We start from the raw sequence: 60,948 nt of genomic DNA on the forward strand, positions 1-60,948 counted from the left end.
ATTTTATACCTCAGCTTCTTGTGCAAAAGTGTTGAGGTGATGGAAGAAAGTATTGAAGATAGAAAGGCCAGACAGGTGCTCCCCTAAAAGGTAAACAGGCAGATGATCTCTTATCCATGGCCCAGGGCACCAAAGGCTGTGGTCGGTCATAAGGGGGTTGCATGAGACCAGCCTCCTCCTCTGGATCTTTCAATGGAAACACGTCTGTCCATACACACTCATTCAGCCCTGGTCTTTCATCTCACAGCTGTGGGGGCTGCTGAGTGTCACTTATTCACCTCCAGGTACTTACAGACTTCTTTCTTCACAACAGGAAAGAGCAAGGCTACAGGTCAACCCTATTACTGTGGGTCTTCCCCACCTCTCCTGTAGGTGCAATAGATCCTGAGGATTGCCTTCCAGAATAAGCAATGCCCTTGTTAGCCAATGTTGGAATTTCCCTGCCAATACAACCCATAGCTTTAGTCAGTTTCTGGTCCATTGGTTCCCAGTCAATGCTGTGGACCTATAACCAAAGCCAAGTATCTTGTTGTGTAGATGTTAATTTATTCATTCTGCTCCATACTTGATGTATGCCTTCAACATGAACACTCACATCTTCCTCTGATTCTGGAAAATCCTCTCCCATTGCTCCTTTGCATGTCTCTTCTGACTGCCTTTTCTCTTATTCTAGAACTTGAGCTGCATGTATTTTGTTTCATATTTTTTTCTTTCTTTTTCCTGTATGCATAAGTTCTTGATTTGTATCCTCCTATTTTTACTGTATAATCTCTTATTCTCTTTCTGTGAATGCTATTCCTTTTATCCTCTCAAGGGTCTTAAAGTATTTATTTCAAAGTTATTTGGGGGAATTAGGCTGTTATTTGCATTTTGCCTTTCGTGAACTCATTTGCTAATTGTCAAATTTGTTGGCTGTCTGTTCAGGAAATCCTTCATCAAAATGCCTTGTATAAGTCTGAGGCCCTCCAACACTCACAATAAAACTCTTCTTCTCTCTCAGTTTAAAAATAAATTCATAGAGGGGTGCCTGGGTGGCTCGTCAGTCAAGTGTCTGCCTTCAGCTCAGTCATGATCTCAGGGGCCTGGGATGGGACCCCAAGTCAGGCTCCATACTCAGTGGGGAGCCTGCCTCTGCCTCTGCCCCTCCCCTCACTCATTCTCTCTCTCTCTCTCTCTCTCCCTCTCTCTCTCTCCCTCTCTCTCTCTCTTCTCTCAAACAAATAAATAAAATCCTTAACAAGAAATAAATAAAAATTAATAGAGTATAACAATTAAACAATCATACCAAAATCCTTGCCCATTTCTCAAAAATATAAATCTTACATGCAGCAACAAATAGAACATGAAATGATTACAAAGTCTCCATGAGAGGTATCTCTGGGCAAGCATTGTGCCAACTGGCAGATTTGTTTAATTTTGCCCAGCAGAGAAGGATGTACCCATGGAACCTGCCTCAAGGGCAGTAGTGGAATGAAAACAAGTCTCACCATAGCCAATCGTTTGTGCGTCAGGAAAGGTTAGGAAAGGGAACAGATCACCTCCCTTCTTAAAAATAAAGTTGCAGAGGGGCACCTGGATGGCTCAGTCAGTTAAGCATCTGACTCTTGGTTTCGGCTCAGGTGATGATCTCAGGATTGTGAGATCCAGCCCCATGACAATTTCTGCATTCAGCAGGGAGTCTGCTTGAGATTCTCTCTCTCTCTCTCTCTCTCTCCCTTTCCCTCTCCCTCTCCCTCTGCCCCTCCCCTCACCCTCTTGCTTTCTCTCTCTCTCTCTAAAAAAAAAAAAAAAAAAATATATATATATATATATATATATATAGTGATATATATAGTGATATAGTGGTATATATATATATAAAGTGATGTCACAACACCATTTGGGGGACAGACTCAGGGAGCAACAGAAAAACCATTTGATTAGTCTCTAGCTAACTTGGTTTTCTAAACCTTCAGCCTTGTGGCTTGTATGAAATTAACCAAAATCAGCCTTAGCTCAAGAATGGAGAGTCTCTCTTGAGTTTGTCAACTGCCAAAAACAATGTACCTTCCTGGTATTATTTTTATGCACATAGGTGCCCATTTTACTGTGTGAACTGGCCTAGAATAGGAAGTTTCTATTTCCCTTCCCTGTGCCTATCTTTCGTGATTTTGTGCTCACCTCCCTTGAGCCCCCAAGGTCCCTCCAGGCTAGAACCAGGTTTTGTATTAGCAGCCTGGAGCCACCCTGCCCTGGCTACAATTAGTTCTAAATCCTAAAACCATAGCACGTTAGCAATGGAGGGAGTCTCAAAGATCATCTAGGTCAAACTAGCCATGTCTCCGAGAAAGAAAACAGACTTGGAGTAGAGGGGCCTTGCCCAGATCATCTACTCTATGCAACCCTGGTACACACTCCATGGAGCCTGGTCTGTACAACCATACCTCTCTTAACCGGGTCTAGCTCCTGGTACCCAACTGAGGCTTCTCCACCCAGCTTCCAACACCTTCTAAATCTTATTTCTTCATTCAATTCCTCAAAAATGCTTCCTGTATGCCTGGCACTGTGCACGCTGGGGATGCAGCTGTGAATAAGAAACATAGATAAAAAGCTGCTCACAATGGCCTGGACACCAAGGCTGACTCTGCAACTTGTTTCCTGTGTGATTTGGGCAGCTCAGGAGACCTCTGTTATTTTCGGGAACCTCTGTAAAATAGGCATCATCATTCATCCCTTATTAGGGACATTGTTTGAAGTATGTGACAGGACAGTCATAAGGCATCCAGCTCAGTGTCTGGCAGGCTGTGAGTCAAAAACAGTATTTCTCATTATTATTAAAATTTCCTCCCTGGATGCCTGGAGCTCTGAGGAGAGGCCAGGCTCCTCTGTCACCTCAGATCCTCATCTCTGGGGAGGTCTTTTTTTTTTTTTTTTTTTTAAGATTGTATTTATTCATTCATGAGAGATACAGAGAGAGAGAGAAGCAGAGATATAGGCAGAGGGAGAAGCAGGGACTCCCTATGGGGAGTCCAATGCAGGACTCAATCCCAGGACCTCGGGATCACACCCTGAGCTAAAGACAGATGCTCAACCACTGAGTCACCCATGTGCCCCTCTAAGGAGGTCTTGATCAGGCCAGGTGACCATCAGCCCCATCTGGTCCTGTCCTCTCTCTAAGGCTACAGTTCTCTCTCCATAGCCTAGCAGATGCTGGCTTTAACCTTGACCAGAGTCCCTCTGCATCCTGCCCCATCCTCTCTGACCTGGCAGCTCAGAGACCTGGATTCTTGGGACCTAGTCCCTGACTCACTGCACAGTCTTGACTACCTCTCTCTCAGAGCCTCAACTTCCTCACCTATACAAAGAGAGTTGGGTCAGGTAAAGGTGAAGACCCCTCTTGGCTCTGACACTGCTAGGAGTGCAGGGATTCTCGTGCTTTCTGCATTCTCCCAGGCCCCAAATTTAGGATAGTTAGTCTCCCAGTAGAGGTGGAGTCCTCATGCTCTCGGGTTTATGTTAACCAGCTCCAGAGAGGTTTCTTAGAGGCAAGAGGGGAGAAGGGATTCTCCTTAACTAGGGGCATACTAGCTAACTTCCGACTCTACTTGGCTCTCTGCTAGGTGATGTAGAGCCTCATGCTACATCATCATACTACTGATTTGCATATCATTATCTGAGGTTCAAGGATCCCTAATGGCATCTATAAACCCCAGGAAATGAAATGCAAAAACCATCTGCATTTTTCAGAGGAGTGAGTCCAGACCTCTTATCTCTCATCAGAATCCCAAAATGGTCTGGATCCCAAAATGGTGAAACCCATGGAAGCCTAGTGTATGCCTCTATCACTTAACCTCCAATTTCCTGTCTGTGTTGAAAGACAGGACCTGGAATCTAGGGCAAGGGCCTCAGAGGTCCTCCTGTGTGGTAGAAGATGAGAGAACAGACTGGGAGAGCTTGCATGCCTTCCCACCAATAACCCTGTCCAGAAACAATTTGTGAAGACATCAGAGAGATACCAGGGCATTTCTGGCAATCTCTCCAGGGCTCAGAGGAAGGCATCCCATTTATCAAACTGCTATCAGAAGAAGCTGCAGTCTCTCACAAGGAAATGATTTAGGGTCCTGACAACATAAAAAAGATTTTTGAAGACTAAAAATCTGTCAACCAGAGCTGGACACTATCCATAAGAGAGGCCTGGGCCAGAGGGGGATTCTCTGAACTATAAAAATCACTTATGATTTTTAATCTTTTTTAAGATGTAATTTATACTCAATAAAATCCCTAAGTATCAAATGACTAATGAGTTCAAATAAATGTAAGTGATGCCCCAACAAGACACAGAACATTCCCAGCACCCCCAGGGAGTGAGTTTATAATCAATTTCACCACCCTCCATAGTCCCAGTGCCAGAAAGCCAATGATCTACATGCTTTCACTATAGTTTTGTCTGCTCTAGAATTTCAGATGTATGGAATCATATTTATGTACTTTTTTGGGTCTGGCTCCTTTGGTTCAGCATAATGTTTTTGAGATTCATCCATGTTGTTGCCAGTGTGGGTAATCTGTTCCTTTTCATTACTAAACAGCATTCCATCACATGGATTTATCACAATCTCTTTATCCATTCTCCTGTTGATGGCCATTTGCATTGTTTCCAGTTTGGAGCTATTGTAAGGCGAACTGCTGTGAATGTTCTTTTCAAATCTTTCTATGGATATTAGGTTCATATTCTTTTGAACAAATATCTGTGAATGGAATTTCTGGTCATTAAGTAGGTGTATATTGAGCTTTATTATAAACTGCTAGTGTTCCAAAGTGGTTGAACCAGTTTTGCATTTTCTCAAGAAGAGTATAAGAATTCTGAATGCTCCAGGGCACCTGGGTGGCTCAGTCTATTAAGCATCGAACTCTTGATATCAACTCAGGTCATAATCTCAGGGTTGTGAGCCCTCCTCCCTGAACGTGGAGCCTGCTTAAGATTTTCCTTCTCTGGGCAGCCTGGGTGGCTCAGTGGTTTAGTGCTGCCTTCATCCCAGGGTGTGATCCTGGAGACCCGAGATCGAGTCCCACATCGGGCTCCCTGCATGGAGCCTGCTTCTCCCTCTGTCTGTGTCTCTGCCTCTCTCTGTGTATGTCTCTCATGAATAAATAAATTAAAAAAAAAAAAGATTTCCTTCTCCTCTCTCTGCACCCCTCCCTTCTGCATCATTCAGTCTCCCCCCAAAAAAAAAAATTCTGGTTGCTCCATATCCTCACCAACACTTGATATTGTCAGTTTTTTTTTATGTTAGCCATTTTAGTGCATATGAAATAATATCTCATTGTGGTTCCATTTGCATTTTTGTGGTAATTAATGATATTGAGCATCTGTTTAACATGCTATTGGTTATTCATATATCTTCTTTTGTGAAACATCAATTTAGATCTTTGGCCATTTTTGCCTATGTTTAGTCTTTGACTGAGTTGTAAATGCTCTTTATATATTCTAATAGTTTATGTGTATCATTTGTCAGATATAAGTATTCCTTGTCAGGTATGTGTGGAATAAGTATCATTTTCTGTCTCCTCGTATCTGACCATCCTTTCTAATGGGGTGGGGGACATCCTCTACACGAATATATGGATGTACACATCCTGCCATAGGAAAAATGTTCCCAATAGAGCAGTAAGTGAAAAGGACAAGTTTCAGGTACTATGTGGAGTGTGATTCGATTTTTTAAAAGAAGTTTATAGGAGATGCCAAGTGAAGTGTGTGTATTTTTGATAACTATGTACTTCTGGTGACTGTATAGTTTGAAGTACCATTTTTTATGAAGTTTTATAAAAATGCAAAATTTTCTTTTACCTTTTTTTAAAGCTATGTCATTAGGATACAGAATACCTCATTGTTTTGGGGGAAGGGCAGATGTCACTAATAGAATATCTCCAAAGTTAGATGGAATACGAGGAGCAAAACACCTTTCCCTTCTAGGTTTTTGTTGTTGTTGTTGTTGTTGTTAAGGATCTTATTTATTTATTCATGAGAGACACAGAGAGAGGCAGAGATATAGGCAGAGGGAGAAGCAGGCTCCCTTGGGGAACCCGATGTGGGACTCTGTCCTAGGACTCAGGGATCACACCCTGGCCCAAAGCAGACCTTCAACCACTGAGCCACCCAGGCATCTCTCTCTTCTAGTTTTAAGAAACTTCCTCTAGATTCCCAGGAGGAAGGATTCCTTAATGTTGACACACATTCGCCACCTTGGCACAAATGCCTTGCAGTGTGGAAAAACTAAAATTTATTTTTTAATGTCCTCTTCTCCTTGTCTGCTTTCAACCTATATAGACTTGACTCGCCTTAAGCCCAGAGACCTGCTGGAACTTGACCCTAAAACATGGTTCCCAGGGGCCCCTGGGTGGCTCAGTTGGTTGAGCTTGTGCCTTCAGGTCAGGTCATGATCTCGGGGTCCGGGATTAAGCCCCACATTGGTCTCTCTGCTCATGGGGAGACTGCTTCTCCCTCTTCTCCCTGCTTGTCTTCTCTCTCTCTCTCTCTCTCTCAAATAAGTGAATAAAATCTTTAAAAATAAAATAATAAAATAAATAAAATAAATAAAATAAAATAAAATAAAATAAAATAAAATAAAATAAAATAAAATAAAATAAAATAAAATAAAATAAAAATGGTTCCCAGTCAGGTACTCTGGACTTTCCAGTGTCACCAGTACTTTTTTTTTGCTTGTGGATCTTCAGATGGATAATTCTGCCATTTTCATTTTGTTTCCTGAAAGTCAGGGTCAGCTTGCAAAAAGATGTTGAACAACATGCCAAATGTGAAGTGTCAGGCCTCACTCTGAACTTTCCCTGTTCAGAGCATCATGTGAAGCTTCAGGGGGTTTCAGAGTGGCTCTCTGTGGCAGTCCGTTGGAGAAGGGAGTTTGAAAGTTGTCGTATACTGTCTGCACGTGTCCTGTCTGAGATGACATGATTGTTTATGAAAAGTATCTTTAATAAAGCTGGATACAGGGACGCCTGGGTGGTTCAGTGGTTGAGCGTCTGCTTTCGGCTCGGGTCATGGTCCCTGGGTCCTGGGATCCAGTCCCACATTGGGTTTCCTGCAGGGAGCCTGCTTCTCCCTCTGCCTGTGTCTCTGCCTCTCTCTCTGTGTCTTTCATGAAAAATAAATTAAAAAAAAAAAGCTGGATATAGTTTGTCTTGGAAAAAATAAAAAGAAATAAAAAGAAATTTATAAAAATACATATTGAATCACTTCTACAGTGCTTCCTGGATGCCAAGAACTGATAAGTTTACTTGAGTTAATTTATTTAATCCTCAAGACAACTCTGTGAGGGTGCTATTATTATTAACTCCACTTTATGAATGAGGAACCTAAAACAACTGGTCCAACATATTCAGCAAACAAGAAGCAAATGTAGGATTCCAAACCAAGCAGACTGGCTTCTGAGCACTGCACCGGCTGCCTCTGTGAGCACAGGAAACGTCTGGAAAGAGTCACAAGGAACTGTTGTCCTGTGGTTACCTCTGGAGAATGGGGTTAGGAGAGCTGGGGGATTTTTTTTTTTTTTTTTTTTTTGTCACTTGATACTCTCTGTGCCATTCAAGTTTTATTTTAGCAATAAAATAAATTCCTCTCATAATAAAAAAAATTGTTAATACAAAGAATTTACCAGTTGTTTTCTTTTTTTAAAATCTGTATGTGGAACCAAAAACTGAGCTGGTCCTGCGGGGAGGAGGCTCGGGAGGGGAGGAATGTGAGCACTGACATCTGCCCTCAGGGAGCTCTGTCGGGCTGGGGGCTGGGGACACTGTGGTGGGAGTTGTGATGAGGCTGAGGAAGAGGGATTGAATGCCATCACTCTTTTGCTGCTGCTCACAAACTTGGACGCATGTCACTGCCTTCTGGGGGGCTTGTGGCAGATTGTTGGCCCCACTCCCAGAGCAGGGAAGCAGCAGACCTAGGGTGGGACCTGAGAATAAGCATTCCTACAAGGTTCCAGGCAATGCTGAACTTGGGCCCACACTCAGAACCAGGACTCTATCCTTCTCTCATGGGCAGCATTTGAAGTTTATGAAGCATTTGCATGTCACCTAGTCTCATGGGACACCCCCCCACACATAATGCCCTGAGAGAGAAGGGGGCAGGTAAGGGGAGGGGCAGCAGAGGAGCCCAAGAGTGAGGTGCCCGCTGAGCAGGGCCTCCCGGAGCACATCCAGCAGCCAGCCTGGCTCAGCTCCCCTGGAGGGGCCTCTCTCCACCCACCCTCAATTCCCACTCTGCTCTCCCACCCACAGACAGAGGGCTCCAGCCTCAGAGCCTTCCTTCCTTGGCTCTGGGGTCCCTGGGCTGGTTCACCTGCAGCCCTGCACGTGGAACATGGCAGGGCTGGCCCCCTTCTCTTCACTGGGATCTCAGCTCCGATCACCACCACCTGAGGCATCTCCCTTCACCACATCTTCTGAAGCCTTACCTCTCTCCACGCCCCTCCTACACTGTCCAATATAGGAGCCAATAGCCACGTAGGGCTGTTGAATTTGTAATTAATTAATGAATGAAGTGATTAGGACGATATTTAAAATTCAGTACCTCAGCCACATGAGCCACATTTCAAGTGCTCAGTAGCCATATGTCAACTACCAATATTGAACACTGCAGATATACATGTGCTGCCAAAGCGAGCACTGAGCAATGTAGATATAGAACATTTCTACCGTCATGGAAATTCTACTGGACAGCACTGCTCATACCTTTATTTTATTATCTTCTTAGTATTTATCACTATTTGAAACTTTATTCATTTACTTATTTGTTGTCTGCCTTCCCCTCCTAGAATGTAAACAAGGGGTAAGATCCTCTTTTTTTACCACTGTATCCCCAGTGCCCCGTATAATAGCCAGCATATCTCTGAACTAGACATTCAAGAAATACTCACTGGGAAGGCACTTTTTTTTTTTGAGCACCTGCCAAGATGAGGATTAGTTGCCCTCCTTCAGGGAACAGAGGCCACCCTGAGATTTTCTTGTTCATCTGGAAGAAAATGGACCTGATTGTCCCCTGCGTGTTGTATAGTAGCATTGTTACTTTTCTCCGCCAGCTCCATCCAGGAATTGCCACCCCTAGCTCAGCTGCCAGGGAGAACTTCCCCTTCCTTGTGCTCCCTACTGGGGGGAAGGGGGAGTCCCAGGTTATATTCACTTCAGGAAAAACACCCACCTTGGACCTGGGAAAGGCAGAGAAGGGCGTGGGGGCAGGTGGAAATAGAACTGCCCAGGGCAGGGCAAAAAGCAGAAAGAACATTGGCCCATGGACCGAGAAGTTTAAATGTGCTTGAGATACCCCTCAGTGAAGAACCACCACCCTGCCCCCTCTTCCCTTCCATACCTTGGGCTTTGCTTATGTCTGCCTTCTAAGTTGTCCAGTAGAAGTCTCTTTTAAAAAGTTCAAATTTGGGATGCCTGGGTGGCTCAGTGGCTGAGCATCTGCCTTTGGCTCAGGTCGTGATCCTGAGGTCCTGGGATCCAGTATGGCATCGGGCTCCCCACAGGGAGCCTGCTTCTCTCTCTGCCTGTGTTTCACTGTCTGTGTCTCTCATGAATAAATAAATAAAATCCTTTTTTTTAAAAAAAAAAGTTCAAATTTGTCCCTGATGATTGAAGGGTAGAGATGCAAGTGGGACACATTCTGGGATCAGAGACACCTAGATTCAAATCCTAGCATTGACACTCTGTGACCTTGACAACTGGACTCTTCGAATCTGTTTTCCCTTCTGTGGGTTGAGGGGTTTAAACAGGATGATGCAGGTGCAGGTATAGCATGGTCCCTGGCACACTGTAGCTGTTTTGTTGTTTTGTAATTGATAATTTTCTTCTCTTCCTTTTCTCGCTATCTTGGGTCCAAAGCCCCAGAAGAGTAGATAACCCTTGGAGAGAGTAGCTTTGCCAACCAAAGAAACTGGGAAGAGCTTTGAGCTAGAATAGATAGAAATGCCAAAAATTGTGGAGAAACAGTGAGCCAGAGAATGCAGAGAGAGATGGAATTCAGAGAGAGGTCAGGGTGACTGGCCAAGACTGCAGCTCTTCCTGCCCTTGGCTTTCCTGTCTGACACCTGTCTAATGCATATTACCAAGGATAAGAAGCAGCTCCATGAATGACATCTCAGTCAACCACTGCAGAAGATACTTGGTTTTTTTTTAGATATTCAAACCTGCAGGGCACCAAAAGGGCTGAAGGCTCTGAGTTCCCTCCAGCACACCTGGGCTCAAGAGTCCCCCAACACATAATTGCCCTGCACCCAGTGTTACCAGATTTGGAGAGCCACATAACCCCCTGCTTGCCTGGACTCCAGGAAGCCCAGTGTCTGCTCAGGCTCCATGCCTTCTCTCCACCTAAGCTTGCTTGGTTGGCCGTGTTACTCTCCCTCCAGTGTTACTTGGATTCTTTTATTTTCCATTCTTGGGTTAATGGATATTTGTTTGGCTGGACCGCTGAGCCCTTCGTTAGTCTTCTATACATCCTTTGAAAGAGCAGGGTGCAAAGACATAAGGGCTAGCTACCCATCCGTGCGACATTCTTTCATATCCAAAAGGATCGAAGGGATGAGAGGAAAGGAAAACAAGAGAGAGCACGAGTTGGGAGATGGACAAGGTAACCATCAACACCAGCTGTGAGTAGAGTGCTGGTCTACAAATCCAGGAGCGTATGGCCAATGCCTAAGAGCAGAAGCAGCTTCTAGGCTAGGGTTGTGGGTCTTTCAGAGGAGGTAGGAGTTTCAAAGAAATGGAGAATCTTATGGAAAAGATCAGGCCTGGTTCATCAGTCCAAGTGCCAGATGTCAAGCGCCTATTTTTTTAAAGATTTTATTTATTTATTCATGAGAGACAAAGACACAGGCAGAGGGAGAAACAGGCTCCATGCAGAGAGCCCAATGTGGGACTTGATCCTGTGACTCCAGGATCACGTCCTGGGCGGAAGGCAGGTGCTCAACCGCTGAGCCACCCCGGCGTCCCCAAGGTGCCTAATCTATCAGGGCTCTGGGACCCAACTCCAAGTCAGAGCTCCAGACGCCATCCAGTGGCCACTAGGGAGACTGCAGGAGGAAAGAGCTGGACAGGAAAGAAAGGCCCGAGGACAGTCCCCACCAGTTCTGGACAGGAAGGAAGGAGGGAGTCACCCTTTGCACTCAGTGCTCCCTTCATCAGCTGAGGACCCGCTCCTAGTTAGCCTCCCAGGCCACTGCCTCATCTGGCTGGGGTTCTCTCACTGCGTGATCTTGGGCAGGCAAATCTGTCCTCTCAGCCAGGTGTGTTGATGAGCTGATACGCCAGGCACTGTGCTTAGCACTTCAGCTCGCCTGACACTCATGTACGGGGAAGATCTCAGGTATCCCGCTCCCCCATACTCCAGTTGTTCCTGACCACACACATTCATGCCATACAGAAACTCCAGCCATGGGTTAGGTCTAGGCTCCAGGGTTCCTCCTCCAGGACTTCTCCCTGCTTACCTGCCCTCACCCATCACTCCATCTTCTCACCTGAAGGGCCCTCTTTCTGCTGCAAGTTATAGTCAGATGCACCTCACCCCCTCAGCCCTGAGCTACCCTTCCCCCACCCCCACCACGGGCTTTTCTCAATTATATTTCTCCCTCTTCTATCCTAACAAGGTGCCAGGTGTAGTACAGGTCTGCTCTGAGGTCAGTCTGTGGGGTTTCAGGCCTGTACATGTAGGCAGAATAATGGCCTCCCCAAAGATGTCCACATTCTAGTCTCTGGAACATGTGTATATGTCACCTGACATGGCAAAGCGATTTTGCAGCTGTGATGAAGTTAAAGCTTGAGATGGGGAGATTAGTGTGGTTTATCTGGGTCAGAGCAATATAGTCACAAGGATCCTTGTAAAATGGAGACAGGAGAGTCAGATAAGGAGCTGTGACACCAGAAGCAGAGGTGAAGGTGACACGAGGTCACAAACCAAGGAAATCAAGTAGCTTCTAGAAGCTGGAAAAGGTAAGAAAACAGAAGCTTTCAGAAGAAATGCCACCCTACCAGCCCGTTTCAGACTTCTGATCTCCAGAACTGTAAGGTAATAAATTTGTGTTGTGTAAAGCCACTGAATTTGTGGTAATTTGTCACAGTGGCCATAGGAAACTAGTATACCCTGGTTCTGCCTCTTACCAGGTCTGTGACTTTGGGAAACTTAATCTCTCTATGCCTCAATTTCCTCCCTGTAAAATGGGGATGATAAAGGCGATAGCTCCTACCTCATAAAGTTGTCTGAGGATAAAATGAAAATACCTGCAAATCACTTAGAATAATGCCCAAGACTAAATATCCTAGCTATTAGTATAGATTAATAGCTACCATTCATTGAGGGCCTAATATGTACCAGGCACAACGTCAGGTGCCTTGGAATAACTTCCTCCATTCTCACCATCACATCTGGGGGTAACAATTTTAATCCCCATTTTACAGATAAGGAAACAAACCCAGAGTAATTGGCCACAGTTTGGAGGGCTGGATTATTTTAATCTTAGTTTCTTACATGCACTTGGGAAATAGCATGCTTTGTGCTCCTGCCTGATAGACGGTTGGTTTGGGTTTTTTGGTTTTTTTTGTTTTTTGTTTTTTAGGGGGAGGGGGTGCAGAGAGTGGGTCACAGCCTGAGTGGAAGCTCTGGCCACAAGTCCTGGCTCACACCTCCTCTTCTTCCTTCGTAGTACAGGCGGGAGATACAACCCAAGCGAAACACATCTATCCGCTGGGGGATGGAGGGGCGCAGACTTGCTCAGACCCCGAGGGTTCGCGCTGAGCCCCCTCCCTTCCCGCAGCCCGCATAAGGAGCCGTCTGTTCGCGGCTGAATAAACAAGCGGGGGAAGCAGCACCGGGCCCCCTGCCCCCCGGCCCGACCCCCGCACAATGCGCCTTTCTCCGAGGAGACGCCGCCCGGCGCCGTCGGAGCGCGCGGAGTCTGGCCTCCCCTCCCCCTGGCGGCACAGCAAGACCCACAAACCGATCCGGTGGAAACCAAAAAAAAAAATTTTTTTAAGAAAAAGAAAACAAAAAGGAAATCCAACAAAGAACCGAGCGCAGCACGCAGCGAGGGCGTGCGGACCTCGCGCGCCCCTCCGTCTCCTGCAATCGGCTTCTCGTCCAGGCGAGGCCAGCTCGAGCGCAGCGCTGGGAGCCCGCCAGCGCCCCCTCCTCGACAGCCCAAGGCCCCGGGGCCCCGAGGCTGCGCAGCCCTGGCGCCCCGACGGCGCACGCAGGGCACAGTCCGCGGGGCCGCGCCCCTGCCCGGCTCCCGGCCACCGGCGGCCCTCACTTCTGGGTGGCCAGCTGGTTCTCCAGATCCTCCAGGCGCGCCGTCAGCTGGGCCAGTGAGCGGTTAAGGAAGCCGCTGAAGGTCTCGGGGGTCCTACACCTCCCCTCCAGCCCGGGCCCCCGACCCGCAAAAGGATATGGTTCTGGGTCAGCTTCTCGAGCGCCCCCAGCGTGCGGCCCTGGAACTCCACGAGGCTTTCGCATTCGCACAGGCTCCGAAGCTCTGTACCCGCGCCGATGCCCTCCTCTGCCAGGCCGGCACAGAGAGTCAGGGGAATGAGAATCTGCAGGGGGATGAGCCGGCCCTGGCAAGGGCCCCCCATACACCTCCACCCGCCTGTGGCTGAGTATGTGGCCTCGGATTCAAACAGACCTGGGATGAATACCAGCTAGGCGGCTGTGAGATCCGGCAAAGCCCCCTCGACCTTTCTAACTCCGAGTTTCCTTGTCCGTAAAAATGGATACAATGAGAAAACCTATTCACTGGATGGTGCTGAGAATTCTATGAGGGGTGTGTGTGTGTGTGTGTGTGTGTGTGTGTGTACATCTTGGAGGAGTATTTACCAAACCTTAATGTGCACTGAAATCACCAGATCTTATTAAAATATAGATTCTGATTCTGAATGGTGAAGGAGCTGAGGCCCCACATTTCTAATAAGCTACCGGGTGATGCTGATGCTGCGTCTGTGGACCACACTTTGTAGCAAGAGTCCAAATGACAGCAGCACTCTCCAAATGAAACTTCGTGCAGTGATGGGAACGTTCTGTTTCTGGTCTGTCCAGTGGCATAGCCACAAGCCACATGCAGCTATTTGACATTTGAAATCTGGCTAGTGTGATTAAGGAACTAAAATTTTTAACTTTTTAAAGTAATTTAAATTAAGTGGGCACATGTAACTAGTAACTGCCTTATTAAATAGGGAATATCTAGTGTACTGCCTAGCTCAGCTATACACTTTATTGTATATTTCAATCAGACCAGCAATTCTCAAAGTGTGGTTCCTGGACCAGCACTGTTAGGATCACCTAGAAAGTTATCAGAAATGCAGATTATCAGACTCCACCTCAGACCTACTGACTCAGAAACTCTGGGGATGGAGGCCAGCAATTGGTGTTTTAACAAACCATCCAGGTGAATCTGATGCATACGGATGTTTAAAAACCACTAATCCAAAGAAACAAACAAAAAAACCACTGATCCAAGTCTGTCTCCACACACATTTCAACATTTCTGAAATCAAAATATGTGCCTTACAATTAAATTTGTAAGTCTCTTAGCAGTACATAAAATAATGGAGAATCTTACAATAAATGGTATTGTAGATTTCACCAAATTTTGTAAACATCTGTCCTTTTTAATATGACAGCTCAATGCCTGGTGCTTGGCCTTCACAAAAGAGTTGCTCTTATGATTTAAGAGTGATTTCTTAGTCTAATTGGACCTTAGTAAATTGTTGTATGATATGTGTCATCAATGGTATCAATAATAGTCCTAACTTGACACCTGGGGTGACCAAGGGCAGAGAAGGGGAAAGAACTGCCCAAGGTCATTTGGCCAATTGGTGAAGAGCCTCAACCACAGTTTTCTCTTAGAATTTTAGAGAAATCTGCAAGTGTGCAAGCATGGGCAGCCAACACCCTCCCCTGTTACAGAAGAGGGAAGTTATGGTAGAGGTGGAGGTTAAGTGACTTGCCCAAAGTCACACTGTGGGGGATGTAAGAGGACAGGAAGGGTCCAGAAAGAGCAGCTAATCCAGTGCCTCTACAATACCCTAACTATCTGAATTAGCCTGGAGAGAGTGAGTGAGAGAGAGAGAGAGAGAGAGAAGTAGGTAGGTGTATATGTGTGTATATGCAGCACATACATACACGTGTATACACATGTATATGTCTATACATATATATGTATGTTAATAAAACTACTTTTTAAACTAGATTCTCTAGGCCAGCCCAGCCCTCCTGAACCTAGCTCTGGACAGGGCCTGGTAATGTGAGTCACATCTCTGGCCTGGGTTAGAGTCTAAAGACTCTGTGGTAAAAATTACCCCCGGGAAGTTCCCTATATGACCTATAAAGTACAGTACATGAGGTTTGAAGCCTGCTTCTCTTTCACAGATAGAGTTGTTCCTTTTTCCTCACCTGAGCACCAGATGAAGTAGATGGATTGAATTTATGGGCAATATTGTCCAAAAAAATACATGTCTTTGCATACTTGCCCCTTACCAGGTCTGTATAGTTGAATTCCAACAAGTTAAAGGAATATATGATGTGACTCTGCTAACAAGGAATCTGACATGCTCTTGAAAAAGTTTCCTCAAATTACTGTGAACACCCACTAATTTCAGGGGCAGGTAGCCAGCCTGGTCTAGTGCTTAACTTCCATGAACATCCTCAGGAACCACCTCAGGGTCCTGTTCAATTACGAAATCTGATTCATTAGGTCTGGAAAGCTCTAGAAATGCTGTAGTTCTAACATGACAACCCTGCCACTGGTCCACGGACTACTACTTGTTACTTGGGGTAACAAGGCTCTGTCTAGGGAGTCCAACCCCAGGCTATAGCTCTTCCAAGCAGATAGGGTTGAATAGGAGGGGGAAAGATCGGAGGCTGGGCACTGAGTGAAGTTGGACGTGCTCACCCGGGCAGATACTGCCTCTGAGGTTCTCCAGCAGGTGCGTCATGGTGCCAAAGTCGGGGGAGTAGGACACGTGCAGCTCCGCGGGCTCGGAGGCGATTTGGCGCAGCTCCTCCTCCACCGCCTTGCCCACGCCCACGGCGTACATGACGATGCCTACCAGGGTGAAGGACACGGGGCGTCACAGGCCTCAGGAAAGACCCCCCACCCCCCACGCCCAACCCAACCCCTGGCCGGTGCATCCCGCACCAAGCCCACCTTCCTCCTTGGCGCGCCTTGCCCACACCGAGATGTCATCCTGGGAGCGGCCGTCTGTGAAGACCAGGCCCACGCGAGGCACATTGAGGGCGCGGGGCCGTGCGCCCTGCGCCTCGGAGAAGCTATGCTCCACCATGTGGCGCAGCGCCAGCCCTGTCATGGTCCCACGCTCCATGTATTCCACGGCCAGGACCGCCTGCTTGACCTCGGCCGCGGTGCCGTAGCGGCCCAGCGGGAACTCGGTGCGCACGCGGCTCGAGAACTGCACCAGTCCCACGCGCGTGCCCTCGGGGGACACGTCCAGGAAGTCCACGATCTGGTTCACAAAGCGCTTCACCAGCTCGAAATTCTGCGGGCGCACGCTCTTGGAGCCATCGACGAGCAGAACCAGGTCCACGTGGCCTTCCCGGCACCCTACAGGGAGGAGAGCTTGGGCTGGGGCCAGATCCTGGCCTGGCAGCAGCCATCCACCTGCCTGCTCATTCACCAACACTTATCATATAACATGTGAGTGCTTCCTGTGCCAGGCACTGTACTAAATAATAATTATGGTAATCATGATACATAAATAAAACATTATAACAATAATAAATTTATGAACACTAATATATATTGAAAATATATGCTGTTAATATATAAACAATCACAATAATAAACAAAAACAAAAACATAATTCCTTGACAGCGTACCATGTGCCAGATACTGGGCTAGGGCTAGGTGCTTTATACATTTTCTCTCAATCCTCCCAATAATCGTGGGTATTATCCCCACTTAATATAACCTTAGGTTCTGAAGGATAAAGTAATTTGCTCCAGACTCCATAGCCAGTAGTGGCTGAGCAGGATTTGAAGCCAGATCTGTCTGACCCCAGAATCCATGCTCCTAAATCACTCTACAATGTTACCTCCTCTGTTCTGAATCAGGGATTTGGCTAGGCCCTGAAGGAGGTTTAACAATAAATGAACACAATTCTGATCCTAAGGAAATCAGGACAGAACAGAGCAGTCAGACATGCCATATGCCACAGCCAAAGAAGGTGCTAGAATAGAGGAGCATATAGGGAGCCCAAGGTAAGAATAAGTCACTCTTCCTGGAGTTGAAGAGGAAGGTTGCAAAGAGGTGGTAACATTTGATTTGTCCTTCCAAGAGTGAGCAGGAGTTCTCCAAGGTGGGAAGGGACATGCTGGATGGTGGGAGGAGCACATGCAGAGAGGCACGAAAGCTGGGAGCTGTCAGCACGCTCTGGAAAGGGCCGACCAGTATCGCTAAAATGTTCAAGTGTGCTAGGGAACCTGCTGACGGGGTTGGCTGAGATGAGGTGAGGTGGTGGTTTCAACATTTTGACCACATCCCACAGTAACAATAACAACAATAATACAATATGACACACTTTGTATGGTCGCATATAATTAAGTTTCATTAAATAATACTCTTTCCACATGCAGTAAGCTCTATTTTCTCCTTTAAAAAAAAAAACTAATTTGATTTCATTACCCACTAATGTGGCTGCACTCACCATCTAAAAAACTCAGGGGTAACGCATCTGAACTCAGGGGTAGGCACTGGCAAGCCCAGAAGACTCTCGAGCAAGGGAGAAATAAGATCAAATGTGTACTTTTGATATTAACCGTGGCAGCAGGGTAGAGGATCGAGGGGAAAAAGATGGAGGCAGGACCTGGCACGCCCTCCATCCCCCACCCCCCCATCACCAGCACACACACATTCACAGCACAGCCTTGGGCCATGGCAAGGGCAGAATCAAGGATGCGGAGAACCCTCCCACCCATCACTCACGGTTGCAGCTTTTGCCATCTGCCTGGAGTTGCTGGCCCTCAGGGCACAGGCAGCGGTAAGAGAGGCCCTCACTCACACACTGGAACTCACAACCATGGTCTACACCATTGCAAAGGTCCCGGGCTTAATGGAGAGATAAATCAGGATGAGTCAAGGTGGACTCTGCCAGCCAAGATCCCTTGCCCCTCCGCACAAACACAGGAGACCCCTCCTCACCCTGACAGCTCCTCCCATCCGGCAGCAAGTCGTGGCCCTCTCTGCAGCGGCACCGTGGCCCACCAAAGGTGCTGACACACTCATGCTGGCAGCTGTGGTTCCCAAAGCCGCAGTGGTCAATGGCTGGTGGGAAGGAAGAGAGAGAGCAAGTGTCACTTCCAATTGGAGCCATTGGAGATGGCTGGAGCACCGTCCAGGGTGCTAGTGGTGGGGCCTGCTCACCCCTGCAGCTTCTCTGGTCCTGCTGGAGTACAAAGCCAGCTCGGCAGCGACAGAAATAGGAGCCTGGGGAGCTGATGCAGTGGTGCTCACAGCCATGGGTCCCTCCAGTGCACAGGTCAATGGCTGAGGAAGAGGTGAGGTCAGCATATGCCCTGGGGCTGCACTCCTCAGCCCAGACAGAACAATCCTCTGAGGAGCTTTTTACAAATACCTATGCCTGGCTGGGCCCCAACCCTCAAGAGCCTGACTTAATTAGTCTGTGGTCATACACAGGCATCTCTATAAGCACAGGCCTCCTTCCTAGTGGGCCAGTTGTTCCTCCCTGCTACCATTCAAGGCCCAGCTGCACCCCAACATGCCTGTTACTAAGCCACGCATAAGAACAAGAAGCCGGGCAGCCCGGGTGGCTCAGCAGTTTAGCACCGCCTTCAGCCCAGGGCATGATCCTGGAGACACGGGATCAAGTCCCACGTTGGGCTCCCTGCATGGAGCCTGCTTCTCCCTCCGCCTGTGTCTCTGCCTCTCTCTCTCTCCTATCTGTGTATTCTCATGAATAAATAAATAAAACCTTTAAAAAAAAAAAAAAAGAACCCACAATTGTAGAAGACAGGGCCCCTGCCCTCAAGATGGTCACTGACTTCAGAGGAGGGCCAGGCTCTGCCGCTCTACTTACTGAGCCTCCATTTCCTCATCTGCAAAATGGGAATATAATGGAGGAGTGCAATCGCTATTTACAACTTCCTTCTAGGGAGGACAAACTATTGCCTCCCTAGAAGGAATGAGTATCAAGCTGAGTATCTTGATGGTTTAGATGTGCAAAGATGACCCCAGAGCTGAGCTGGAAAATAGGGACTGGAGAGATGTAGATTGCCCTGCACACAAAAAAGTGAGAATTTGGGGTTCCTAGAAAAGATATGGAAATAGAGAGAGAAAGAACAGGAGAGATAGTGTGAGCATGAGTACTTGTGTGGGCTGAGGTTACCAGTGAAAAATCACCTGTAATGTGGTGACAGAGGACTTCAGGGATCAAGGGTGTCTAATACTTAATTATTAATATTAGGTGTTTCTTTTGTGTGTTTGTTTGACTTTAGTAGATGTAACACACACCTCTGTCCACCCCCCATCTTTAGTAAAATAGACATATGCACGACTTACATATGCACACATCTGCCCTTGTGTGCACAAGTGTGCAAACCAAGGAAGACGCTGATTTACATGCATAGAACAAGAACAGCATGTGCGGGCTGAGAAATTAATTGAGGAGCCATAAATTGAATGAATTCAGCAGAAGCTCAGAGTGAGGGGTGACCATAGAATGTAAGCACTTAGGGAATTCCCAGAGATGTTACGGATAGATTCAAATGTTCACAGGTCATTGCATGAGGCTTCAAGCCAGCCTTTTCTAAGTTCCAGAAACAAAAGGACCCCAGCCAACATGCGCATTACTGGGAACACAAGACTTCATTTCCCCAGTTGTTGTGAGATTGAGAGATGATGTATGTAAAGCTTCAAGTGCATTGTCTAATGCTACATCAGCACTCCGCGAATGGTAGCTGCAGTCATGGTCAAAGGAGTGGACACACATACACACAACAAAGCAAATCCCAATTGTATAAGGAAGATATAATGTGCCATACCCTTTCAGAAGACAAAAATGAAGAACCAGGTCTTGAAGCATTTGCAGGTGCAGAGAGAACCAGCAAGGGCAGCCCAGAAAGAGCTGAGATGCAGAAGCAGAAAGGAGCAGTGTATTTGGAGGGTGGGGTGGGGTATGGAGACCCTAACTGGAGACCCCAACAGTGAGTGCCTAAGTAACAGAAACAGTAGGAAGATCTGGATGTGAGAATTCACGAACAAGTTTAGGAGGCATATTGGGGCCATGTAGGAGACATGCCTGAAATAAAAGAGAGAACATCGCAGATAGCACACTTACTGTGAGGTCAAGACTTCACCAAGGAATTGTGTAACCCCAGGCAATACCCTCCCTCAGACCCATAGAATAAGAGCACTGAACTTTTACTTCCTTTTTTTTTTTTTTTTTTTTAACTTTTACTTCCAAAGGCCCTTCCAGACTCATTGGTCTGATGCTGGGGCAATGGGGAGCCACAGAAGGCTCAGGAGCAGTGAGACAGTAGGGGAGGGGCAGCTCTCACCCAAACAGCTCTTGTTATCTTCAGCTAGCTGGTAGCCAGGATTGCAGGCACAGCGGAACGTGCCTGGGGTGCTGACACATTGGTGCTGGCAGCCGTGTCGTCCCTCAGCACACAAGTCCTTTCCTGAGAACACACAACAGTAGAATCAGCAAGGGACAGATGGGCAGAAACCTCCAACAAGAAAAAGCTGGGTGGGGTCAGAGACAGGCACCAACCAAGCTCAAGTACAGCTTTAGATGGGACAAGATTCATTTGAGAGGGCCAATCCAGATAAGGGGGCTTAGGGAAAGAACAGGGCCTGGGCAGCCCCTATGAATAGGCTCAGAAGGGGTCACCGGGCTAGACGCGTCAATGGGATAGGGCAGGAATGCACAGGGGTAAGGTGGGGGCGGGGGGGGGGGTAAGAGGTACTAAATCAAGGTGGGTGAAATAATTCAAGGTGTGACTAGCACAGACCTTCAGCATTGTGGGAGGGACTAAAATGAGAGTGGGCGGAGCCATGCCCAGGTGGGCGGAGCCATGCCCATGTGGGCGGGGCATGACTCTGCGGAGGGAGGGGTGCGATTGCTCGAAGCTTTGAAAGGAGGTGCTTTCTGTGTAGAGGGGCACTTTTGGGTTTGGCCTTAGGCCTGTGGTAAGCCACAGCAGCTCATCCGGGTGAGCAGGCACGCTAAACGTTGCTCCTCGTGGGCGAAACCTAGCAAAAGTGGGCGGAGCTGGAAGTTGACCCAGCAGCCCAGCGCCGCTCCACTACCTACCCGGTGGGCGGGGCTAGCGCTAGAGTGGGCGGGGCCTCGGGGGAGGAGGGTCGACATTTACGCGGCGGGAAGGGGCCTGCAGGCGGCTGGGGACTGCGCGCCTCGCTCCGGCGCTCCCCTAACTCACCACACAGCCGCCCCCGGAACTGCTGGCCAAACTCCTGGATGAGATTGAAGGACTCAACGAGGAAGACGTGCTCGTCCAGCGGGGGAGACGCCATGGCGCGCAGGGAGCCCACGTCGGCGCGCTGCACCCCCACGGCGTAGATCTCGATGCCGCGGGCGCGCGCCTGCGCCGCCACCTCAGCCACGCGGTCCTGGGGCCGCCCATCCGTCACGATGACAGCGATGCGCGGCACGCGGGCCTCCGGAGGGCGCGCGCCCTCGGCCACGCTGAAGGCCACGTTCATGGCGTACTGGATCGCCAGCCCGGTCATGGTGCCCTGGGCTAGCGGCACCAGCGCGCGGATGGCGCGCTCCATATCCTCTCGGCGGGAGAAGGCGCCGAGCGGGAAGACGCTCTGCACTTGACTCGAGTACTGGATCACGCCGACGCGCGTGGCATTGGGCCCCACGTCCAGGCCGCGGAGGAGGCCCACCAGGAACTGCCGCATGGTCTCGAACTCAAAGGGGCGCACGCTGCGCGAGCTGTCAATCACGAACACCAAATCCAGGGGCCCCGTCCGACACCTGGGACCTACGAGGAGATAGATCAAGGAAGGACTTTCCGAGGTCCGCAAAACCTCATCTTGGAGGAGACCCCCAGGGAGACCCAGGGCGAAATGATGCTATCCTGGCGTTAACAGCGGCTAGCGCAGAATTAACCTAGCAAATGAGAATTAGTAGATACATTCGCCCACCCAGCATTCGCTAAGGGCCTGAGCCAGATTTCCCTAATTCTCTACCCTACAGCTCTTAGGGCTATCCCGAAGAGGCATCCTCCAACCGGAGGGGGTGGGGGGTGGGCGAAGGGGTATGGTAAACTCGACTGCCTATAGCGACCAGGCCGGCAACATAAATGAATGAGCTGTTTGGGCTAGGCTGGCGGACTCGCGTATCCCTCCTCCAGCCAAACGTTGCCATGCAGCCATGTGGACCCCAAGTTAACAGATCCTTGGATTTTTTTTCAAGAGAAGTTCCAAGTCGGGATTTGTATGTGAAGTCTCCTGATTTTTCAATTAACTGTTAAAAATTAAACACCAAGCGGACAGTTTTGCATGAGCCCAACGTTGTTACCTCTAAGCCACATCCCACAGGAAAGGAAATTGAGTAACAGAGAGGTGAAACTGTGAACTGGAACCCAGCCCCTTCATGATTTCAGAGCCTTTGCTTTTTCTCTCTTCAGCAGACCTAGCTGGATGCAAAGTGGCAATCAGCTTTTGCTCCCTTTCCCCTATTGGTGAGGGCTGAGCCCCGCTCACCTGCAAACTGGGACAGGGTTTCCCAGGGCTGGAGGAGAAACAGCAACACGGGCAGTGGCCAGCACAGAAGGCCCCTCATGGCGCTTGGGGGACAGAGGACAGAAGTGTCAGAGCCTGGAGGGTGCAAGGAAAATAGCAAAGCAATAGTATTTACAGGACTCTTATTCTGGGAAATACAAGGAATTCTACTTTTTTTTTTTTTTTTAAATATGACATTTGAAAAGAAAGGCTCCCCTGAAAGAAAAAAACAAAATGAATGAAAAAGGAAAAAAAAAAAGCCTTTATAAATACCAAGCGCAGTGTTAAATGCTTTTCATGCACTGGGATATTTAATCCTCTGCAATTCTATGAGACTAAGACTGTCATTGTTCCCATTGTAGAGATGAGGAAACAGGCTCAGAAAAGGTAAGCCGTGGTACCCAAAGTCGCCTGGCAAGAAAGTGGCTGGCCAAGATACAATCCTATGCTTAAGAGGTTCCAAAGACCAGCGGCGCGTTTCGCGCGCCCTCCGCCTGGGATAATCTCTGCAGACGCAAGCCAGTCATTCCCCACCTCGACCCTCCCCTCCTCACCCGGGGCGCTTCCGTGTGGCTGTCCTTCCAGCACGTACGCACACACTCAGACATGCACCGCCCAGCCGCCGGCCGCCGGGGAGAGCCGCGCCCTCTCGCGGGGTTGGGGGGCAGAGGACGCGCAGCACGTTGGCCAAAACCCACCGCCCAAGTTTGGCGCCTCCACTTCCCTCCTGCTCTCAGGAGAAGCCGCCAGAGGGCGTCCTCCTGGGTCTGGATGCGTTGGTTAGGTAGCCGTGGGAAGCCCACATCTGCCTAGCAGGTGCCCCTGCCCAGAGCAAACAGTGGCCGGGAGCCCCGAGGCCTTGGAGATAAGCCCGGGGCAGGATATATCCCGCACAAGGGCCTAGGAGCAGGGGCGCGCAGCGTTCGGGGGACGGCTGCATCGGATGCGCCCGGAAGGCGGCGAGTGAGGCCGGAGTGCGGCCATGGACCCTGTACGCGCAACAGGTGAGCGCTCACTCTTCCACCGCCCTTGGCGACGCCCCTGGATAATCCCGAAGGCTTCCCGTGTACAGATGGGAAAATTGAGGTCCAGGAAGGTTGCCCGCCCAGCTGCGAAGGAACTTGCGACTAGAACCCGGGACTCCTGGCTCCGCTTCTTCCTTTTGGGCTGCCCGGCTGCCTAGCAACCTGGCTCCTAGGAGTCACTAAGCCTCTTTTCCTTACATTCACTCCCACTGCTCCGTACCCCGCCCCCCCCCCCCCCCAAGCTGCGTTAGCCATTTTTCTGTTGCTTGTTTCCTGGCAGAGGGGACCAGCTGCCCAAACCCAACCGCAGCCCCTCTACCCCCTCCCCCAATTCCGTGAATGGGCCTATTCTGAGCAAGGTCGGGTGCCTGCAGCTCACTCACTCCAGGCGGCCTTTCCATCCTCTCCGCCTTAGCCTTTCAGGCCTGGTAGAACAAAAATCCCTCTGGCAGGGCCAGTGGTGGGAGGGAGGTTTCCTAAGCCAGATGTGCCAGCTGCTGCTGGAAACGGGAGGGCACAGAATGCCTTCCCTAGCGTGGGCCAGAGGCAGGGCCAGCACCTCTGGAGGGACATGGGGGTAAAGACACAAGGAGCCTTTGCCACCTCCCATTCTTTCCCACCTGCCCAAGCCTCTGGGCCCCCAAATCCTGATTACAATTACCCCGATCCTGCTCTTGGCCTGAGCCAACCTCTGGCCTGGCACCCCACCCCCCACCCCAGGAATCCTAGAAAGTCAAAATAGCAACTGCCTCAAAGTCCATCACCTTCCCAACCCCCTCATTCTATGGAGGTACAGACGAGGTCCAGAGAGTAGCCTCTTGCCCAGGGTCACACAGCACAGCAACGTGGTGACAGGTCTGACCCTAGAACACCGAGCTCCTCTGAGGGGTTAATCCTAAATTTACAAAGATTTGGAAAGGGTATGTTAGTAAATTGAACACCAATAAAAAAAATAATAATAAAAAAAAAAAAAAAAAAAGATTTGGAAAGGGTGGAGAGGCTGGGCTCCAAAGGGAAGAGAGGTCTGTGAATAACTCCTCAAGAGTTGGCCAAAGACTAAACACCGTGGGGATGTTCCTGGCGGTCCCTCGAGGGAGGAGATTAAGGGGAAAGTCCACCTCCCACCCCTCCCCCCCACCCCGTGGTGGCCTCGTTGGTGGGGGCTCAACTTGGAAAGGACCCCACAGCAGGGAAGAAGGGCACTGCAGGTCAGATGGGGGCACCGTTAGTGGTTCAGTGGCGGTTACAGACGGTCGCCTGATCGCCCTGACGCCTGCTCCCCCCGCAGACCCCTCAGCGCCCCCAGGCCCTTTGACTCACCTGAGCCTGCCCGACAGCTCGGAGGCGCGGCCGCAGAGCGGAGCCGACGGGCGGAGCCTCCCCGGCAATTGGACCAGGTAACGGCGCAGGCACCGTGCCCAAGCCGGGGACTGCCAGGCGGCTGGAGCGAGCGGAGGCGGCGGCCGCATTTAACCCGGGGCCCGCAGTGGGGCGGGGGGGCGCGGGCTGCGACCCCTCCCACCGGGCAGGGAGCGATCCCCTTTCCTCCGAGGGCTGGGGCGGGGCCAGCGCGGCGCCCCTGCTCCTGCCACCCCGGGAGCCGGCGGCGCGAGCGGCGGGGCCGGAATTCGGCTCCCGGCGGGAGGCTGGGCGGCTCCGCTCTCCGCCGGAATGCGCCCGACGCCTCCGAGGCTCTTCCCTGAGTAGAGAGCCCCAAGGGGCGGAGCGGGGCCTGGCTCCGACGGCTGCTGCCTGGCCCCGCTTCCGAGGGCGCGGCCGGGCTCCTGCCCTCCGCCGCCCCCTGCAGGAGTGAGGAGAGGGCCTGGGCTCTGGTCCGGCGCAAAGGGTGAAGGGTTCAGAGGGGCCGCCGCAGGGCTCAGGGCTCCCCGGGCTCCACCCGGTGGTCCCTCAAATCTCTGCCCTCCTGGACGCCTCCACCTGATCTCTGCGATTGCTCAAGTCTTGGGCCCCCCTACCACCCTTGCTCCTCAAAAATTACGAGGCCCCTAGACTCTGGTCCACTCCCCTGATTATGGGGGCCCTGTAATCAACGGAAGAAAAGCTACGACAGTAACAGGTCCCTTCTCTTGGGAGAAAAGGGGTTAGGAGAGCTGATTGACCCCAGAAGGGCTCAAATGTTCCCCCCCAGGATCCTAGGGACACTGTTTGGGGGCGCTTGCATGTTTGCAGGCTTCTGAGGGCAGGCAAGAGAGGACTCTGGTTTAGGGGGTGCAGCAAAACCCCTCTCCCCAGCATCAAGATGTCACTGGGGTGGGCCCCCTCAAATTGCAAGGAAACCAAGCACCCTCACAGGATGCTATCTCCATCCCAAGGCCAGCACAAGTGTGGCTTTTGTGGGGCCTCTCCCCAGTGCTTCAAGCTGCAGTGGGCATGGTGCCAGACCTGCGGAGTAGTGCCTGGGTGGTCCCAGTGGGCTCCGTGCAGGCCTCATTAAGTACCAGGCAGCCTAAATATTTAACCCACGACTTACACCCAAATCCTCTCTCTTGCCTAACATTCCCGCTCCCTGACCTGGAGTGGGGGGGGGGGGGCAGAACTAAATTAGCCCCTCCTCCCCATTCCTTTCATTCAACCTGCTTGCTAGGCTCCATGCCACCTCTCCCCTTAACAATCACTGTTGCCCAGCGTCAGCCTCCCCATTCCCAGGTCCTCCCCAGAGCTCCTCCCTGTCCTGAGGGAAGGCGTGCGCCAGTGCCTGAGGCAACAGTGTGAGCAGACGGTGCGGATCCTGCATGCCAAAGTGGCCCAGAAATCATATGGAAATGAGAAGCGGTAGGTGCCTCAGCGGCCCCTCCAAGTGGGCACCTTTCGGCTCTCTGCTTGCTTCCTGGTTCAGTGCCTTTTAGGACCCTGCCCCGAGCCGCCACTCTGGTCTATATGGAACCTCCCTGTGAATCTACAGTCCCCATTCACTCACTCATTCACGCATTCATTCCTTCTTTCATTCAACAACTACTTACTGGGTGTTTATCAGGTGCCAGGCTTGTCTGGGTTGTGCTGAGCCCTGGACATACAGTGCCAGAAGACACATGCTCTCAAGGCATCTTCACTGTAGTGTGGAAGAGACAGGCAACAAACTCCCCACAAATCAGTATGCAGGAGCCTTCCAGCTTGAAGAGCTAGTAGAGTCATAGAACAGCGTCATGGAGCAGAAACTGAGGTAGAGGCACTCTAGCTAGAAAGGTCAACACAATGGACAGGCCTTTTAAGTAGGTGACATTTGATCTGGGACTTGAATGTGAAAGAGAAGCCAGACAAGAGAAAATCCAGGAGACATGTGTTCCAATTAGAAAGAAAAGAAAAGGGACACCTGGGTGGCTCAGCAGTTGAGCATCTGCCTTTGGCTCAGGGCATGATCCTGGAGTCCCGGGATCAAGTCCCACATAAGGCTCCCTGCATGGAGCCTGCTTCTCCCTCTGCCTGTGTCTCTGCCTCTCTGTGTGTCTCTCATGAATAAATAAAATCTTAAAAAAAAAGGAAAGAAAGAAAGAAAGAAAGAAAGAAAGAAAGAAAGAAAGAAAGGGAGAAAGAAAGAAAGAAAAAAGAAAGAAAAGAAAAGAAAATGCACACACCTTGAGGCTGTACCGGCTTGGCCTGTTCTGGTACCAAAGAAGTCAGTGGGGCTGGAATTAGGAAAGGAGAGAGATGTTGCAGGAAATAAAGTTGAAGAGGTAAGCAGAGGCCCATCATGTGAGGACTTTCAGTTTAAACCACTGGAGGATTTTAGGAAAACAAGTAACGTGATTGATGCGTGCTTTAAAAGAAAAGACAGTGTGACTGCTTTGTGCAAAGTAGGTGGAAGAGGGTAGGGAGTGGAAGCATCTGGAGCCTGGGAAGGCTGATGCTGTGGTCCAGGCAAAAATGATGGCAGTTGGGACTAACGTGGAGGTGGTAAGAGACTGGTGGGTTTTGGATGTGTTTTGAATGTGGAGAAGAAGGACTGACTACAGGGGTTGAGTGAAGCGAATGATAGAACGTTTAGAGGTTAATGGGGTCCACAGTCATGGAGAAGCCTGGGCAGGGCGGTGGGAAAGGTGGAGGAGCAATCAAAGATCCTGCCCAATTTATGCTGCCTTTGAGATATCCACAGCCGGTCAAGTGGAGATGGACGTGCGAGTCCAGCGCTTGCTTGCATGTCTCCGCAGATTCTTCTGTCCCCCGCCCTGTGTCTACCTCGCAGGTCCCGGATGGAGGGTGAAGCCAGTGCAGGGCCAAGGTGAGGTGGACTGCTGGGCTGCCGGGCGCCTCCTGTTGCCGGGGGACCCACAGCGCACTGGGGCCCGGGAGCCGGGCGGGTCGCAGGCGCGGTGTAGCCGCGCCCCCTGGCGGCGACAACTCGGTTTGCCTGGCACCTGACTCCCAAGAGCGCGCTCGCGTCCCTTTCCAGGCCACCAGGCAGGGGAAACCGGGCCCACGGTCTGCGGTTACATGGGACTGGACGGTGCGTCCGGCAGCGCCGCCGAGACGCAGAAGTTGAATTTTGAAGAGCAGCCGGATTCCAGGGTGAGAGCGCACGGGACAGGGTCCGACTCCTGCTCCCATCCTTGCCCCTCCCCGGGTGAGGAGGGCTCATTTACACACACACACACACACACACACACACGCACGCGCGCGCGCACACACCATCCCCGCAGAAGCCAAGAGAGAAAGGCGGGAGGGCCGGCTTCTGCCTCGAGGGTAAGCCCGGGAGCTGGGATCGCGCTGCTTCAGGTCACGTCTGATGGGGCAGACGTCAGAGAACTGGTGGCGGAGGGTGGGAGCGAGACGACCCCCGGGCCTGTTCACCCCGCAGGAATTCGGGTGCGCCAAGACCCTGTACATCTCGGACGCAGACAAGAGGAAGCACTTCCGTCTGGTGCTACGGCTGGTGCATCGAGGGGGCCGGGAGCTGGGCACCTTCCACAGCCGCCTCATCAAGGTCATCTCGAAGCCCTCGCAGAAGAAGCAGTCCCTGAAAAACACGGACCGTGAGCCGGGCGGGGCGGGGCGGGGCCACCAGGCGGAGCTGGGGAGGGCGGAGGCTTCGACGGGACGGGTGGGGCCGGGGTGGGAGAGGTGGAGTCTGAGCCGGGAGAGGGGCGGGGTCTGGGGGAGCGGGAGTGGGGGCGGAGTCCGGGGCGGGGTCCGAGGTCGCAGACCCCGCAGAAAGGAAAGGGCCCCCACCCCCCCACTCCCCCCTACCCCCGACACTAGACCCTGGAAGGGGGCGTCCAGAGCAGACAAAAATGACTGGCAGGTGCTGTGCTAAAGACAGATTCAAAGTGACAATTTAAAAAAAAAAAAGTGACAGTGACAATAAAAGGGCAGAGGACATTTAGTCAAAAAAATACCTATTCAGTACCTGATGTAGGCCTGGCTCTATGCGAGATGCCGGATCCCTGTAAAATAAGGAAGAATGTCTGTTTTGGAGGAACCCACAGCCTAGCAGGGGAGAGAGACACACATCGCTTATCCAAGAGACATTCTGAAATAAGTACTGCCCTGGGTGCCAAGGGACAAATCTCAGGACTAGGGGTTTTGAGGATGGGGGACAGGGCCTGAATAACAATGATACCACCACTATCCTCACAGGGAGGTGGGGGAAGACACAGAGGAAGGTGGAGCTTTCCCGGCAGACATTAGCACGAATCATCCTATTTGATATTCATGTCCCTCTGAAGTAGGTACTGTCACTGTTCCTATGTCAGGAATGAGGAAAACGTGGTCTAGAACATTCATCCATTCATTTAATGAGATATTTGGGCCTATCACCATCCAGGTAACTTGGCTCAGATTGCTCAGCTAGGAAGAGACCCAGTCAGAATTTGAACTTGAGTCAGTGTGACTCCAGAGCCCAGCTCCTACCCCTATATCATATTTACTTTCTGTCTGTTAAAAGCCCCATAGAACGTCTCAGACCCAGGCAGTGCTCTGTCTGGCCCTTGATATCAGGTAAGTGGTATCGTGTGATGGTTAGGAGCACAGATTCTGGAGCCAGGTGGCCTGAGTTTGAATCCTGGCTCTGCCACTTGCTAGCCATGCAATGTGGAACAAGTTGCTCTCTTAAGTAGAGATAATATCTACCCCAGAGCACTGTTGAGAGAATCAAATGGGCTAATTAAGACATATAAAGCATTTAAAACCATACCTAACACACAACAAACATTAGCTATCATCATTATCCGGTGGATGAGAACTTGGACTAAGTATAAATTGAGCACGTACAGTATGCCTAGCACCCGGAGGGGACAGAGGGAGATGACCCAGTGCTTGCTCCCCGGGTGGTCAAAACTCGGTCAGAAAACAAAACCACAGCTCTGAGTATGTATGATAAACTGGAAGAGGTCAGTGTCAAGCCCTAGAAATTTCACACTGCTATTTCACACCGCATGGTCTTTGTCTATGCAGCCCCCTAAGCAACTCCTACCTACTTCCTGCTCCCCAGCTGAGAGTATAACCTCCTCCAGGAAGCCCTCCTTCACCCAGCCCTTACCACATCTTTTTGAAAATTTATATTTATGTCCCTCCTCTCCAAGACTGCAAACTCCTTCCGAGCAAAACTGAGTCTAATTCACTCTTTGGTCCCCAGTACCCAGCACAGTTCCTGCCTAAAGGGAGGCATTTAGTGAATGGTTGGTAATATAATTTGTCGATCCGAAGGGTACCCAGGCAGCAAAAAGGAACAGGCAAAAGTGCAAAAGCAGAACTACAGCAGGTGCTAGGTAAATGACCGTGAAATAGGCCCAGTGTGTCTAGGCCAGTGAGCATATAAGGTGACTGACCCAGGGGACAGAGGACCAGAAATTGTCTGGCAAGTACAAGGAGCCAGCCTGGGTGCTGATTTCTTCTCCCCTCACAGTGTGTATATCCTCGGGCTCAAAGGTCTCCCTCTTCAACCGCCTGCGCTCCCAGACTGTCTCCACGCGTTACCTGTCTGTGGAGGACGGGGCCTTCGTGGCCAGCGCGCGCCAGTGGGCTGCCTTCACACTCCACCTGGGTAACCAGAGCAGCAGGCCTGGGGCTGGGCGCTTCATATGCATTAATTCATTTCATCTTCACTATAACCTCTCAAGAAGAGTAAACTTTGCTCACGGAATTGAGGCTTGCCAAAAGTCCTAGTGAACCTGCAACTAGTCTAAGCCATTCTGGCGCCAATGTCCAACCCTTTCCCCTCATCACAGACCCACCCCAGGAGCAAACATTTTTCAAGGACCCCTCGAGGATGAGAACTTTCAGCCTCAGCTGTCTCCCTGCATGCTGACCCTACCCACAAGACCCATATGTGATGCAGGGTGGGGCCAGAGGCAAGGAGGGCAGGGTTTGGGGCAGAAGCTTGGAACCCCTGAAACTTTCCTTCCTTCTCTTCCCTCTTTTTACTCCAGCTGATGAACACTGTTCCCAGGGGGACTTCCCGCCTCGAGAGGGCTATGTCCGCTATGGCTCCCTGGTGCAACTTGTCTGCACTGTCACAGGCATCACATTACCTCCAATGGTATGAGAAGGGAGGGCATACCTGGGGGGGGGGGATCCCTACAGACCCATGCAGAAGGTATGATCCACAAGAGCAGGACTGGAGGGTGAGGGCCCAAGTCATGAAGATACCTGTTCTCATTCTGGATACTTAGGATTCTGAATGGAGGTAAAGGGTTGGTGAGGGGTGGGGGGCATGGAAGGAACCTGCCAGTGCCCACATGGCTATTATATAGCTGAAAGTTGGCTGGGAAGACAGCTTCTGGCCACCCAGGCACCTGGCTGCCATGCTTCCTACCACCTTTTCTGTTGTAGATCATCCGCAAAGTAGCCAAACAGTGCGCACTCCTCGACGTGGATGAGCCCATCTCCCAATTGCACAAGTGTGCATTCCAGTTTCCTGGTGATTCTCCTGGAGGGGTTGGCACTTACTTATGTCTCGCTACAGACAAGGTGGTGCAGTTCCAGGTGAGGGGTAGAGAGTGTTGGCATCAAGCATCCTAGAAAGTCAGAACACAGAGAACATAGATCATAAGATCCCTATTATCATCATCATCATCATGGCTGCTGCTTACTGAGCAATACTGCTTTCCATGCAGTATTCTAATTGTAGACTATCAGGACCCAAGGATGAAGAAAAAATAGTAATATTATTGAGCCATGCTTCTTCCCAAAGGGTATTAGAGTCCTAGAATGTTGTGAGATAAGACTATAAAATGAAAGTAAAAATAGTAATAAGTAGAAGTATTGAGTATTATTGTGTAAAGAGCATTAGAACCATAAAATGGTAAGCAATAGAATTGTAGAATGTGGAAAATTATTATTATTATTATTATTATATAACTCCAAAAAGAATATTGTCATAGAATGTTGAGATAAAATCATAATATGTAGAAAATAACATTATTATTGAGCAATATTCCCTCCCAAAGAATTTTAAAATAGTAGAAGAGAATTGCACACTGCTAAAAAATAGAAGTCTAGAATCCTAATAGGCCTTTAGAAACCAGCTGGTTCAGTGAATGTACTTACCTCTGGGAACTTAAGGGTCTTGTCCAAGCTCACAGGACAGGTAAAGCTTGGAGCCTAGGAGGGAACCCCAGAATGCAGAAGCTCAGGCTCTGTGCTGGCTCCCCAGTGCTGGGGGGCCACCATCCCCTCGGGTCTCCTCCCAGGCCTCTCCCTGCCCCAAGGAGTCGAACAGGGCTCTGCTCAACGACAGCTCTTGCTGGACCATCATTGGCACAGAGTCAGTGGAGTTCTCCTTCAGCACCAGCCTGGCGTGGACCCGGGAACCAGTCACTCCAGTACCCCTCATCAGCACCCTGGAGGTGAATCTGGGCACTGGTGGACGCAGGCCGGTGGGGATCTGACTGGGGGAGGGGTGCTCAGAACAGGTGCCAGGAAAACCTAGGCTCTCCGCCACGGCACCTGCTCCCTTCTCCCCTAGCTGAGCGGTGGGGGCGACGTGGCCACGCTGGAGCTTCACGGTGAGAACTTCCACGCGGGGCTCAAGGTGTGGTTTGGGGACGTGGAGGCCGAAACCATGTACAGGTATAGGGGGCGCCTCTCTTGGGCCGCGGGGGCGTGGGGACGGGGCAGGTACCTGTCATCGGTGTCACTGCAGCCCTAACCTCGACGCCACCCCAGGAGCCCGCGGTCCCTGGTGTGCGTGGTACCCGACATAGCCGCCTTCGGCAGCGACTGGCGCTGGCTGCGCACCCCCATCACGGTGCCCGTGAGCCTGGTGCGCGCCGACGGCCTCTTCTACCCCAGCGCCTTCTCCTTCACCTACACCCCGGAGTACAGCGCGCGGCCGGGCCCGCCGGGCGCCCTCGAGCCCGCCACGGACGCCGACGCGCTCCTCGAGAGCATCCACCACGAGTTCACGCGCACCAACTTCCACCTCTTCATCCAAACTTAGCTCCGCCCGCGCCTGGCCCGGAGCCGGTTTTTGGGGTCCCAGGCCCTGCCCCCTGCCCCTTTGCTGTGAAGACCAAAGCTTGGGTGGGGGAAGGCTGTCGCCATAGAAACTGTCACCGACTCATTTTTATACACCCAAGAAGACACGACCTGAGTGATGCTATGATGCCTGTGTCCAGACACGAGTGTGACTCTCCCTGTGTTTGTCCAACACACTCTTCAAATCAAGCAATCGGTACCAGTCAACCTGTACCAGTCTCTCTCCCCCAGTAACTTTGCATGTCGCCCTACATGTGTGTGCTTATCCCTCCAACTGTGTCTCTCTCTGCTTCTCCCTGTGTCTCACTAAGATTTCACACTCCTAAGAAGGAGTCAAGTCTGGGGTATTTACCCCCTGTGCAGTTATGTCTCCTCTTGAAGAAAAGACACATAGTGCTCCACCGACTGCTCCACCCAGGCATGTAGCATGGGCTCTTGAGACGTGCTCTGGAGCATCCTGTCCTACATGGAGTACTAGATCTGACCTGGAATGCCAACTTCTACATAGAGCACCAGGTCCTGCTTAAAGGACTGTCACCTGGAGCATCAGGTGCCATCTGGAACACTAGCTACTGCTTGGAGCCTTGGGTTCCACTTGAAGCAATAGGTCCCTCTTAGGGCACCAGGTCTCACCCGGAGTCCTGGGCTCCCCTAGAACACCAAATCCCGCCTGGCGCAGGGGGTCCACTGGATCCCACTGGAAGCACTAAGTCCCTCCTGGGGTGGGGTTCCACCCTGGAACCTGCCCCTCCTTGTACTCCCAGTGGCTGGGGCCAGGCATAGTACAATGTACATAGTACATAAGCCTGTGTTTACTCTCTGGCCTACAGCTTTGGTGCCTAAAACACTAGTCAGGTCTTGCCATCTTAACTGTCCACCCAGGCACTTCTCTTGCAGGCCCACCAGGATGTGGACCTGAAGATCAGGGATTCCTCTGTCATGCCAAGGCAAAGTCTGATCTGAATGACCCACCTCCCCAAGGAGTGGGGTGCTCAGTATACTTCCTCCCACGCTCACACATACAGAAGAAGGGACTTCAAGTCTGATGGAACAGAGAGCCTGCCTTTTTTACCCTTTCTGGAGAAGGAATGGGGTTCAGAAGCAGCTAGCATCTCTGAGCGCCTGTCCCTGCCCTGGGGCCCACCTGTTGGCTCTGGGGATGTTACCCTACTAGCTATGCCCCCAGTCCAAACAAAGATACACCCCAGGCCCAGGGGCAAACACAGGATACAAAACAGTACAATTCTGGGTGGAACTCCTGGTGATAACCCAGCTGGGAAAGGAGCTGCTCTGTATGGGGCCCTGGAGACCAAATCACAGTCTGCCTTGATCAATCTGCCCATCCTCTCTCAAGTCTGTGCTTTATACAGAAGCAGAAAAATCAGGCAGGGTCATGGCTCAGGCTGTTGAAACTAAGGATATAGGTGCCAATGACCCTGTACCAGTCCCCATGGTGCCCCATGGGGAGAACTGAACTGAAATGTGGGTTCAGGGCTCTCACCCCTCTTGGCCCTTGAATTCTGAGCAAGGGCTCATTTCCCGAGGGGAGGAAGTGGCCTTTTGCTATGGAAACTTCCCAAAGTCATAGTGAAGCTCTGTCATCTACCATCAGCAGGCGGAAATCCACTATGGCAGGGAAGGAGAAGCTTGTTCAAGGGCCCTCATGGCCCCTGAGAGCTCCTCCTGGCTGAGGAATACAGGGAACAAGTTGAATGGGAAATGTCCCCTACATGAGTGTCCACCTCACAAGAGTTTGCTTTCACAGTCCCATGAGGCTGTTGAAGCAGGAAGCCACTTGTAGGAGAATGAGTTTCACAGCACACCATGCGGGGCATTGGGGCACAAGGGCTCACTCAGCCCTGCCCTCAAGGACTTCCTCTGCCACTTCACAAGGCAGGAGTCCTGGAAGCCAAGATCCTAGGTTGGCCTGAAAGCCCAGGCCCAGCCATGCAGCTCTGTCTCCTTCTGCACTCCCCTCAGGGCACCTCAGGGCCCTGAGTCCCACCTATGCACCCACACAGAAGTCTGTGACCTCAAAGCTCTACCCCTGGCTCCACCCCTGGAACTCTTCTGAGTTTCAGCAGCTGTACTGTGCTTAGAGGTCTTCCTAGCACACAACCTGAATCCATCTGACATGCAGTCCCCACCCTCTTCAGCCTTCGCAGCAACCCACCTTCTATCTCTTTCTCTCACACCTCCTAGGCCTAAGGACTCCACCTCTCCACTTGCCTTCGGTGCTAGAATAGGCTTCCTTCTTTCATCTCCCTCCACCTACTGCCCTCTTCTCCAAATCCAGCTCAAATGTCACCTCTTCCAAGATTTTCCCAGGGCAGAACCAGCTACATACTTTATGGGGCCCAGTGCAAAACAAAAAGGTATAGGAAAAAAAAAGAAAGAAGGAAGGAAAACAAAAATGTATGGTGCTTTTTAAAAAAATATTAAGAATTTCAAGACAGTGACACTAGATCATAAAGTCAAGGCAGGCTCTTCTAAGTACAGAGCCTTGAGTGCACAATTCACATGCTCTGGTCCTACCCTGTGTTCCCTAGAACTTCACTGGGACCACGTCACCACCCACCCTGTATCAAAGGGCCTTATGTACACGTTGATTGACCCCTCTAGACTGTGAGCTCATGGGGAAAGAGGCTCATGGCTGTGTACTAGAGGGCGCCTTAGCATAGCTTGAACTTTGAGGCTCAATAAATGCCAAATGCCAAGCATTGCACTGGCAATTTGGATATTTGCAGGTGCAAAGTGAAACCAGCAGGTGGCACTGTTTCCTGCCCAAGAGTTAAGTTTTCAAGTGTTTGTTGGTTTTTTTTTTTTTTTTCAAGTGTTTGTTGTTAAAAGAATCGTTAAGAGTTTTAAAAGACAATCTTAATATTTTCACACTGTCAGGATCAGAACCCCAGGGTTGAGAGTCACTGCTCTAGTCTCTATTTCCTGGTCATTTGACAGACAGGGACACAGGCTCAGAGAAAGGGCCCACGAAGCTCCAAGAGCAGGTTGAGTTTAAATCCTAATTTAAGTCCTATGTTCCTCATGCTAAGTCTGGGACTCGGGTTCTCAGAGTGCCAATAAAGTCAAAATCTCTGTTCTAAAATCTCCAAGCCTACCAGCTCTCACGTTGCCTGAGGTTCCACCATAAACAAGCTCTTCTACAGGCTTAAGCTTTGACCTTTGGGTTTCTCTTCTGTTTCTTTTAAGTGGGGTTTCCTCAAAGAGAAATTGTTATAACTGCAGTGTGGATAGAATTCTCAGACACCCTCCTCCCCGGGGCAAGTTTGTAGACTTGAGGGCACAGACCGTGAAGACGAAGGAGGGAGGAAATAGCTTTAAGGGGAATAAAACCAATAAGATAGCATCCACTAAGGTCTGTAAGAGTCATCCCTGACCATACTCACCAAAAAAAAAAAAAAAAAAAAAGGCCCTCCAGTCAGGCTCGGCTCTCTTCCCAACCCCAGGGGGCAAAGTCAGGGGGGGCAGGAGTGACACAATAATGCCTTTAAGTGGTAAACACCTGCCCCAGCTGGCTGCTAGCCCTAGAGGCAGGCAAGGCCTAGGGGAAGACAGAGACTTGTGACCAAGTTCTTTATGGATTCACCTGGATGACAGAGTGCCAAAGGGGAGCCCACTCTGCAGAGCTCATCCCACAAGCCCCCATCTGGTTCAAAACATCCTCCTCTGCAACCCGGGCTGGTGTCTGAAGGTGTGCCCATCAGCGCCTTAGCAAGGCGAGGGGTGTCCTGGGCTTGGCTGATATATATACATCAGGGCAAAATCAGCCAAGCCCACGATATTGCGCTCCCCTCCATATCATGGATGGGGAAACTGATGATCTGCAGGAGGCAAGTGACCTTCCTGTATTCGTTTTCTATGTTTTGTCACAAACTACCAGAAACAGAGCAGGTTAAAATAACACCAGTTTCTTGTCTCATGGTTTCCATGGATCAGGAGTCCAGCACAGCTTTGCTGGGTCTTCTTCTGCTAAGGGCCTCCCACAGCCGTAATCAAGGTGCAAGCCAGGGGTGGCACGGCAGTCTGTCTGAGGGAAAGGGTCCCATTCCAAGCTCACAGTTGTTGGCAAAATTTATGTCCTTGTAGCTGTAGAACTCGTGGAAGCTTGCTTCTTCAAGGCCAACAGGAGAGCACCTCTCTTCTTACCAGGAAGATTCCAAACCCTCTTGTTAGTGCTTTTAACTGATTAAGCTTGGCCCACCCTGGGTAATCTCCCTTTTCACTAACTCAAAAATCAACTAGTTTGGGACCTCAGTTACATCTACAAAACGCTTTCGCCTTTCCTGTCTAATATACCTAATCATAGAAGTGGCATCCATCATGTTTATAGGTCCTGCCCATATTCAAAGGGAAGGGATATACAGGTGTCTACAACAAGGGGCAGAAATCTTGGGGGTCATCTTAGAATTCTGACTATCCCACCCCCCCAAAACTACACAGCAGATTACTGACAACAGGGAATCTATTTGGCCTATAGGCCTCCCCATTGCCCAACACAGGGGTCCACGCTTCTCCTGCTTCAGAGAAATGGCAAGATTGTGAACAAAATTGCTCATTATTGTCTAAAATCCACTTTGCATCCTGTGCCCAATTCTCAGAAAAAAATACTATACCAAGTTGCACTCAGAGTTAGTGCTCTAGGTAAAGTAAGCCCTGTCCATAGTTGACCAGCAACCAGGCTATATATAGCCTGGTCTACTAAGATGGTATCTAATGGGTCTTGCCTCCTGAAGGCATTCCTGCCCTCCTGTGGTCTCCTTTCACGATGAATGGGGCTGACCTGTGTACCAATAGGATATTTTGTGGAAGTGACAGTGTGTGACTTGAGGTTTGGCCATAAAAGGCATTGTAACTTCCACCTGGCTGTCCTGGATCACTCTCTGGGAAAAGCTGGTGGCTGTGTAATGAGGACATAAAATCAGCCCTGAGGGGTCCCATGGCAAGCAAGGACCTGGGGCCTCCTGTCATCAGCCTGCACCAACTTGCCAGGCATGTAAGTGAACCACCTCGGAAGTGGATCTTCTAGCCCGGCCACTGGTCAACATTTTGATTACGACTTTATGAGATCCCAGAGCCCCCTGGCTCAGCTGCTCCCAAATTCCTGATCTCCAGAAACTCTGAGATAGTGGTCATAAGACCCTAAATTGGGGGGTAACTTTGCATAGCGATGGGTAATAAAGGGGCCTTCTGGAGCTAATACCTATCCCAAAAGATGGCACTGATGATGACGATGAAGTGCCTTTTATTGAGCACTTATTGCCTACTGGGCTCTCACCTACCTCCCTGTAGGCCGTTGGTAATGAGGTAACCGCTGGGAAAAGCTGAAATCCAAGTCCCAAGGTCGTGAGCCCCAGTCTCCCATCACCTGCCATGGACCTAACAGAAATTTCTGAGACAATGGAAATGTTCTCCATCTGTCTGCACTGTCCCAGAGCAGCTGGCAGCTGTATGTGGCTACTGATCATTTGAGATGCGGCTAGCTCATTTTTAAAACATTAAATTGAAATAGCCACATGACAAATAGCTGCTGTGCTGGACAGCAGAAGTCTAACGGAGGTGAGGTCTGTCTGCAAGAACCAGGTTGTGAGGAACAGAGATGCCCTCAAGTCTCACGGGGCTCAGGAAACCAAGGTGTGGCGTGGGGCTTGGGCGGGACTTGGGACCAGACTCACTGCTTCAGAGTGGGGTACACAGGTCCCAAGCAGCCTTGGTGAGGGGGCCTCGGGCCACATCAACCCTCTGATGGGAAGTATGGTGGTGGGTAGATTTCTGAGCTCAAATGCCTGGGTTCCAACCCCACCTCTACCATTGGTAAACTGTGTCACTTCGGACAAGTTATGTCACCTCTTAGCTGCAGTGTCCCCACCTATCTAATGGGGATCCTAACAGCTCCTAGTCGGTGCAATTATTGTGCCGATAAACTGAGTTCTGTTGTGAAGCAGAGAATGGGTCCTGGCACATGCAGGTGACAGGAGGGTTTGCTTCTACTACTACCAGTTCCTCAGTATCCTTCCACGGACCCCGGCCAGGCACTGGGCGGCATGACACTGAGGTTAGACCACCAAAGCCCAAGGCCTAGGAATTAAGGTTTAACTCTGCAGACAAGCTAAGTGCAGGCTTCCCCCTTGGTAAAAAATCTCTTACCAGTATCAAGAGAGGCATCAGAGGGGTTTGCCCAGACCCAACTATGGCAATGCCTGCAGCAGCCAAGCAGGTGACATAAGGGACAGAAGGTGGACAGAGATGCTACGTTGACAGGATCTTGCCTGTCAGCAACTTCCAACTGTAGCCACGCAGCCAGAGAGTAGCCATATCTTGAATTTTTCCCGAAAGAAGTGGGGAATCTGGATTTATATGGGGAGCATCCTCCTTTTTAAAAATATTTTATTTATTCTTGAGAGACACAGAGAGAGGCAGAGACATAGGCAGAAGAAGCAGCAAGCTCCTTGTGGGGAGCCTGATGCGGGATCACGACCTGAGCCAAAGGCAGATGCTTAACCACTGAGCCACCCATGTGCCCCAAACATCATTTCTTTCTTTTTTTTTTTCCCCAAACATCATTTCTATAGTTAGCGCCTAACCCAGGGTTGTGTTTTTTTTTTTTTTAACAAAGTGCCATCTAAATTAAATACCAAGGCAAGTGCAACATGCCTACAGGCGTCCGTGTACATGTTCTGACTCTCTTCCTAGATCCTTTCTTGGCTTCTCACAGCTCTGCCTCCTGTGTCTGGCACCCCTAACGGCATTTGGTCAAGCAGTCCTCTCAGGCCCCACCAATCTCAATGGTTATACAGCCCAGAAAGGATGACTTCTCACACACTTTAAAATGACAAGGAAAAAAAATGACAGAGACAGGCCATCTAGAAAGTACCAGGTTTTATTATCTTCTTATTAAAAAAAAAAAAATTAAGTAACAGACAACAGTGTGAAGTGGCTACAAGAAGAGGTGCTCACTCCCAACATAACCAGAAGGAAAGGACATGGGTGGGGGAGGTGGGGCGGTGCAGAGGACCCAGCCAGCTGGGACCCTGGGTTGTGGTGGTGAAAGGTGCAAAGGGCAAGGGTGACTCCCCTGTACCCCAGCCAGTGGGGTCAGGAGAAGATGCAGACTTCCCAGGCTAAGCCCCCAGGCCTCTACTTTGTGGACAGGGAGGGTCACAGATAACAAGCTCCAGAGCCAGAGCCCCCATCAGCCCTCCCTCATGCCCCCTTCACCCTGGGAGACAAAGGTCACCCCAGCAAGGCTGGGGCTGGGACCTGTTAAGCCAGTTTAGTTCTCTAGCACTGAGGCTCAACAGGTGGACATGGTCTCCATCTGCGTGTTCCGTATAGCAGCCACGAGCCATTTATGGCAAATGAGCACTTGGTTAGTGTAAATGAGGAATGAATTTATAACTTTATGTAATTTTAATTGATTTGAATAACCATATGTGGCTAGTGGTCACCATAATGGATAGAACAGCTGTCCAATTTTCTCGTAAATTTGGAGAAAACAAACAAAGGAACACCAGCTGGGATCAAAGCAGAAGCTAGAACGAAGGTAGAACTAACTACCCTCAATTATTCCAGCCCAATCAGGAGAAGGCACCAGGAACGGGGAAGGGGGGAGGAGGCAAAAACCCACTCAGCAACACAAAAATCCACTCACTCAACCATCCAGCCAACTTCAAATGGGACATATCACACTATTTCCTGAAAAAATATATTTATCTATTTTTCTAGAACCAAGAAAGAATAACAATATATTACAAGAAAAGAGACACAAATATCCCACCATCCCCTACATTATATTTTGGGATCTGCTAGAAGCCTGGTTCAGCAAAAACTACTTCTCAGAGGAAGCAGCTTCAGAAAGGGCCAAGGTCATGAGCAGGGGTGTGTTAAGTATAAAAAAAAAAAAAAATGGGGAGGGTATTTAAAGAAAAAGAGGGAAGAGGGCCCTGTCTGAAGCTATAAATAGTAAAAAAAAAAAATTAATAAAAATCATATCTCCGTCTCTTCTCTCATTTTTGAGAAACAAAAATAAAAAACCATTAAATACAAACTTAGCAGGTACTGTGGAAAGTGCAAGAGAGAGGAGAACATCTCGGCATCGGCACACTCTTGCCCAGGCAGAGGCTCTGCACCAAGGAATGAACCATTAAGAAAAAATACCCCGCTGAAAGCAGATTTACAAATACTCTGCAAGTCCATTTCAGTATGAACTTTCACTTCTTCTGCCCACCCCCCTCCCCCCAATAAAAAAGGTTGATTTCCCAAAGTCACTTGGAAGAACCGAGAATGGCTCAAGGTATACCACAGACTCCTGTAGTGTGGCCACAAGTGCCCTCTGACAGACACATCATCTCAAGGTACAGAAAGGTTCTAGTTCCTTCTCCCAGCTCCTTTTCACAGAAGGGAGGGAAAAGGCTGCTGGGGGGCAGAGCTCCAGCAGGACTCCTGTACCAGCTTCAGAGGGGCCCTGGGGAGGCAGGTTCAGGATAGGCTGTACGCTGGGCCCACACGTGAAGTGTGAGATTAAGAAATGATCCAATCCCACACCTGCCTTCAGCAAAGCCAAGTGTTAACCCCATTTTTCTGCCGGGACAATCGAGGCCCAGAGAATCAAGAAGAGGCAGGCAGGAACAGAAGATGAGGTCTCATCTGACACTGGAAACATAATTAGAGCTGGAGATGCCGACAGGTCAGTATTAGGTGGCCCTCCCCCGACCCTAACGTCCACCCTGCAAAATCCTTCGGCTTCCCTCCCCGAGGAGGCCTAAGCCAGTACCCAGGCGGGTGCTTCAGGCATAGAACTCGTTGGTGGGGGCTTTTTTGTAGATGGGTTTCTTGCCCAGGTCATAGGTGCCTTCATCCTTCTTCTTCATGCGGTATACCAGCAGCAGGACCAGGAAAATGGCAAAGAGGATGCCCACGCCGCCACCCACGATCAGAGCTGCAGGGGAAGAACAGGGAGAGCTGTGGGTTAGGGCCTTGGGTACGCTGCCGCTTCCCCCACTCCCCAGTCAGCTCTCTTACAACCAGATCTCCCTCCCCTTGCTGTTGCCTGTCCTACGCATGACCTCATTAACCAGACTGGGTTCACCTTAAGTCACCGAAGACCACAGAGCTAGAGTGGCAAAGCCACCATTCCAACCCACCCCCGCTGGAGCCCACAGCCAGGCGCCCGCCCCAGCAACAGCTTAACACTAACTCACTCAGCCAGGGACTAGCAAACCTGCAGGCTGCAAAAATCCACCTAGACATACTCACAGCACAGCCTTGGCACAGCGCACTGTCTAGAGGGCTCTGTGTGCACACACACCTACACGGGCCTACGCTTCTATTTGCTTTTTTAAAGATCATATTTATTTGAGAGACAGAGAGTGAGTGAGAAAGAGAACAGAGCGGGGGCAGGGGGCAGGGGGAGGGGCAGAGGGAGAAGCAGACTCTCCACTGAGCAGGGAGCCCGATGTGGGGCTCGATCCTGAGACCCTGAGATCATGACCCAAGCTGAAGGCAGACACTTAACCGACTGAGCCGTCCAGGTGCCCCTGGGCCTACACTCTACAGACATGTATACAAGTTCTCTATGCACGTAGGTGTACACTACCGAACACAGCTTGGACGTGCTAACACTGCCATGCTACTATGTCAGAGACAATTACATACTGTGGTTTACACTCCTACGTTTGCAGCTCGGTGGCTAAGGCCTAGGACCCACTCCCATTACTCATCACTGGCTGTGTGATGAGGCAAGTTCCTTCATCTCTCTCATTGCAAAATGAAAGCAATAGTAACTTTCTCACTCATCTGTCCTAAGGATTACAGTTCAGCTCAGAAAGAAGCACTGCCCAAGGTTACCTGCTAGCGTCAGGCAGAGGTGCACTGCTAACCTCAGGTGAGCAGCTGTTCTGCATTATGCCGGCCCGCCTGAAGGGCTCATTCCTGTTTGTTGAGGGGGCAGGGATATCTCACAGAATCCTTGCTGTGGCAGACTGAGTCCCCTAATTCGGTCTTACTAGCGCTAAGAAGATTAATTTTCCATCCCTGCCCACACTCCACATCTATGCACAGAATGGGGGCAGAATGGCACAGAGGAGCCCAGTGAGGTTCTTTCTTGGCTAAAACTCTAAGAAAAAGCAGCCACAAAGTGACCCCAGGAAATACAGAAAATGCACATGGAATGAGGTATCAACTCTGCTACTGTTTTTATCACCTTTCCCTGATACCCCTCCAGATCCTCTCTCAGGACCTTGGTCTGTGCTGGGACTCTCCACTATGTTAAGGTTAAAGGACAGGTTCAAAAGGGACTGTGCTAAAGGTTCAAATGCCAGGGCTACCACTGCCTAGTTTGAGGACTCTGCATAAGTGATTTGGTTTCTCTGAGCCTCAGTTTCCTTATCTGTAAGAGTACAGATAACCATATGTGTCTGATAGGGTTGTGGAGACTCAGTGAGGGGGCACATGGATGAGATGGCACCTAGCAAGCACTTGAGAAACTTCCAGGTGCCATTTAGATGCTGCTGGAACAGAGTCCCACCTCAACTAATGCAACAACATTAACTTCCCACATCAAGATCTTATGCATGTATGATTCTCAACCTGAAGATTTAAGAGATGGCCTGGCTTTGGTTCTGTCTCTTGCTACGTGACCCAAGCTGTGGTTTCCCCATTTACAAGACACACTTGCTTGGACTAGATCAGTGGTTTTTAAATTTTTCTTTAGAAGCAGCAGAACCGGGCAGCCCAGGTGGCTCAGTGGTTTAGTGCCGCCTTCAGCCCAGGGCATGATCCTGGGGACCCAAGATTGAGTCCCATGTCGGGCTCCCTGCATGGAACCTGCTTCTCCCTCTGCCTGTGTCTCTGCCTCTCTCTCTCTCCCTGTATCTCTCATGAATAAATAAATAAAAACTTTTAAAAAATAAAAATAAATAAAAGCAGCAGAACCTGGGCACCTGGGTGGCTCAGTGGTTGAGTGTCTGCCTTTGGCTCAGGTCATGATCCTGGGGTCCTGGGATTGAGTCCCATATCAGGCTCCCCACAGGGAGCCTGCTTCTCCCTCTGCCTATATCTCTGCCTCTCTCTGTGTCTCTCATGAATAAATAAAACCTTTAAAAAAATAAAATAAAATAAAATAAATAAAATAAAATAAAATAAAAAACAGCACAACCCTTAGTTGGTGAAAGCAAAGCCTTGTGCTAATCCCACATATCTCAGCTAAAAGTGGTTGAAAAAAGATGGGGGATGTTTTACTAAATATTTTGAAGCTTAGGTGACTAAAAGGTCTCTAAGGGCCTCCTGAGTTCCAACAGCATCCCCTACCCTTCCTACATTGCAGCCAAGGAAAAGTAGAAAGAACACCAAGTACCCCCTCACCAGGCTGGTTCATGCAGATAGACCCTTGGCCTATAAACCTTGGCCAGAAAAGAGAGTTCTCTCTGACAACCCATCCCCAGCTTTGGAGACCCTGAAGCTGTCAGGGAAGGAGAGAGGGAGTGTCAGTCACCACATCCACTGAAGGCCACACCTGAAGCCCTACCCCAGCACAGGGCTTCCACCATGATAGCACCCCCTGCTCCCACCTGCTGCCCCCAGTCAAGAACCTATGGTTCTTGCATCAGGCTAAGCACCAAACCCCTCTCTAGGCCTCACAGTGCCTTCATTTGCCATATGAAGATTTCTGGTATGCCACCTTAAATGAAAAGTCAATGAAGACTCAATGACAGATTATACCAACAAATCAGAAGAGCGCTTTACAGCTTGCCAAATTACTTCAGATTCTAATTTTCATGGAGTTATGACACCAACCCAAGGGGTAGCGTTGAACCCATTTACAGAGGAGGAAACTGAGACTCACCTCCTCAACGGAGGTTGGAAAAAGCTGCTCAGCCAAGGAAGGTCACAAGGCTATCAAGTAATAGAGCAGAGGGAAGGGGAAGGGGAGCCCCAGCCCAATCCAGAGGACTCTCTGGACTTTCAGGGGAAATTGATGTTTAATAATTAACTCCCTAGATACCAACCCCAGGCCTATGCAAATGTTTCAAAAACAACACAAAGGGACTTAAGGCAAGTGACAGACACACAGGCTGTTCTTTATAAGCCTTGATATGCAATTCTTCCTCTCCCTCCCCCAGTCAGAGCCAGCCCCTAGGGAGGTATAGTCCTTGGGGGCCAGGGCACCCTGCAGAGGGCAGGAAGGGTACCAAGGAGCCTAGTGGGCCCGAGGCATCCTGTGTCTGCAGCACTACGTTCCTCTGAGTCCTCTCCCCCTTTGAGGTATCTGGTGAGGACCTTACCTGCCAGAACCTCTGTCCTCTCAAAGATGTTGCCGCCCTGAGCAGTGCTGGACATGGACACCTTGTTAGATACATCCTCATCCCCTTCAAAGGGTGAGATCCTTTTGGGGATGACCTCGTTCTCCTCCAATTCCTTGGGTTCGGTGGGGACCCAGCTCCCAGGCCCTGCCTTCTCAGGGATATGATTATCTAGAGGCACCTGGATGGGATGGAAGGAAGAGAGATCAACACTCAGCATGGTTTGGGGACAAACCCAGGGCAGGGGATGGAAACATTCAGCCAGGGAGGGAGTCTGCTTTTGCCATCTTGCTGGTTGAACCATGTGGTCCTGGAGCACAAAGCAGCACCAACTTCTCATCAATTATGCCATCAAATGCTTACCCTCAACCTTTCTAATAGACTCCCAAATGGGGAATGAATAATGTGACCAAGGGGACAGGGAAGCAGGTGTTTCTACTCACTGCTGGTAGTGGGTATTTGAGAATAACCACCCCTGCTGAGGGGGGAGGCAGGGGGAGGGGGGCAGTCTGGCAAAACTGTAGAAATCGCTGGTCTTTTAAGGCAGGAACTTTGTCCCTGGGATTCTATCCCAAGGAGCTAATCAGACATTTGAGTGAAAGATGCTTGCTGTAGTGTTATAATTTTAGAATATCAAAAAATCATATACAACTAACTTTTCCATCAGTAAGGGAAAAGTTGTGAACTATGATTATGTGGCCTATAAAAATGAGTAGGAAGCACACTTAATTATGTGAGGAAATAAATTCATATAATAAACTCATGACCACTTTCAAGTGAAAAATGCAGCACAGAAAACTGCATATACAATTTGATACTAACGTTGGGAAATACCTAGAAACGCACAGTAAAGGGGCTGGAAACACCTCTAAGTGTTGACAGTGATTATCCCTGCAGGAAGGATGGCCTAGCCACGACCCACAGCTGTGCCCGCCTCTAAGGAGCCAGGGCCACAAATAAAAGCTTTCCTACAGAGTGAGAGGTCAGACCCTCACTTATGGGTCCCTCTCAACAGGTGTCAAAGAGGAACAAGTGGGGAGAGGCAAAAGCACATAACTACTCACCAGGGGCTGGATTACTTCAGGGAAGGTCTGGCGGTGCTCTGAGTCATCTGGAAGGTCAGAAAGGCTGTGTGAGTGTGAAGTCACGTATCTTTAGATAAAGAACCTCCTCCTTCTTCAGCCATGGCTTGAGGGGGTTGGGGGGAGTCCCAACTTACACCAGCCCTCAAACGCTCACTGTACAGCAAGTGACCATTCCCACCCCAGCTTGAGTCACCTCATCTGTCAAATGGAGCCCCAAAGACTGGCCTCCCTGGCTCTTTCACAAGAATGCTGAGCAGGTAGGTAGCTGAGTTGATGCTTTGTCAGCTCCAAACCCCTGCTCTGTAATTAGGGATCCAGGGGCCAACAGCATCACCTGGGAGCCGGTGAGAAATGCAGAATCTCAGGGCTCACTGAATCAGTGTCTGCATTTTCACAAGATCCCCAGGGGATTCCTTCAAGAAGACTCTAGATTGTACTACTAAATAGTAGGAATTGCAACATTAAAATATGTCCTGAGGACGCCTGGGTGGCTCTGTGGTTGAGCGTCTGTCTTTGGCTCAGGTCGTGATCCCAGAGTCCTGGGATCAAGTCCCACATCAGGCTGCCCGCAGGGAGCCTGCTTCTCCCTCTGCCTGTGTCTCCGCCTCTCTCTCTGTGTTTCTCATGAATAAATAAATAAAATCTTTAAATAAATAAATAAGTCCTGAGTGCTTGGTATGTGCCAAGAGAGCTTTAACTCAGTCCAATCCCCAAAAGGCTGATTTTTCTATTTTGCAGATTTAGAAACCCAGGCTTAGAGGTCACAGAGAAGCAGTAGGAACTCAAGCCTATGTGACTCCAAAGCTCAAACTTCCAATTGTCACACCATTCTACATAGAGGAGGGATGCCTCTCAGCAGCTGTGTCTGGCCCAGCAGCCAGGGAGTCACAGATGACCATGAACAGCCCTGGCTCCTGGTCCAGCCCCCGGAAGCCTGGGCACCTTCCCCCATACCTCTGCCCACACATGCTCGCAGACTTTTGAGCTGGTCCCTTTCCTTTGCATAGGAAGAAAACACTAACAGTTCTTTCTAGCATCCCCTTCTCAGGCCCCCAGCCATGGCAGACAGGTCCAGGCTGGTGGTGCTCAGTAAACCTAGAGCGACAAGTGAACTCAAAGCAACAAATAACTCGCCCAAGGAGGGTAGTCAGAGCTGGAAAAGGGTTGATAGTTACTTTTGTTTCCCCTTTATTGAGACCGGAGGAGCACTGTAGGAAAGTCCCCACAAAAACCCAAATCTCAAGGCAAGCTCACTACTCTCCAGCCCCATGATCCCAGGCCTACCCACCACATCCTCCATACCCAGATCTCCAGAGCCAGACAGCTCAAAATCATCGGGTTCCTGCCCGGGGCCCCCTACATCCTCGTCATCTGGGAGGGCTCCAGAAAAGTATCGTCCTTCTAGGAGGTCTTGGGGGTCGATGACTTCGGTCTCTCGGATCTAGGATGAAAAAAGGAGTCACATCAGCCCCCTCAACAGCACCCTGGTGCTCTACAACAGACTCTGAGACCCAAAAGGCAGTGAAGTGGGGATTCAGTAAGATAAGCTGGTGTGCTAGAAGGTATTCAGGCCAGAACCCGGAGACCTAGGTCCTGCACCCCTCCTGGTCCCTAATTTGCTGTGTGACCTTAGGCAAATCTCTTTCCCATTCTAGGCTAATAAAAAATCATAAAGTCAGTAATAATCAGAACATTAAATATTACTTGGTATCGTTTTCGGAGTATTTACTCTGGGTCAGTCCCTGTTCTTAACACCAAAGGCAACAGAGGGAAGTGGGGATTTCCTTCTGACACGAGTAGCAGGTGGAAGAATGAGGATCCAGCACAGAGCTGCCAGACTGCAGAACTACAGGGGCTGGAGGGTATGACACTCCGGGGGTTCTAGGATGCAAATGAAGTCATAGCTGATTGACCAGCAGCAGGGAGAGGGCTGCTGGTCTTGCTCAGAACAGGACACCTTTCCCAGCTGACTCAGACTGGGCTGGGGCGGATAGGGCTGTCTCACCCACACCCCAAGGCAGCCTCAGGCCAGGAGCTGCACAGACCTGGTGACTCACATGGACATAAGCACGCTCTTGTACTCAACTTTCCAGCATCTCCCACAAATCTGTTCTGCAACAGCCCTGGGTAGGGCAAGGCACCAGAGCGGCACAGTTCTTCATGGACCATCCACTCCAGCACCCACAAATGTCCTCAATCCCTACCCCATGGGGACCCAGCCCATCATATCACAGCAAAATCTTAAGCCCATTTCCACCAATAAGCTTTCAAAGGTAAAGTATCAAGGTCCAGGGAGGCAAAGACTTTTCCAAGATCCTATATAGTACATCAGCTACTCTGTCCTCCCCCCACCCCACCACCGCCTCCCCCAACTGCCCCCCCCCCCAGAACTCACAAGGGTAGGAAACATTCAGCCTATCACTCTTCCTCTTAGGCTTGGGGCTAAGGCTTCCCAAAGAACAGCAGCCCTGAGCAAAGTTCATCCTCCCCCCCACATTAACTCAAATGCGAAAGTGCCTACTATTTGCCAAAAGAGTTAGGGTTTCAATGAAGTTCAGTACACACCCTTCCTCTAAACATTCTCCGTTCTTTTCAGAGCCCCTAACTGTAAGAGATAGGGGCTCTGCTTAGAACCACCAGAAGACCAGCTACAAAGGCCAGGGAGGTCCTGTCCTCTCATTTCACAGAATTTGAGATACTCTGGGCCCTGAACAGGCCAGTGACCTGCCTAGGGTCCCATAACTGAGTTAGGCAGCTCAGAGTAGAGAGGCCAGGTGTCTTTTTCTGACTGAGCCCCAGGCTGTCTTTCACCAGGTTGAGACTGCCAGGGACACAGTGGGGGAGCTCAAGGAGTATCTGTTCCTAGGACAAGGTAACTGTGCAGGAGACATCCAGGATCCTCCCGTTACTTCCTCCACTGGCTTCCTTCCTCCACTGGCTTCCGGGGAGAGGCGGGCAGAGCCTGACTGTTGTGCCCTCTTCCACCCCCGCGAGGGCATATGCTGGATTCTCGGAAGGGAGGAAGGTCAGACTAGGGGGAAGGCAGTGGGCACGTAGCCCTCTTCGACCGGATGGGAGAATCTTTACAGAACACTTGCCACACATGGGGGTGGGGAGCCAGAAGGGGTTAAGCCCTGGTTGGGGATGACTTCACAACTCGGGAATCAGGAGCTGCTGAGCTGCTGGCGTTGGAATTCCAGCCCCCGCACACAGCCCCGTGCCTGTGGCTTTGGTTTGGCAGCTCTGGGAGAAAGGCTTCTCAGTGGTGGTTGCGAAACTGTCCCTAGGGCGAGGTCCCTGCGCTCCTATCCCCACCCCCTGCCACAGATCCCCTCCCCAGACCCCAAATCTGAAAGAGCAGGACCTCCTGAGCCCTTAGCATGAAGGAGGTCCTCCTGATAGATCTTGTGCAGAAGTAGAACCAGGGCTGCAGGAAGGTTAAGTGGCTTGCCCAGCCACAAGGTCATACTGGCAGAAAGTGGCCACATTGGATTAGAATCCAGGCATGGGTCACCTGAGCCTTTAACCACATATACATGAACCCCTGCACGGACACACATAGAAGTAGAGTGCCTGATCACCCCAGCTAGGAGGGAGCCCTGGGGAGTGGAGGCCAAATCCAGCCCAGGAGAGAAAAATGGTACTATGGCCACTTGGTCGACCTGGCCAGGGAGACCAGACTGGCTGTGGGAGTCATGGCTCCAAGTCCTCAAGACAGGGGGCTAGGGGTCCCACCACGGTGGGGCACAGTGTCAGGCTTCAGGCACAGTTTCAGGCTTCAGGCAGAGACCCTCCCCACCAACCCTCACCCTCAGGAGCCCTGGAATGTTGTTTACACGTCCTTCCTTTCTTTTACTATGTGCAAGTGCTAAGGGGTGTTTCAAAACAACCACGGGATTAGCATGCTGATTGGCTGAGAGTTACCAGCTCCCCCGTTACAATAGCTAAATGGAGGCTAAGAGAGGAGGCAGGTATGGCAGCCTGGAAACCAAAGCTGAAACCCAGATTTGCTTGCATTTCAGACCTCTTAGCGGTCGCCTGGTGGTCCCTCCCCTTTCCTTTCTAGACGAGGATTCTGGAGAGGATAAACAGCTTGTCTCAGGGCACCAGAGGTCAGCGGCATGGCTAGAAGTAGACCCTGCCAAGCACCTATTCCAGGGTTCTCAAGCATTAGAGGAGCCAATGTACCCTCCTCCAGCAAGTCACGAGGCTTGGAAGAAGCTTTGTGCGGTGTGCTCATGCGAGGACACAGGAAAGAAAATCCTTCTTCAACTTAGAAGCACCCTCTCTTCCCCTCTCTGCCCACGACTCTTGGCAAGAAGTAAATTCCCAAGTGGGAACCCTTTAAGATCAGGTCATCAAAAGAGGCCCAAGCTCCATGGGATCATGGGCAAACATCCCTTTGTGTGTCTGAGAGTGGGGGGCATGCCAACAGCCCTCCCTTGCCTCACCCGCTTTGCAGACAAGGCCCATTCAGTCTGGGGTAGATTTGAAGAACCAGGCCACCCAGCAGCCAGACCCAGCTCTGACCAGAGAGGACTCCACCCGGCTCCTGGCTGAGCCTACTCCATCTGTTCTCCACTCACCCCATCCCCACCCCGGAACTGTGTGTTCATGTGTGCGTGTGCACACACAGGCACCTTCTCTGGGCCCTCAGGTCCCCTTTCTCACAGACCATAACAGAAATCACCAGCTGAATGCATCAGTGGGCCTGGATCCCACAGATCCTGCTTGCCCCAGGGCTGGTGGGCACCTGGGGTTGGTACCTGGTAGTTGAGATGCTGGATGCCTCCCCAGATTATCTACAGAAGAAGGGATAGGTGCTGTCTGTTCTACAGGATCTAACATTTGCCAACAGAAGGTATCCGAGGCTACTAAGCCCAACGGTCTCATTTTATAACCCAGCAAACAGATTAAAAGACAAGGGACTTTGCCAAGGTCACCCAAAGCAGTTGGCAGCAGAACTAGACTTAGAACCTAGGGCTCCTGGCTTCAGGCTGGAGCTGTCCTCCTTCCCCGCTTCAAGGATTTTGGCTGCAAAACTAAAGGTCTCTGCAAACCCACAGGCCTCAGCTGTCACTCCAGACATATTCCACATCCAGTCCTTACCCTATAGGCATGAAGCTAGGAAAAGGTCACCCACCCTATCCCAAAGTCCTATAGCTTTAGTCACCAAGTAAAGGCATAGGGGCTGGGGTGACTAGCCCAAGCATCCACTACGTGCCAGACACCGAGCTGGATTCTTCTCTCTATGAGTTCATTTTTACTGGCACAACCGTCTTGTAACACGCTCCAGCCATTTTGCAGGAAACTGGCGTGCAGTATTTTACCCAAAGTGACACAACTAGAAAGCAGCGGAGCTGGGTTGTGAACCTAGACCTTTCTCAAGACCATGCCTTAGCCACAACCAGCTTTCTCACTGCCACCCACGCGTCCCCTATCCACCCCAACGCCACACTGCCAGGCCAGGCTCCACCAAGGGAGCAAACAAAGGTGAAAGTGATATTGCTTAAACAAAAGAACAAAAACTTGGCTGGGGCACCAGGGAGAAGTTCAGGCTTGGTTAAGTGTGAGCTGGGGGGAGGAAAAGAGACTCCCACTCACCCCCAACCCTCCTGCCCTCAGGCTCCTCCCCAGCAGAGGTAGGGTCAGGAACACACTTGCCCTTTCTTTCAGGAGGTGAGAGACCAGAAGGACAACCTCACAACCAAATTCATGGGCATGGGGGCAGTGGGGGAAGGGAGGTGTGGGTTAAGGACAGTGGGTTCAAACTACTAAACCCACCAGACTGGTCCTGACAGGAAATCCCCAGAAGGGGCCTCTGGTACAGTCACTATCTTCCTCCATGACCCTTTCTGAAGGGTCAGATATCCCCCAGAATGAGCAAACCTGGAAGCCACCATCAGAACTCTATACCCAGGCAGAAATGAAGGATCTGCCAGTAGAGTGGTAACCCACAAGCAAAGCACAGCCTGGCCACTTCTTAACTACAAGAGTCAGGGTATGCATCACATCTCGAACCCTCAGTTTTCTTTTGATAACCAGAGCTAGGAGCAACCTACAGGATGATGAGGATTAAGTGCAATGCATTAGTGTGTGCAAGGGACCCAGCATATGGCCTGGTACACAGCAGGTGCTCAATGAGTAGCAGCTATTATTAATGCCCACCTGCCTTCCTTCTGGCCAAAGGGATTAGTGCTCAAAGGGTCAGAGAGACCTGGGAAAAGCTGTAGAAGCAGTTCCATTACTAGAAAGAAGATGATCAGTGGATGGAAGGATGTGCTTCACAAATCTTGAATTAATGCCTATAAAGGGTATTTATTTTGCTTCTGAGACCAGAGACTTTAACAACCAATCAGCTCCCTTGAAATTGCAAAGGATCCAGAGACCTGCCCAAGGTCACCAATTTGGAGCACCTGTTCGAAGAGGACAGAGACAGAGGAAACTCAGTTGTATCTTTCCAAAAAGAGCAAATGGCAGTGACCAGAGACACCTGACATTCTACACAAGGACCTGTATCCCCAGGGTATTTCCTGACTTGTTTTGGGGACAAAAAAAAAAAAAAAAATCCAAAAGTCAAAAAGAAACACACCCATCCAAAATCTGGTGCTCTGGTACCTGAAGGGTTAAGCCAGGTCTGGGGGTGGGGGTGGGGGTGGGGGTTCGAATGTCAGCTCTGCCCACTCCAGGGTCGGGTTACTCTGAACACAATCACTCAGGAGAGAAGCCAGGCCTGGCACTGCCAGCAGCTAACTTTTCACCAACCCCCCAGGGAAACCCATTCCACAGCAAGGGCTCCAGGATCCTGGGGTGCCAGCTAGGAATGGGGGTGGGGTGGAAGCTTCTGCCGCTCTGGACATCCCCCTGCCAGCAGGTGATGGAGACTTCCTCCCTGGGCCTGCCTGCCCACCTGTAAAAGACGGTTCTCAAAGAGACAAGCCTCCCTCTGTCTCGGGCCTGGTAACCAAGCTGGGCACTGCTCCGATTACCGCTGGAGACAGCCAGGAGGGGGCTGGCTCCCTGAGGGCCGCAGAGACAGAGGTGCATTGAAGCTCGGGCTTGTAATCTAGGCAGCAGATCCCAAGTCCCTGCTGGATCTAAGGGCAGGCCGTAAACAAGCCTCCCGTGTTCTCAAGAGCAGAGCCGATAGCCTTGTCTTGGCTGATTAGATCAGCCCTGGGTGCTGGCTTCCTGCCCCTTCCCAGCATCCCTCCCACACGTGGGGAAGCCACGGCTCCAGCCCGGGTCAGTCTGTCCCATAGACCTCTCCCAGCCGGTCTTCCCCCGGGGAAGGAGTGTCCCTGCTCCCTGTGACCGGCCACGGGTCATCCCTGCCCCCATGCCCTGAGGTCCGAGTGGTACAGCCAGTCCTGCAGGCCTGGCCGCCACCAGCAGGCTCAACCAAGTCACTGTTTCCACACATACCAGCCTCTCCCTGCCTCCCCTTTCCATTACCCCAGGTGTCACCTGACCAGCCACAGCCTCCTCTACTGTGCCAGAGAAAACTGGGGCAGCAGAGCTCCCGCCCGGCCTGAGGGGGGAGGAGGGACGGGCCAGGGAGAGGAGAGGCAGCTTAAAGGGGGTGCTGAGTAGGAGGGACTGGCCAGAGGGTGAGGGTGGTGAGTAACTGGGAGCCCAGAGGTGGTGACAAGAAGCAGGGATAGGTAGGCAGGATTGTAGAAGGCCAAAGCTGGGAAGAACTGTTGAAATCACAGAGTATCTCCTGGGGACTCCGGGAGCCCTCTAGAAAGGATAAAAAGTTCTAAACCCCAAGAAGTGGAACTATCGGTTTACGTTTTCAGCATGCACACAGCTACCACCCCCCTGAAGCCAATATCTGGGCAGGTTAAGAACCCTTGTGTAGCTGCTAAGAATAAACTAAGATGGGACCAGCACTTTACCAGTTTGCCAAACACAGACTATGACCCCTGAATGACACAGGTGTTTTACAGAGAATGCACTGGTAAAGTGACTTATTAACTAACTGCGTGTTCCTGGGTGAGCAGCAGAGCTGAGGTGGTGACTCAGGCTTGTCTGGCTGGGAACTTACCCACTTCTAGTCACCCTGCCTCCAGCAAACAGGGCCAAAGGGCCTGGCCAGGTGCAGGGACGTGCCTGAAGGTCACTAGTGCATTAATAACTAACCAGCCCAAGAAGTCAGGCTTCCAGTACTTCTAGGGTTAAATCAGGCCCCAACTGTTGACACAGGCCTTCCCCTCCCTCTGTGGGTGCTTTACACTGAAAACTGGCTTTTCAGACACTGTGTACCTTCCTGTCCACCATCACACCCCCTCTCCAAGGCCAGAGAGCTGCTTGCAATTCACTCAGCCTCCGTAGGACTAGAAACTCTGTCCTCCAACGCAGGAGGGCGACCCTGTTCTGTGTGGTGTCCAGGTGGTACAATACCCTTAGCAAGCCCCCCATCACCCTCCAGGACACAAGCTGCCCAGCAAGGGGTTCCTACAGATCCCAGCAGGAGGGGTGGGGCTGCCGAGAACTGGTTCTTGTTTAAATATAAACCCATCTGATAATTAGCAAACAGTCCACTTCTAAAACAAACAAACAGTAGATTTGAACTCCATCCGCCCCACCCTGGACTCCTCCCTATCCACCTTGCAGCTGTTGGGGGGAGGGAAGAGAGTGTTCCAGGGGGACTCGGAGTAGGATCTTCAATGGTACAGAACCAGCTGGCATCACTATCACTAAGAATGCAGCCTTCCTCCCAGGCACACACTGGGAACTTTACTGCAGGCTTGTCACCTCCTCCCAGCCTCCCCACAATGCCCAGGAAGCAGAGGCTGGGGGGCTGGGTGACATGCCCACAGCCATGTAGCTAGTTAGAGGTAGACTTCACACCTCTGCAAGTTAGGTCTGCCTAAGTCCCAAACCAATGTTCCACTGCTCTCCAGCCAGTTCCAGGAAGCAAGGAGAGGGCATCAGAAAAATCAGAGACTCCTGGGGTTCAACCATATCTGGACTGTACCAGCTTGACTCTGGGGGCTCAGAGCAGGGGCAGCTTCAGTTCTGCTTTAAGGGAAACAAAGCAACACCTGCTCTGCCCAGGCCCAAAGACCAATTCTGAAGACTGGCTGAATTCGCACCCTGTCAAAGCCCACCCACAGACAAGGCACTGAGAAGGTCTGACGTCTAGTGCTGGCATTCCCTGTACACCCCCTCAAGGTCCAGGACGCTGAGATACTATCTCTAATAGGGTCTCAGAGGACATGGTAAAACTCTATAGAGCCCATTCCAACACCCCCACCAGAATCATCCTTCGGGCCAAGAGGTTGAAAGGAAATGGGTGACTCAGGCCAGCCACGGCTCTCCTCCAGTGACTCACAGGCCCTGTCCAGCCCCTTCCCCCAATTTTCAATGGTCATTTGGAAATCACACCCACCAATCCAGGAGGCTGAGAACAACTAGAAGCCAATTCCTCCCTAGAGGGAACTGGGGCGGGAAGCCCAGCCTGGCTCTCCCAGCTCCTCATTCAAGACGGCCCAGCACTCCAAGTCCTTGGAAATGCCCTCTGTTTCCAGGAGCTGGGGATGGCAGGAGCTGAATGTCTCCACCTCCCTGTACCACCCCCCCCCCCAACTTGTCCTCTTGTTTAGAATCTTTACCAAAGGGGCCAAGAAAGCTCCCCTCCCCGCCATTGGTGTGTTTTCAGGGCAGGCAGGATCCACGGAGGGGTTTAGTTCAAGGTGGGCTTATTATAGAGTTGGGGACACTGAGACCCAGAGATAGGGTACATTTACTCAAGGTCACCCTGCAGGTCAAAAGCAGAACTCAAAGTATCTGCCTTCAAAACCAGCCGATTTCCTCATCTGGAATGTCCTCTCAGGGTGCTCAAACCAGACACCTTGTATTATCAGAGAGACCTAGTCCTGACCTTGGCAAGCCACTATCTTCCCCTGAGCATCAGTTTCCTGTAAAAATGTAGATAATAGGGACGCCTGGGTGGCTCAGCGGTTGAGCACCTGCCTTGGGCTCAGGGTGTGATCCCAGGATTCTGGGATTGATAATCAAGTCAGCATCAGGCTCCCTGCGAGGAGCCTGCTTCTCCTTCTGCCTCTGCCTCTATGTCTCTGCCTCTCTCTAGGTCTCTCAGGAATAAATAAATAAAATCTTTAAAAAATAAACACGTAGAAAATAAAATCTACTTCACGGTATCCCTGGAAGACGTTCAGATTAGTGATAATAATCTCAATGCACCTTTTAGAATGAAGCTACATGCACGAGTTTATTCATTCGTACAAACATTTCCTGAGGACTAACTGAGGAACAAGTATTTCACTGAAGATGAATAGAGCAGAAATTCCCCCCTCCCCTGCCCCAGGGGATGTGTGTGGGTGGAAGTGGTATGTGTGGTCGGGTTGGGGGATGGGGAGTGGGCATACGACTCAGATTTTGGTGGGATATATTTACTAATTCTCTCACAAACTAAGTCTCTTCAAGGGAGGCAATGCCTTAGATGTCCGGGGTTTCTACAATCTCTTCCAAAGAATAGGTATTTACTCATAGAATACTTGAGCCGAGAAGGGCTCTCAAGGTCATTTGTTTCAAACCGCATTTTACAGATGGGGTAATGTCAACCCCACAGAACCCTCTAAACCACGGCCCCAAATATCTTCCGTGGTGGTTCTCTGTGGCTTCTAAGAATTCCAAAGAGCTCTCACTGGCCACTCATGGGGTCCCAGACCCCCTATGCTCCTGCCCTATCCAACCTCAGTGCAATCAAGGAAAGAATTCTCAAGGAGACCAGAAACCTCTCTAAGCTAAAGTACACCTCCCCAGAACCCACGGGGCCTGGTGCCACATCAGGAGGCTGTGCCCCTGGGCGGCAACACTTCTGGGGGGGTCCAGCTCCCAAAACAAGGCTGTCTTTAATTGGCTAGGGAAGGAGTGGCAGGAAGGCAGTCAGGTAGACAGGAAGAACTGGTTTGGGATAGCAAGCCCTGCCAGGGAAGAGACTGGTTGCTCAGACTGGGTTCCCTTCCCAAAACTTCACCAAGCCCTCGTGGTGGGGATAGGATACCACCCAAGGGGAAGGCAGGCCTTTGGCTTACACCCAAAACTTGGGAAGGGCCTCACTAGCACTACTGGAGGGGGACCCTCAGATCCTTCATCCGGAAAGTGGGTATGATATAATCCCCACATGCTGGGCTTTCTGTGAGGATAAGACGCACCAGACCGGGCACCGGACCCGGCATGTGGAAAGCACCCCACAAATCATAACTGCCATTAGCTAATCCCTTCTCCAGTGGGCCTGTTTCCTCCACCTGTAAAAATCTACCCAACTATGACTAGGCCTGATTTTTCCGGCCACAATCCTGGCAGTAAGGGGACAGGGGAGGCAAAAGGGGAAGCCCTGTAACCCAATTCGAGGTGGAAGGTCTGTGACATTCCTCAGGAAGGGGAGTGCTGAGGTCAGGATGAGGGAGACCAATACCTCTCTCCGGAAGCAGCTGCTCAAGGGCCAGCTTCTCCCTAGCTGATGATGGGTCACCATGTGTAGGGCTGACACAGCTGCCCTCCCCCAAACCATATCCTTCCGACTGCCCCCAGGACACAGCTGTCTGCTCCTCACCCTGAAGCACCTGCAGACTCAGCAGCCCCTCACCCGGGACTGCCATGTGACTCCCATGCAGTGATCTCCTAACCTCCTGGGGCTTTCTATTTCCCCCCACGCTACCCACAGGAGCCAACATGCATTCCTTTGGATGTCTCCCCAGCTGCTTGACTCCAACACATCTCTCAGGGTCTAGTTTAGAGCACTGCACCAGGGAGCAGCGGGTGTGAGCTGGAGTCCTGGCTCAGACATTAACTTTTCCATAAGGTTGCCCATAGTTTGGGGAAGTTGTCACCTCACCCTGGGCCCGTTTCCTTCTACCTCAGAATTTCTTGAGGCTGGCCAGCCCCAAATCTCAACAGATTCTAAACTCTTGAGTTACCTGAGGATGGGACACAAGGGCAGCCCCTCAGAAAGCATCAGACCACAGCTTATCATAAGAGCAGGAACTTGGGAGCCTGGCTGGCTAAATTTGAATGCCTCAGCCCCATATTAAGCTGTGTGGCCTTGGATAAATTAGCTAACCTCCTCAACCTCAGGACCAATTTAAGGTAAACAGCCGGGCTGTCAGAATTAAATCTAGTTGATAGGCCATTAGTTAGAACAGCCGTTAGAAAGCTATCAGAACACCATAAGGCACACCATAATGTTTGCTATCATCACTGCTTGCCTTCAATTGTGCTGGCAGGTTATTCTCAGGGTCTCATGCATTCCTCAACAGAAGCCAGCCAGGCAGAAAGGACTTTCCTCCAAGCAAGCGCAGAGAAAAAGGAGCCCCATAAGGAATCCACAATGATAAAACTCCACAGACTTCCTCTGTCTAAAAGGGGAGGTGGGCTTAAGGCATGAAGGGGGCACAGGGCTGGGGTTCTTGGGGGGACAGATAGCCTCTCCCATCAATTCCTGCTCCCCCAACTTCCCAGATGGGGAAGCCACCCTCCTCCCCCGCTGGTCGCTGGGATGAATGGAGCTTCTGGTGGCCTAGGGCTTTGTAAACTAGGACAGAGACCAGCGGGCGAGTGAGAAGAGCTTCTCGGTGCTCACTGTAGCCTTCCCTCCCCCAACCCCCTTTACTCCACTCCAGGTGGGTACTCCGATTTCCCGAGCGAGCGAGCGCAGTTCAGCAGAAATAAACAGAATTCTCGCAGAAAGCAGAGGTTCGACTCTTGGTGAGACGCTGGGCCCAGACCACCCCTCCCCGTCCGCCCTAGAAGGATCAGAGTCTCAACTTTGGAGGGACCCTAAAGAAGCACTGGTCATCTCCTGCTGCGCTCGCCCAGCCCCTGGGCAGACAGGGAAACTGACACTCAGAAGGGGGGCAGGGCCTTGCCCTGTCACCAGCCAGGGGTAGTGCTGGGGCCGGACCTGTGGTCAGGGCTCAGCTCCTCACTCCCGGGTGTGTGAAACAGGCCCCGCACAAGCGTCCCCCTCCCCCTTCCGAGCACACGCCAGCCCCCTCGTCCCCAGGCCCGGTCGGATCCTAGAGCAGCCGCTGCGGGCGCTCACGGACGGCGAGCAGGGGGGTCCGCGACTCAGAGCCTGCCCCGGGGTCACCAGGGAAGGGCGCCAGTGTGGGGGGAGAAGAGGTGACACCGGCTTAGTCACGTCCGAGCCTGGAGCGCGCGGCGGGGCCGAGGCCAGGGGAGGCGGGAAGAGCAACAGGCTGGGGCGCACGTTCGCGCGGGGGAGCCGCCCCGGCCCGGAGCCTCCCCGTCACCCCGGAGCCAAGTTTCCAGCAAAGTTTCCCCAGCCCCGGCGTCTAGTTCGGGGCGGCGCGGCCCCCTGAGCGCCCCCCCCATCTCAGGCCCCCAGGAACAAAGGAGGCAGCGGGCCGCCCCCGTCCCCCCCCGGATGCCCCGGCACCTACCGACTCCGCGGTGGCGGCGGGGGTGCCCACGACCAGCAGCAGCAGCAGCGCGAGCAGGCGGGCGGAGGCCATGGTACCGCGGTCCGCAGAGGGCGCGCAGGCGAGTGGCCCCGGCGGGCGTGCGGCCCCTCTTATAGGCGGTGACCGGCCCCGCCCCGGCCCCGCCCCGCCCCGCCGCCGCACCCCGCCCGGAATTCCCCGGCGAAAGCTGGGCCTCGGGGCGCTCCGGCCGCCCACGCGGCTGGAAACCCCGAGGGACCCGCCTGGCGCGCAGCCGCCCGCTCCAGATCCACCCCGAGTCCCTGTCCCATTTACTCTTTTGATGTCCTCCCAGGCAGGCCCCCGGAGATCCCTGCGTCTAACCTCGTTTTATACCTGGGGAAACTGAGGCCACGGACTCGCCCAGGGTCTTCCCTGGAGGCCGGCGCTCCCCAAACCCGCTACACTCCCCCCCCCCCCCCCCCAGGGTACGGAACACATTCCAAATGGGACGTGAACGTGCATAGGCTTGAGGGGTCAGCAAACTTTCCCTGTAAAGAGCTAAATAGTTCAATCTTTGCGGGCCATTCGGTGTCTTGTCATACTTAAACTCCAGCTTCGTAGCTCGAAAGCAGCCACAAATACTTAAAAAAGAAAGAACGCGGCTGTGTTCTAATGAAACACTATTTATGGAACACTGAAATTTGTATTTCGTATAATTTTTAGGTGTCACGAAATATCCTTGTTTTGATTTTCTCCCTATTTAAAAATGTGCAAGCCATTTTTTAGCAGCAGGCTGAACAAAAACCAAGGGTACCCCATCAGGGTAGACTTTTTGGTCTTACGATGGCTGACCTCTGTTTTAAGGGATTTCTTTTTCCAGGTTTTGAACTTCAGAAAAAGTTCCG

The 60,948-nt window shown here is 51.0% G+C and overlaps 3 protein-coding genes across 9 annotated transcripts; 1 reads left to right on the plus strand and 2 right to left on the minus strand.

Moving 5' to 3' along the window:
* Positions 1 to 12,986: 12,986 nt before the first annotated feature.
* On the minus strand, positions 12,987 to 31,747 carry MATN4 (matrilin 4). Of its 7 annotated transcripts, XM_077873325.1 has the most exons (14): positions 31,697 to 31,747; positions 29,157 to 29,193; positions 27,388 to 28,766; positions 26,776 to 26,934; positions 22,752 to 22,834; positions 21,458 to 22,027; positions 20,573 to 20,695; positions 18,420 to 18,542; positions 18,198 to 18,320; positions 17,982 to 18,104; positions 16,188 to 16,601; positions 15,933 to 16,085; positions 13,434 to 13,541; positions 12,987 to 13,350 (listed from the first exon to the last, which is right to left on the minus strand). In XM_077873325.1, exons 4-14 carry the CDS (start codon positions 26,844 to 26,846, stop codon positions 13,292 to 13,294), a joined length of 1,950 nt encoding a protein of 649 aa, XP_077729451.1. In that variant the 5' UTR covers positions 26,847 to 26,934; positions 27,388 to 28,766; positions 29,157 to 29,193; positions 31,697 to 31,747; the 3' UTR covers positions 12,987 to 13,291. The 7 variants fall into 7 exon arrangements, with proteins under 7 accessions (XP_077729451.1, XP_077729455.1, XP_077729450.1 ...); XM_077873329.1 differs by lacking the exons at positions 27,388 to 28,766; positions 29,157 to 29,193; positions 31,697 to 31,747 and having other exon boundaries at positions 22,752 to 22,865; positions 26,776 to 26,902; XM_077873324.1 differs by lacking the exons at positions 26,776 to 26,934; positions 27,388 to 28,766; positions 29,157 to 29,193; positions 31,697 to 31,747 and adding an exon at positions 25,115 to 25,474.
* On the plus strand, positions 28,244 to 33,433 carry RBPJL (recombination signal binding protein for immunoglobulin kappa J region like). Its single transcript, XM_077874051.1, has 8 exons — positions 28,244 to 28,318; positions 28,608 to 28,850; positions 30,581 to 30,791; positions 31,177 to 31,286; positions 31,580 to 31,732; positions 32,440 to 32,595; positions 32,715 to 32,818; positions 32,915 to 33,433. The coding sequence occupies exons 1-8, from the start codon at positions 28,244 to 28,246 to the stop codon at positions 33,186 to 33,188; spliced, it is 1,326 nt and encodes a 441-aa protein (XP_077730177.1). The 3' UTR covers positions 33,189 to 33,433.
* Positions 33,434 to 40,105: 6,672 nt separating this feature from the next.
* On the minus strand, positions 40,106 to 60,196 carry SDC4 (syndecan 4). Its single transcript, XM_077873331.1, has 5 exons — positions 60,062 to 60,196; positions 47,928 to 48,066; positions 46,605 to 46,651; positions 45,523 to 45,721; positions 40,106 to 42,179 (listed from the first exon to the last, which is right to left on the minus strand). Exons 1-5 carry the CDS (start codon positions 60,131 to 60,133, stop codon positions 42,028 to 42,030), a joined length of 609 nt encoding a protein of 202 aa, XP_077729457.1. The 5' UTR covers positions 60,134 to 60,196; the 3' UTR covers positions 40,106 to 42,027.
* Between the last annotated feature and the right edge of the window lie 752 nt (positions 60,197 to 60,948).

This window comes from Canis aureus, chromosome 26, assembly GCF_053574225.1.
Source record: "Canis aureus isolate CA01 chromosome 26, VMU_Caureus_v.1.0, whole genome shotgun sequence".
Taxonomy (NCBI): domain Eukaryota; kingdom Metazoa; phylum Chordata; class Mammalia; order Carnivora; family Canidae; genus Canis; species Canis aureus.

Excerpts from the sequence above, each read along its gene's own strand:
- MATN4 (XM_077873324.1), bottom strand. The coding sequence starts at position 25,263 with ATGCGGCCGCCGCCTCCGCTCGCTCCAGCCGCCTGGCAGTCCCCGGCT. Across the intron at positions 22,028-22,751 it reads AACCCTGTCCCAGTTTGCAG|GTCCCAGGTGTCGGACGGGG; the intron begins GTGAGCGGGGCT and ends ATCTCCTCGTAG. Across the intron at positions 20,696-21,457 it reads GTTCCGGGGGCGGCTGTGTG|GAAAGGACTTGTGTGCTGAG; the intron begins GTGAGTTAGGGG and ends GTGTGTTCTCAG.
- RBPJL (XM_077874051.1), top strand. The coding sequence starts at position 28,244 with ATGGGACTGGACGGTGCGTCCGGCAGCGCCGCCGAGACGCAGAAGTTG. Across the intron at positions 28,319-28,607 it reads AAGAGCAGCCGGATTCCAGG|GAATTCGGGTGCGCCAAGAC; the intron begins GTGAGAGCGCAC and ends TTCACCCCGCAG. Across the intron at positions 31,287-31,579 it reads GCATCACATTACCTCCAATG|ATCATCCGCAAAGTAGCCAA; the intron begins GTATGAGAAGGG and ends TTTCTGTTGTAG.
- SDC4 (XM_077873331.1), bottom strand. The coding sequence starts at position 60,133 with ATGGCCTCCGCCCGCCTGCTCGCGCTGCTGCTGCTGCTGGTCGTGGGC. Across the intron at positions 48,067-60,061 it reads CCGCCGCCACCGCGGAGTCG|ATCCGAGAGACCGAAGTCAT; the intron begins GTAGGTGCCGGG and ends TTTTCATCCTAG. Across the intron at positions 45,722-46,604 it reads CTGAAGTAATCCAGCCCCTG|GTGCCTCTAGATAATCATAT; the intron begins GTGAGTAGTTAT and ends CATCCCATCCAG.